This window comes from Manis javanica, chromosome 2, assembly GCF_040802235.1.
Source record: "Manis javanica isolate MJ-LG chromosome 2, MJ_LKY, whole genome shotgun sequence".
NCBI classification, from domain to species: Eukaryota; Metazoa; Chordata; class Mammalia; order Pholidota; family Manidae; genus Manis; species Manis javanica.
In genome coordinates this window covers 71179231-71251319 of record NC_133157.1, presented here as the reverse complement: position 1 = coordinate 71251319, position 72089 = coordinate 71179231, and positions in this window count along the sequence as shown.

The following is a 72089-nucleotide window of genomic DNA, read 5'->3' as shown; positions in this document are numbered from 1 at the left end:
AATAATATGTATTGGTTGATTCCAGTTTTGTATATAAAATCCTAAATCTGTAAACTCAAAAATTTGTATACTTGTGTGTGTGTGTGTGTGTGTGTGTGTGTGTGTGTGTGTGTGTGTATGTGTAAGTTTATATGTATGCAGAAGGTAACAACCTAGGCTGCTGTCAGGGATTACTTCTCACTGTGGTGGGAGAAGGAGGTCAGAGATTGGAAGGAGATAACAGGGTAAGAATAACTTTATTGCATAATATTAGTTTAGTTTCACTTATTATAGTGATCATGTATTTGTTTTCTAAATACACATATATTAAAGAAAAAATAAATGCAAACTCCTATTTTAGAGGCATTTGGTCAGTTAACTGCAAATAAACTGAGTTCACAAATGCAGATAAATTGGAGGACTTCTTTGAGGAAAACATGCAGCTATAAAAAATGAGTTCTCTACCTAGAACTAATGATAGCAGAATAGAAAACCAGCAACATGCTACATGAATATGCAACAAAAAATTAAGCTAATTTAGATTCTTTTCACTCAAAATTAATGATTAATATATAATGACAATTTACATCTTGTGGTCACTCAGCTCAGTAGGCTTGATTAATATTATTTTCTATTTATTTCTCAGTATTTCTATAAACTTGTTAAATTACAGAGATCGAATTTGCTGTATGCAGTTTCTATGTTGAAAAATACACTTATTTTCCAGGCATCAGATTTTAGTGGACCATGTAATTAAAGCAGGTATGAAACAGGAGCAGCCCTGGAGCAGTTATGACAGACTGAACAAACTGTAAGTGTGACAGGGCCTGCAGCGTTGCTTCCTTGTCTTCCACAGTTAGCTTATTAGGCCCCCTAATATCCCTATGGAAATGAACTCAGGAAATAAACAAAGAAAAACAGCAAACACCACACAAATTCCCTGTGGATTATATATTATAAGGTAAAACAAATCAATAATAAACAAACAACTAAAATCCCAAGTCCACTAAAACAGTCATAACAAAACCCAATGCAAAAATTAGTAAATATACTTATTAGTCTGTACTCGCCATTACTGTCCTTTTTCTAAGACAGTCTTCTCCTCTCATAGTAGCAAATTATAAGCTCTTACTTATATTAAACACCAATTGTTGTAGGTTCTAGCCTGGGCAATTAGAGAAGAAAAAGAAATAAAAGACATCTAGATTGGAAAGAAAGAAGTAGATCTATCTCTATTTGCAGGTGACATGATCCTTGTATATAGGAAATCCTAAGAAATCCTCTAAAAACAATTAGAACTAATAAATGAATTCCGCTATGTTTTAAGATACGAGATGAATATACAAAAACAATTTAATTTCTATACACTAAGTCCTATGAGCATTCCAAAAATGAAATTAAGAAAACAATTCCATTTATAATATCATTAAAATAAGAAACCATTTAAGTATGAATTTAAAAAAGAAATGTTGACTTGTACACCGAAAACTATAAAACATTGCTGAAACAAGGAAGATCTAAGCAAATGAATAGACACTCCGTGGTCATGAACTGGAAATTTAATCTATTAAGATAGCAATCTCCCAAGATTGATCTACACATTCAGTGCTAATCCTAATACAATTCCAGTTGGTTTCTTTGCAGAAATAGACAACTAATCTAAACTTCATAGGAAATTTAAAAGACCCAGAAGAGCTCAAAAATTTTGAAAAAGAAACACATTTGAAGGACTCATCTTAAAGTTCTTTCAAAATTAAAAAAAAATCTAGATCAGGTAATCAGGAGATGATACTGGCATAAAAACAGACATATTATACATCATTACAATGGAGAGTCTAGAAATAAACCCACAAATTTATGGTCAATTGATTTTTGACAAGGGTCTCCATAAGGTTTAATGAGGAAAAATGATATTTTCCACAAATAGAGCAGGGAGAACTAGATATCCATATGCAAAGTAATGATATTGGATGTTATCTAAAATCATAGACAAAAATTAACTCAAAATGTAATATAAATCCAAATTTAAAGGCTAGAACTATGAAACATAGAAAAAACTCTCTAAGATTAAATTGAATTAGGCAGTAGTTTCTTAGATTCAACTCAAAAGTTCAAATAATAAAATAAAAAGTATTTGAACTACATCAAAAAATAATTTGGACCACATACAACAGAAGAAAAAATAATTTGGACTATATCCAGATAATTTTGGGCATCAAAAATAATTTGCAACAACTTTTGTGCTGCAAATGTACCATGAGGATAGTAAAAGGTCAACCCAAACAATGAAACATATTTGCAAATAGTATATCTGATAAGGAAATTTATTTAAAAAATATAAAGAAATCTTACAGCTAAATTAAAAAGACAAATATCCCAGTTAACAAATATAGCCATAGCACTTGAATAGATGTTTCATCAAAGGAGACTGCCAATAAACACATGAAAATATGCATGTACAGATTATTAGGAAATACAAATCAAAATCACAATGATATATTGTTTTACATACACTAAGATGGCTATAATAAAAAAGACAGACAACAACAAATATTATAGAGGGCATGGAGAAATTGGAACTCTTATTCATTGCTGCTGGGAGTATAAAATGGTGTAGTCTATTGAAAATCAGTATGGAAGTTCCTCAGAAGCTTAATATTGAGTTACCATATGACTCAGTAGTTCTGCTACCAGGTATATATTCAAGAGAAATGAAAATATGTCCACACAAAAACTTTTACATGAATATTCATGGCAGCATCATTCATAATAATCAAAATGTCTGCTGACCAATGAATGGATGAACAAAAGTGGTATAGCCATACAGTGGAGTATTATTCAGCTATGAAAAGTAATGAATTACTGATACATGCTGTAACTTGGAACTTTGAAAGCATCATGTTAAGTGAAAGAAGCCAGTCCCCAAATACCACTTATGATTCCATCTATGTGAAATGTCTAGCATAGGCAAATCCATACCAACAGAAAATTGATTAGTGATTGTCAAGGGCCAGTGAATGAGCGTTTGTCAGAAGAGAATGGGGAATGATTGCAAATTTTTAAAAAAATTTTTTCAGTGGACAAAAATTTTCTAAAATTAGATGGTGATGGTTGTACAACCATAAGAATATGTGAAAAAATTAAATTTGCATGTTAAGTGGGTAAATTATATAGCATAAGAATGATGAATCAATAATGCTATTAAAAAAGATCCAAAGCAGAACAAAACAAAGCCACCAGTTGTTGAAGGCTTTAAGTAAAGAACTACCTGTATTATTTTATGGAGGATCGTCCTGGAAAGAATGACAATATTATACTTTTCTAGGGCCCATTAGAAAAAGCAGATGATCATTATCTATCCTCATAATATTCTGCATTTCCAAAACATGCTTGCTTATATGCCATCTCAGTTGATTCTTCTAATAACCTTGGAATGTGAACCTATCAGTCATTGTAGTTCACACTGGCAGATGAGTAAGGACCAGTCTGAGATATTAAGTAGTTTCCTCAAGTTCTATCTCTAGCAAATGGAAAATTTAGGTCCAGTGTTCTTTCACCATATCTGGCTGAGTCAGATTTTTCCCAAGATGATTGCCAGTCAAAGTTTTCCCTTGCTACACTGTCCAATCTGAGTATGCTTGACATCTTTTCTTGGCTCCCTTTCTGTTGAGGGGAATATCTCTTTATACACTCAGTCAGTTTTGCTCATTAGATATTAAACCATTGATTGGTGACCATGAATGTGATTCATGCAAATAAAATGGAATAACTAAAATCAGATGAGTACAGAATCTAAGATTCCAATGGGAAGAAATAAATGTTGAAGAGGGCAGGGGAAGGACAAAGAAAAAGGTGGCATTAGAAACCCAGGCATCAGGTACGATCAAAAAATCTTTCATATGAGAACTCATATGAATCCCCAGCACATGATACCATATCCTGTGAGGCTAGAAACCTGTCTCCATACTCAATAACGTGGCATATTTTGGCAGAGATGGGTGTGACCATCTGACTGAGTTGGAATGTGATAGGGCAGAAGGGTTAGCAGTTCCAAACATTTGTTTCTCTCAGGGGCTCCAATTTTTCACTCTATGAAAACTTGGCAAGGTGCCCATTTCCTGATTTTTTTTTTCTTTTTTAAACTCTCCTTCTCCTTGCCAACTTGAGCATTGCATGGCAACCGGGAATATGTCTGATCGCATACGGAAAATTCTGACTGAGGCCAAGCCGTGTATAAAGCCCTAGTTCAACTTTGAGCTTTGCCTCTGACCCAGATACACATATAACCTAGGGACTTGAAAACCACACATGGCTGTTATGTACAGGAATGGGACAGACCTGACTTTGTGCCTTCATGTATAAAGAGATGAAGGTGCTGACAAAGAGGACACCTCTTAGGTTTGGCATTATTTAGACACAGTCGAACTTCATTAAAATTGGTGACACAGGTGAAGTAATGGCCACATTTCAGAGTCCCTTACATATGGCTTTGTGTACCACAGGTACCTTTTAAACTGTGGCAAAATCTGAATCCATCCCAAGGGGTGCCCATCATATGAGCACTCTGTTGCTTTTCTTAGAAAATATTTAGGTTTTGCTGTGTTCACTTGATAGGAACAGCTCTCTTTTCATTCAGAAATTATTCTAAAATTTCCAAGTTGTCATACATGTGTTACTCTAGCTCATGTAACTGGACTGGAGGTGGAGAATTAAAAGCAAACCATGGAGATCGTGTTGTGCTCTCTGCTCTCACTGTTTCCACAGAAAAAAGCTCAGGTAACAGAACTTCGTCTCCCCAAAATGCTCTTCAATACATTTTAAGTGTAAAAACCTAATTTAAAATAATGTCAGCATCTTTGGGCTGTAGAATATGAAGCTCAGCAGCTTTAAATTATTTAAGAGGCCCACAGAGAACCAGTTATGCTTATAATGTCAAATTTACAGAGAAAGGGGAGAGCAAAGCAAAGTGTTGAATAAGGGTTTCCTATGCAGTTTCATTGAGTTATCTCTGCATTGTTACTGCAACAGTCCGTCCAAACTTTAAAACAAAACAAGGCGCACACGTACATAAGGTTATGAGATCTATTTAGTATGTTCGTTTTGCAGTTTTAAAACAAATATTTGTGTTGTAGTACTGCTGCTTCTCTTTTTGTGGCTTTTATTTACTGACAATAGGATTTATCCAAAAAAGATACTAAAAAACATAATTCCCCTGGTGCTTTATAAAACTTGTCATTATTTCCTTTAAATAAGAGACAGGTAGCTTCTAAATATGCATTGTATATAACTGCCTTCGTTTCCTGTTTTCCAATGGTATGGGAGAGAAAAGAAGAAATTTTCTTTTTCTTAAGGCAAAGCATGCTACATAAATAATTTCAGCAGCATGTTAATTTATAAAGTTTAATTTTTTGTACAAAAGAAAGATCATTAAAATACGAAGAAGAATGCTCAGAGGACTGTTTTGGCGGTCTGGAGTGATTAGAGGACTCTGTGAAAATTTTGAAGCTAGAGGCTGTGTCCAAAATAGGCATGGTAACATGGTGAGAGTTTATGGTTAGTGTCTTAATCACTAGAGCATTGCCTAAAGCCTTCATAGTGTTCTAGAATTCAGTATCAGGAGTTTAGTAGATGTGAACACTGCCTATCTCTCATCTTTTAATGGTGATTCAACCTCTTTTTGGGAAATACAGTTTACAGGAACTAATCAATGGCCACTTGAATGAGGAGCCCATTTCCACGTTAAGGCCACAAATATTGCAGACAGATGAGCTTCTTTGAGGACTGTCAGAGGGATCTGCCAAACTCAGAGAACCATTAGGCCAACCCAAAAGAAGCAGTCATGTCAACACCTTTGGTAGTATGTCTGATAATAATCTGAATTTATAATTATTCCAGGATTTAAGAACAAAAGATCTCCGATAACAAAGAAACTCATTTGCTTCTTTTCTGTACACTTCTGAGTTCTCTAAATGGACTTTCACAAAGATATTTTCTACCAGCCTGATGGCTTGGTGTAGTTCAACTAAGAAGTACCTTTGGTTTGAGTACTCTACATTCTAAGGATGTAGGCAATGCGGGGTGTCTGCGACAGGTCCCCTTTTTATGAGGTAGGAGCTCTTATGCTCCAAGAAGCATTGCCTGGAACATGACTAGCTTCAGGGGCAATCACACAGACTTTGGCAAAATCACTTTTCTCTGAGAAAGTTCAGATATCGTTTCTGAATTTAATATCCTTTTGGATTCTCTGCTTTCATCCATAGTTTATCAGGATGTATGGAGTTGCCTAGGTGGCTGAATCAGAACTTACCTCCCATCCCTGACTCCTAGCCCCTTGGCTCACCTTCTGTCCTGTTCTTTATTGCTCTCCACTGATAAACAGAACCAGTCCTCATCCCTGCCTCGTTCCTTAAGTGGCTCCTAGTCCACTCTGGCCCTAAACTAAGCTCTGTTTTTCTCCTCCCTCACTCACTTGTCCAAGCTTTTCTGGGACTCAAACTTTTCTAGTTTTAATTCATAACTTCTACTCCATCTGCTTTAAAATTCTCTTAAAAATGCTTGCCATACTAGTAGCTAAATTAAATTTAAAGATTAAAAATCATAAAAAAGATACAAGGGGACCCATATATAGAGAGGAAGAGGAATTATGAAACATTTGCATAATTAAGACTGAAATTTAATCTATCTCCTGGAAGCCGAAGAGGGAAAGATGGCAGATTACTTACCTATCAATGTCTGATAAATGGAAGCAAACTGACTCGTCAGCAGAAATAAACTTTGGCATTAAATTCTAGAAGGAAAATACCTACTATTTGTACTTTTATATTGAATGACATTTAAATAAAGTCAGGGATAATATATTTATCAGTTTTACAGAAGATACAGAAGTTTGTATATGGCTCTTAGAGCAAACAGATATAAAATGAAGTCATAGTACTACAGACACTTCTACAGGGACTAAGATAACACAGTTCAATCATGTTTCTTTCTGGTGACCTAATTTGATGCAATAATGAAATATAGATAGCAGAGAGAAGCCATTCATAATCTGGGTGAGTAGCAGAGTTAGTCATATATCAGTTTATTTTGTAACCATTTTCAAACTATACTGGCTCCTGCCCTGTCTCTTTTCTCTAAGAATTTCTAATACAACCTTTCCAGTGAGAAATTCCACATTTCTTTTTTATTTACACCCACCCTTTGTATTACTTCCCTTCATATAAGCAGATTTTCATACATGGACCCAAAGCGTGTATAGTGTCCATCATCACAGTCTTTAAAACATAACCAGAAATTGAAACAATTGTTTGGTGCTTCCCAATGTGCTGAAAATATGAGAGTATATTTATAGTATACATTATGGTTTTCTAAAATTTTAGCACTCATCACATTTTAAAATCCCCAAGACAGTTTTGGAAGATAGGGCAAGTATTTTGACCCATTTAAACTTTCTTTTGATTATTAAAAATTAAATCTTACTATGTCAGGGAAACAAATTTTCCCAGTAGAATTAGGGAAGGTTATCTTTCACAGTGGGAGGAATGTTTGAGAAGGAGTAACAAGCAATGACTGAGAAAACAGTAATATTTGAGTTGTAATAAAGATTTATTTGAAAGATACATTTTAAGTTAGAAGTTGCTGCAATATCAGAAAACAATGTAGTTTTTCTACTATTTAAGAATGTATATTCAAAAAGGAATTGATTTCTTTTAGCTAAATTAAGACTCAGTTTTCTACACATTTTACATTTTTCTATGTATTTTACTAAAATATTAGCTCATAATATTTCCATACACATACTCAAACTCATATCCATATACACATATAAACACACCTGGGATCATAATGTACATATAGTTCTCAATCCTGCTTTTTCACTTACTATTATATCTTCACATTATAATAGGATAATTTTTTTCATGCCAGTGACTTCCTCTATAAAACCTTATGTTTAAAGATTGAGTAATTACCATTTAGATTCCCTCTCTTTTTTTTTTGCTTAATGTAAGAACATTCCCTCACTTTCTGGCTCCACTTTATACTTTATCATAGAGCCAGAGAATAATATGATCACTAGGTAGGTCTTTACTGAGCAGTGAGTGGATCACCAGATCTGTGACTACACCTAAGGCCAAGAACTTGGTCTTCTTTTTTATTTACACCCACTCTTTGTATTATCTGTTTCCTTAAGACTATATCTATATACATATATCTTTATTTATCTAGATCTATATGTATCTATCTGTATGCCAGTGACACTCAAATTTACATCTCCAGCCCATATCTTTCTCCAAAACTTATGTATCTAACTACCAGTTCAGGATCTACACTTGGGTATTTGTTTTGTATCAGCATTTCTAAATATGTGATGTCTATCCATCTCTTTCTCCAATGCAGCAATTTTGAAGTATCCAGACTCCTGTCTCTCATGACCCCTGACTCCTTCATATGATTTTCTCAGTAAATTCTTCTGTTCCTATCAACAAAATATATCTAAAATCTGATAAAAAATCTGATGTGCAACTTCTAATCAGCTCCATCATAATCTCTTGTCTAGATTAATATCATAGACTTCTGATGGGTCCTTTGGTTCTATTCTTGTCATGGTTTGTAACCATGTGAAATGTGATATTTGCTGCAAACAGAATTTTAGGAATCTTGGTATCTGAGTTCCTACATATGATGTAATCATAATATATTCATTACTTATCATATGTTTGTTAAGAGAAGAAGCATTCTATATCATATTATAGCTGAAATAAACTTTTCATGTGCCCTCATTTCTTTGGTTGGCCAAAAAAATGCATATGTTTTTAAAGTATGAAGGCAATTTAGTCTCTTCTGCTTTATAATGCACTTTCAGATTATTCAGTTAATTCAAATTTCAAACTCCCTATGAGCAGTGTTTTTTTATACACTCTTTGAAGTGTGCCTCTCCCTTATCTCTGCAAAGACCCCTTTCACTGGCAGATTGCAGAAGGGCCCCCAGAACTCCACTTGCTTCTAGTAAGTTCCTCATAGCTCTTCTTTCCCACTGACATTCCCCGACTATCTGCTGTCTCCTGAAACCATGATTGATATCCTTGTTTGTACCAGTCGCTGTATACCCCTGTCACTGAAGACAGTCCTTACCTCCTCTACTTTCATCCTCATATGCCTCATTCTCTGCCTGTTTCTGATAGCATTTCTCAACCCTCATAAACTCCTGCAACATTTCTGCTGTGTCTCTGAAACTGATACCTCTTACCATCAAAATCCTTTATATACCCAATCTCTCCTCTTAATATCACTTTATTTGTTTGTAGTTTGTTTATCTTTTCTTCTAAGTGAAATTGACTCTTTTTAGAGGACAGTGCCCTCTTCCAATGACCTCCAGTGCAGGTTTTACTCTCTTCATCTCCTTTCATTTTACTGAGCCACTGAGTTATGAGCAAAGGAATCTAAATCCTTATTCTTACTCCTAGACTATTCTCTCTGCCTTCCTTCTAAAAAGACACAATTTATAATCTCACTTGATTAGATTATACTACTTTCTACTATGCCTTTTTGTAGTCATCCATTGATACTCATGTCATTTCCTATCATTAAAAATTTTGGTTTGAAATTTTGTTTGAAAATCCTGGTCATTGTCTCCAATACTGCTCTTGCCCTAAGTTTTGCTAATTTCAGTGTCCATGTATATTCTCTCCACACCCTGCTCTTTCAGTGCATTTATCTGTTCTTCAACAATGGGTCTTGTGCTCTACCCGTTTCATTTGCTAACCACTCCATGCCAGACTCTACAGCTTGTCATTACTAGTAACTGAACCCGTCCAGGATCCGAACTTCAAATATTGCTGCTTGCTGACCACCACACCCTATTTTTCCAGCTCACTCTGTAGCTCTTCCACCCCATCAGGATATACACCTATTATATTTTCTTTTAATTTTCTCTACCATCCCTCATTCACTGACCAGTCTTCAATTACTTTCTTATCCACTTTTAATTTTATGATGATTTTAAAAGCTCCCTTGGATACATCCTGAAGGGATTTGCCCTTTCATGGTTTGGGGTACAGTGCTGACAAAACACTGAATCCCATTTAATATAACTCCATGACTATTCTGGTCCATGTCTGCACAGTGAGATTTTGCTATGGAAAAAGACACAATTGTGCTGTCAAGACTTCAGTCCATGGCCGTTAATCTCACCTAGTCCCACTGTACAACCTTGAAATCATGAGGCATTGTTCTATTGTCTCCTTCACTTGGGAACAGTTCCTAAGTCTTTCTCTGACTTTTGTATTAGTTTTCTATCACTGCTGTAACAAATTACCACAGATAGAAAGGCTTAAAACAACATGAACTTACTGTCTTACAGTTCTGCAGGTCAGAATCCTGAAATCCAGTAGTTGGCAAGGCTGGAAGCTCTGAGAGGAGAATCTGTTTTCTTGACTTTTGTAGCTTCTTATGGTTGCCTGTATTCCTTGGTCTCTAACCCCCTCCTCCATCTTCAAAGTGCACCACTCCTTTATTTATTATAATATAATTATAATATTCCATTCTTTGTATATATTACTTTTTTTTAATCCACTCATTTGTTGATGGGCATTTAGATTTTTTTCACCTTTCAGCTATTGTGGATAATGCTGCTATGATCATTGGTCATTAGTGTACAAATATCTGTTCAAGTCCCTGCTTTCAATTCTTTGGGTAGAATTCAATTCTAGAGGTAAAATTGATAGGTTATAGGTACTTCTGTTTTTAATTTTTTGAGGAACTACCATACTATTTTCTCAGTGGCTATACCATTTTACTTTCACATCAGCTATGCATAAGAGTTTCAGTTTCTCCACATTCTCCCCAACACTTTTTATTTTTTTAAAAATAACAGTTCTCCTACTAAAGGGTGTGAAGTATCCCATTGTAGTTTTGATTTACACTTCCTTAATGACTAATAATGCTGAGCATTTTTTCATGTGTTTATTGGTCATTTGCGTATCTTCTTTGTGGAAATGTCTATTTGAATCCTTTGCCCATTTTTAAAATTGTGTTATTTGTAGGACTAGCATCTTGACATAGAATTACTGGAATTCTTTATTTCAGTCTCTTTTAAACCTCTCTATCACTAGGTCAGTAATATATCTGGCTTGTTATTAGTAGCAGAGAGGTTCTAAAGGAAGGGAAAACAAGGCAGATAATGTGATGAAAAACATCAAAATATGTTTTAAAATTATTAAACCCATTGGAAAAGCAAGAGACAATTTTGTTTGGGAAGAAATATTATTATAGTCACTTAACAATAACATATTTATCAACTTCTATGTGTTAGACATTATTCTAGATACTGGAAGGATTATTTGATCATAAAAAATATTTAGGTGAGATCTGACCTGCAATGTGGGTACCAGGAGACAGGATCACACTTTTAAAATAATACATTTTATTTTCTGTTCAATTGAATGATGTTATGTTTTTTTACACATTGGTGTGAATAATACACCCAAATCATTGTTCTCAATCAAAACCTCAATGGGTACCTATTATTTAATTCTTTTCTTAAAAATATTATTGACTGTGTGTTCCCTATAGTACACTTTTAGTCGCTTGACTAATTTACATAATTGTCATTTTGTACCTCTTTATCCCCTTCATATTTTTCATCTCCTACACTCCCTACTCCATGGCAATACCAGTCTCTTCTGTGTCTGAGTCTATTTTTGTTTTTTCATTTGCTTTGGATTTTTTTAGATTCTATATATAAGTGGAATCATAGAGTATTTGTCTTTCTTTGCCTGGCTTCTTTCACTCTGCATAATACCCTTTAGGTCCATCCATGTTGTTGCAAATGACAAGATTTCATTCTTTTTAATGGCTGAATAATATTCCATTGTATATATGTACCACCTCTTTTTTATCCATTCATCTACTGATGGATACTTTGGTTGCTTCCATATCTTGACTATTGTAAATAACATGGCAATAAACTTAGGAGTGCATATGTTTTGAATCAGTGACTTTGTTTTATTTGGGTAAATTCCTGGAAGTGAAATCGCTGGGTCATAAGTTATTTCTACATTTAGTTTCTTGAGAAACCTCCACATGGCTTTCTACAGTGGCTGGACCAATTTACAGTCCCACCAGCAGAATAGGAAGATTCCCCTTTCTCCATATCCTTGCCAACACTTGTGATTTCTTGTCTTTTGGATAGTGACCATTCTGATTAATGGGAGGTGGTATCTCATTGTGGTTTTGAGTTGCATTTCCCTGATGATCAGTGATGTTGACCATCTTTTCATGTGCCTGTTGGCCATCTGTATGTCTTCTTTGGAAAAATATTCAGGTCCTCTGCCTATTTTTTAATTGTATTATCTATCTATCTATCTATATTGATTTATTTTGGTGTTTAGTTGTATGGGCTTTTTATATATTTTGGATTAGACCCTATTGAATGTATCATTTGCAAATATTTTTTCCTATATAGTAGGTTGTCTTTTTTTTTTTGTTGATGGTTTCCTTTGCTGTGCAGAAACCTTTTACTTTCATGCCTCAATTGTCTATTTTTGCTTTTGTTTTCTTTGCCTGGGCAGATGTACAGAAAAAAATTATTAATGCTAATGTTCAAGAGACTCCTGCCTATGTTTTCTTCTAAGATTTTGTGGTTTCATGGCTTACATTTAAGTATTTAACCCATTTTAAGTTTATTTTTGTGTATGGTGTAAGATAGTGATCCAGTTTCAATCTCTTGTATGTAGCTGTCCAGTTTTCCCAGCACCATATATTGAAGAGGCTGTGTTTTCCCCATTGTATATGCTTGTCTCCTTTACCATATATTAATTGACTATATACGTGTGGTTTTATTTCTGGGCTCTCTGTTTTGTTCCATTGATTCATGTATTTATTCTTGTGCCAGTAACATACTGTTTTAACCACTGTAACTTTTTAGTATAGTTCGAAACCAGGAAGTGTGATACTTCCAGGTCTGTTCTTCTTTCTCAGGATTGCTTTGGCTACTCAGGGTCTTTTGTGGTTCCATATAAATTTTGGGATTATTTGCTTTAGTTCTATGGAAAATGTCATTGGTATTTTGATAGCAATTGCTTTGAATCTGTATATTGATTTGGGCAGTATGTTCTTTTTTTTTGTTATCATTAATCTACAATTACATGAAGAACATTATGTTTACTAGGGTCCCCCTTCACCAATTCCCCCCCACAAACCCCATTACAGTCACTGTCCATCAGCCTAGTAAAATGTTGTAGAATCACTACTTGTCTTCTCTGTGTTGCACAGCTCTTCCCATGCCCCCACCCCACATTATGCATGCTAATCGTAATGCCCCCTTTCTTTTTCCCTGCCCTTATCCCTCCCTTCTCTCCCATTCTCCCCAGTCCCTTTCCCTTTGGTAACTGTTAGTCCATTCTTGGGTTCTGTGATTCTGCTGCTGTTTTGTTCCTTCAGTTTTTCTTTGTTCTTATACTCCACATATGAGTGAAATCATGTGGTACTTGTCTTTCTCTGCCTGGCTTATTTCACTAAGCATAATACCCTCTAGCTCTATCCATGTTGTTGCAAATGGTAGGATGATTTGTTTTCTTCTTATGGCTGAATAATATTCCATCGTGTATATGTACCACATCTTCTTTATCCATTCATCTACTGATGGACAGTTAGGTTGCTTCCATTTCTTGGCTATTGTAAATAGTGCTGCGATAAACATAGGGGTGCATCTGTCTTTTTCAAACTGGGCTTCTGCATTCTTAGGGTAAATTCCTAAAAGTGGAATTCCTGGGTCAAATGGTATTTCTATTTTGAGCATTTTGAGGAGCCTCCATACTGCTCTCCATAGTGGTTGAACTAATTGGGCAGTATGTTATGACTATATCAATTCTTCCTATCCATGAGCATGGAATATCTTTCCACTTATTTGTGTTGCCTTCAATTTCTTTCATCATGTCTTACGATATTCAGAGAAGTGGTCTTTCACCTCATTGGTTAGATTTATTACTAGATATTTTATTTTTGATGCATTTGTAAATGGAATTATTTCCTTGATTTCTCTTTCTGCTAGTTTGCTATTAGTATATAAAAATGCAACAGATTTCTGTATATTGATTTTTGCAGCCAACTGCACTGAATTCATTTATTAGTTCTAATAGTATTTTTGATGGAGTCTTTAGAGTTTTCTATATAGTATCATGTCACTGCGTATTGTGTCAATTTTACTTCTTCCTTACCAATTTGGATGCCTTTTATCTCCTTATCTTATATGATTGCCATGGCTAGGACCTCCTATACTATATTGAATAAAAGTGGTGACAATGGGCACATCCTTGTCTTATTCCTGATCTTAAAGGAAAAGCTTTCAGCTTTTACCCTTTGAGTATGACATTAGCTCTGGGTTTGTTGTGTATGTCCTTTATTATTTTGAGGTATGTTTCCTCTATACCCACTTTATTGAGAGTTTTTACCAAGAATATATGTTGAATTTTTTCAAATACTTTTTCAGCATCTATTGAGATGATCTTAAGGTTTTACCCTTCCTTTTGTTAATGTGGTACACCACACTGATAGATTTGCAGATACTGAACCATTCTTGCATTTCTGGATAAGCCCACTTGATTGTGATCAATGATCCTTTTGACACATTTTTGTATTTGGCTTGCTAATATTTTGTTGAAGATTTTAGAGTCTATGTTTGTCAGGGATACTAGTTTATAATTTTCTTTTTCTTTTTTTAGTGTCCTGGGTTTTAGCATTGGAGTGATGCTGGCTTTGTGGAATGAATTTGGAAGTATTCATTCATCTTCTATTTTTTGGAATACTTTAAGAAGGATAAGCATTAGCTCTTCTTTAAATATTTGGTAGAATTCACCTGTGAAGCTATCTGGTCCTGGAATTCTGTTTGTTGGGAGTTTTTTGATTACTAATACAATTTTGTTACTAGTAATTGGTATGTTCAGATAATGTTTGTTCCTGAGTCAGTCTTGAAAGATGGTATATTTTTAGGAATTTATTTCTTAAAGTTTACCAATTTATTGGCATATAATTTTTTATAGAGTTCTCTTAAAATTTATTACCTTTTTTATTTAACATGCATGTGTGAAGTATTACCGAAGGTTCCCAGCTTAATGATGGTTCAGCTTGTGGCTTTTGGCTTTATGGTGTGGTGCCAAAGTAATTTTCATTCAGTAGAAATTGTACTTCCAGTTTTGAATTTTGATCTTTTCCTGGGCTATCCATGTGTGGTATGATACTCTCTCTTGATGCTGGGCAGTAGCTGTGAGCCATAGTTCCCAGTCAGTTGTATGATCACTAGGGTAAACAATCAATACACTTAACAACCATTCTGTACATAGACATCCATTCTGTTTTTCACTTTCAGTATAATAATTAATAAACTGCATAAGATATTTAACACTTTATTACAAAATAGGCTTTGTGTTGGATGATTTCGCATAACTGTAGGCTAATGAAAGTGTTCTGAGCATGTTTAAAGTAGGGTAGGCTAAGCTTTGATGTGCAGCTGATTAGGTGTATTAAATGCATTTCAAGTTACAGTATTTTTAGCTTATAATGGGTGTTTGGAACATAATCTCATTGTAATTTGAGGAAGATCTGAGCTTGGTTTAAAAGAAGTAAAATGTACATTATTAACTAAAATTTCTCTTGGAATCTGAACTTTGAATTTTCTAAACACTGCCATGTTGGAACATTTAGAATAAATGAAGATGCTTCAGAAGGAATTAATTTGTTGGAACATTTAGAATAAATGAAGATGTATTGGAAGTAATTAATTCCTTAAAATTTAAAGTCTGTGAATTCTGTATCAGAGAGAAAAATCACAGAGAGATGGTTCAAATGACACAGGAGAAGATGTCACAGAAGTCATATATGGTCAGTATTTTTAATGTGGGCATGTTTTTTTATATCTCTTTTAATATTTCTGCCATGTTTTCTTCCTTATTATCATTCTGTCCCTTAAAGGTTTTACATAACCTTTAAGGGTTAGAATATAACTAGATATGTATTTTGCTGACAACTGCAGTTTTTCCTTTTGGAGAAACACACAAAAAGCATATTTAAGACTTATTTGTATGTTTGCACTCTGGGCTTCTTACGATACAATCAACATGGAGACACAAAAGTTTCAAGGCAAATTAAAAAAAATGTCCACCTTGTCTGAATATCTACATGCAATGAAGAATGAATTTCATTTCTTTTTTGGATAGGCACTCTTGATATTAAATATGATGATGAGTTTAGTAATTCTAAATCCATGAAGCACATGAGACAAATCATGCTTAATGCTCATCTCAGATAATTATCCTTCCTCTCTGTAACATTCCTTTTGCAGTCTATTTTGGGGGCACTAAAGAAGACCAAACTTGAGTACATTCCTAGTTTATGCATCCTCTTTACCAAGTTACTTGATACCTTCCTAGCTATGTCTGTATTTTGACAAATTAATTATTTAACTGTGGGACTCATGGCAAAACCAGAAAAATAGGAACTTCCATGTTTCATCAAGTACTTTATATATTGATGGAATTTTGCATTAAGTGAGGGTACAAAATTAATCATTTTGGGATATATTGTTAAACAATTATTCATATTCTTTCTGTAGATATTTCAATACTAAAGGAGCATGTTATTCATTCAGTAAGAATGTAATTAAGAAAAAATTTTTAAAGTTGTTACCGAGTTTAAAAAAATGTCACATTGCTATAACTGCTGTAATAAAATCAGTTAGTACCAGCAAAGTACTTTGCAGGGCATTTCAACCTCAAGTTCTCTTAAAGGCAGTGTTAGAATTTATTTCTTTTCCAAGAATTTGCTCTTCACAAGTCTTTCTTGGGAGGAAGGGATAGGTGTTGGACTTGAATGAAAGGCAGATTTGTATTGCAAAACCTATTTTTGAGGAGGTGATTGGTCCACTTTAGTAGTCAGTGCTTTTTAAAGTCAGCAAGCATTTAGCTTCACTGAACTTCAGAGAATTTTCTTTCCCTTACATGGCACTGTTCTCTCTTCAACAAAGGGAAACTATGTTTCTTGCAACATGTAACACAAGCGCATCAGAAAAAATTTTGATCTGATTACATTTATTTGCTTATTTCTGAAGCCTTATAGGGTATCCTAATCTTCCACTTAGTATACATCTGAACAGCAGTTAGTAGACATGAAGATAGCAACAGTGATCTAAAATAACTAGAAGTTCTATGTGTACAAGAGATCCAAGTCTGTTGTGAATTAAATGTTCCAAACTGTTCACCATACTTTCAGGCAAGGGCTAATTAAGAAAAAAGTCACGATTAGTCTCTGCAAATTGAACTAATGTGAAATGTTCAAATCATACCTTACCTTTCTTCTTAAGTTTTTCTAGGTTCTCTCACACTTTAACATCTCTTGGTCAGTATACTGACTCACATAATTTTTTATCGTTCCTTAAGAAACGTTAACTCAACATTTACTATGGTGGAACTCCAGTGGTGTGGTTGGCAGGGGGCGGGGGCAGTGTGGGGGAGGTGAGGGGGCATCGGTGGGAAATGTGTTCCCAGCCCAGGGCAAATAAACCTTTGAAGCCAAAATCAGTCAAAGGGAAAAATTAAGTGGGAGAAACCCGTTCATTGCTTACAAGAAGTCGTCTACTCCCACTGGGCTGTGTCTCTCCCTGTCCTGGCTGGGAGAAAGCCAAAAACACCTCTCATCCTGATGTGTGCTTGCCTCTTCCCCCACCCCTTGTAAGCACCTGTGGATATGGAGATGGCCTTCTTATCTCCACCCCTTGTGAACATCTATTGATATGGAAATGGCTAAGGCCAGGCAGGAGATTCTGGAAGTATTGCAGTTTTATCCACGTAAGGGATAGGCACTGCCTTACAAGTGAACCAAAGGAGATACAGCCCCTGACTTTATGGGGCTTAAATTTATGTAGTGCTGTAAAGATAACAAAAATAGTTCTCACTGCTCTCCTCTAAAAGCTGGAAGTCATCCACAAATTACTACACCACTCTTACCTAATTAATACAAGATAATAACTTCAGTAGAAAATAATGACTGACGTAAAAGGAGATGGCTCCTAGATACTGTGTTTTAATCAGCTATTCATACTTTGTGGGAAATATTTTTTAAAATGAAGAAAAATTGATTTAATTGTAATATAGACTGCTTTATTAGTAATTAAAAAGGGGTATTATTTAGGATATAGAATTAATGCTGTAACTTTAGTGTTTTTTTCTTTAAATATGTTTCTTGGTTCCAGATATCATAGAAAATTGTTTTTGATTTTTCCCAATTGAGGGAGCTAATATTGGACAAACTGCTCTGCTGAAAAGGAAAAAAAGAAGACTTTGTCTATTAACATATATTTCTAAAATAATCTTACAACATATGGGAGGCAGAATATGGCCCTCAAAAATGGCCACATCTTGATCCATGGAGCCTGTGGATATGTTACTTTACATGGCAAAAAGGATTTTGCAGTTGTGAATGAACAAGGTTAAAGATCTTGAGGTAGGAGATTATTTTGGATTTTCTGGGTTGGCTCAATCTAATCATGTGATACAACTCTTTAAAAATGTAGAACCTTTCCCAATATGATTACAGAGAATGTGAGGGTGGAACAAGGGACAGGAGGATGCTACATTGCTGGTGTTGAAGATACCTAAGTGTATCTTTGGTTGGGGGGAATATTCTCCCAGCCCGGGGCAAAATACCTTTGAAACTGAAATCAGTCAAAGGGACAAATAAAGTGGGAGAAACCCATTTGTTGCTCACAAGCAGTCATTCACTTCTGCTCACCCATGTCTCTCGTGACCCAGCTGCAAAAAGGGACCCCACCTAACCTCTCCAGTCCAGATACGACCTCACTCCCCGATGTGGTCACCTATTGATATGGAGATGTACTAGTTCTCTCTACCCCTTGGAAACACCTATTGATATGGAGATGCACTAAGCCAGATGCACTAAGGCCAGTGAGAGATTCTGGAAATATTGCAATTTTGCCCACATTAGGAAAGCAGGCAGCTCTTGGAGCTAGAAATGGCAAGGAAACAGATTCTGTTTTAAAGCCTCCAGAAGTGAAGTGAATGCAGCTGAGCCAACATCTTGATTTTTAACCCAGTGATAACCATGTCAGACTTCTAGACAACTGTAGGTTAGTAAATTAGTTATTGCTTTAAGTTACTAATTTTTTTGTAATTGAGTATGTCAGCAGTAGAAACCTAATATATACATCACAAATTTGTTTTTAATTTTACTATTTTGTGTTGAAATATACACAGTAGGAATGTCATCATTTTTATTTATAAAGGTAGCAAATGGTGTTCTTGTCATTTTTCCCCAGCAGAATACACATATCTATATTGGCTTAATTTTCTAAAAATTATTTGGAAGTTAAAGATAAGTTAAAGTGTTTACCATATATGGCAATTTTCTTTATGTATTTCATGAAATAGTCTAGAGTTACTAGAATCTCAGAATTAAGTTTTTAGTATAGGAGTTAATAAGAAAGCTTTAGTTAAATCATTGCTTTTTAAATGGTATTTAATGAAGTTTTCATTGTAATATCTAACAAGAATCAGTAAATGTATAAAACAAGTCTTCCAATAAATATTTTACCTGGGCAAATAATCATGAGTTAGAAAGAAAATTCTTGCTAATAAACTAGTTAGAATTCCTGCAATCCTTGGAAAACGGAATCTATATTTTGCCAAATTTGTGTGATAAAGTGAATTCTGGGTGTATGGCCCAATAGCCCTTCAAATACTTAAGTCATCTTAAAAACTTATGGTAGGGGGTAAGAAGGAATTGGTATAGGATGCAAAGTTAAGGAAGCCACACCCTGCAAGGTTCAGGAAAACAGATAAACCTTCAACTCATCTGTCATTCCAACAGAGGCCTTTTGTTCTAGTCATCCATTTGGCCACCTAATCTTACTACTCTGGGAAGTACTTAACTGCGTTTTAAATCACCTTGATTAGTTGGGAAAGCACTCAGTTGGCCTTGAGTATTAGTTACAAGTCTACCAAGGAGTAGTTGGATGTAATAAGGGATTTCCCATCCTCTGTGAGCTCTGGCAGTGTGATGGTTAAAACTTTATGTGACAACTTGATAGGGCCACTGGGTGCCCAGATACTTGGTTACATATTATTATGGGAATGTCTGTGATGGTGTCTGGTTAAGATTAACATTTGAATCAGTAGACTGAGTAAAGAAGATTGGTGGACTTCATCCAATCCTTTAAAGACTTCAGAAGAACAAAAAGCCTGACCCTCCCATGAATAGGAGGAAACTGACTTGTTTTAAGCTGGGACATCAGTATTTTCTGGCTTTCAGACTCAAACTGAAATAGTAGTTTTCTTTGGGTTTTCAGTCAGCTCGCTTTTCAGAGTGTAACTTATGCCACTGGCTCTTCCAGTTCTTCAGCTTACCTGTTGTAGATCTTGGGATTTGTGAGTCTCCATAATCAGTGAGACAATTCCTTAAAGTAAGTTTTGTTCTATCTTTCTCTCTCTTTCCCTATACACACACACACACACACATACACTCTCTCTCTCTCTCTCTCTCTCTCTCTCTCTCTCTCTCTCTTTCTCTCTCACTCATTCACTTTCTTTCTCTCTCACTCAGTACACACATACACCCGCACATACATCTTAGTGGTTGTTTCTCTGGAGAACGCTGACTGATACAGATAGTAGGACATCATGATAGCAATTTCTGTTTTCATTTCATAGTGACTTGGTCTCTTGGTCATGAAAGCCCTAGTCCTTATGGCTCCAGTCAACATTTAGAGCTAGGGCAAGGCTTATGCAGGTGAGAATTATGATTTATTTCCAGTAGATAAATGACTTCTTCAGTGGAAAAATTATTCCACAGTCCATTCACAGTGACAACTGTCAACAGTTCATTTCAATGTAGTACTTTCAGAAAGAGGAGTAACTTGGTGTAGTCAGGTATGAAAATTTTGACTACACTCTTCTGTCTTCATGTCATAGCCAAAAGGAGGACACTTAAAAAGAAAAAAATTAATAATGATAACATATGGATCAATTTCCAAATTGACAGATAATTTCAAGGCAAAATCTGTTAGTATATTAACATTTTGAAATACCAAGTATGGTTTAATAACCCTGCTTTTGCAAATGGTAAACCTTTGATATTTTTACAACAATTTGCAGTAGATAAAACAGATATTATTAGTAATTACAGAAATGAAGAGATTGAGGTCAGCAAGATTACAAGGTTGGGCAAGTGCACATCACTGCTAAGGGGTATGGCTGGGTTTAGACAAGGACTTCCTGATTTCTATTTCAATGCTCTTACTATATTATATTACTATGTTGCTCTATGTGATTATATAGAAATACCAAGAGCAGTACACAGGTGCTGTATAGTCTAAGAAAGGGGAGTAGAGTTCAACTGTAACCCAACTACGGGATTCATGGACATCAGTACTCCTCTTGTTTCCAAGAATGGAGCAGCTGACCGTGTGATGGGACAGTGTTACATATGCACGTAAGTCTGCAGGAAACCAGCTTTGCACAGCTGGTCTGTTCTAATTTTAGAGCTCTGGAGCCTCATCCATGGCCTTCTAGAAAAACTCTCCAAATATTAGGATGCAGTGTGAGTGGTGGGCAGGGGTAAAGCATGCCATGCAGTGTATTAACTTCTAAAAGAAAAAATGGGAAGTATATCCATGAGTGTTGGAGCCAAGATAGAGGCACTATAAAATAGCATTCTGGACAAGTTATATTTTTCCCCTTGTTTTCTCCTCCTTTTAAATTGCTTGGTCTATGGAAAATGAAAAAAAAAATCTATAGCAAAAACTTCACTGATCTATTACATAATCAAAGGGACTTTTTTTTTTCTTTACTAATAATTCGCATCACAAGGTCATGTCAACCTACTTTAGCTTTATTTCTGTAGGTTTTCTAACTGGTTTTCTTTAAACCAGGGATCCATATTATATACTTAAGTTGTCATATATATTTTGAAATTGTAAACAACACTGTTAATATTTCAAATAGCTAGTTTAGTAATACAGGAATTTATGCTGACATTAAAAGCCATCCTGAATTGCTGCTAGGGGGATTTTAAGAATCTCTCTATTACTAATGTGACAAATGATGACTTTAATGGCATCATAAACCAGAAATATGAAAACATTATTAAAAAACTGCTTCATAAAAGAGTTATCAAGTAAGTATCAGTTAAGCTGTTTAGATGTGATGAAAGTTCAGTCTAAACACACTGGACCACTTCAGATACACTAAACTAGCAATATTATAAAATGTGGAGGTAATGAATATTATTGCTTCAAAAATTGTCTTTGCTAATCTAACTCTGAATAAATTGTGTTGGTTGGGGAAATTCTTATACCTTATGAGACCAATTCACATTTAAAAGCCATTTTATTATTATGAAGCATTTGTTCAATCCATTGCCCAGATGTATAGTTCACATGCAGAAACTGCATCACTTACTTTGGTTTAAATATTGAAATAGTGTTCTTAGATTCTTCTATATTTTAAAGATACGGGGCTCTGCACTAAAGGCTATCACTCCATTAATTATTCAAACTCTATGTGGTGGTTAAACATTTATGTCCTTTACACATTTTATCTTTTACCCTTTTTCCCTCACATAATTAATGGGTCCATAAGACAGTTGGGGTAATAGGAACTGCTTTAAGCTCTGGTAGGATGTATGTTATTGCAATGTTCTCCATCTTTGCAAAAGTTTAGCAACAAATCTGTGCCAGTGCACAAGTGAAAGGGTTTTAGAAATCCCATTTCATTTGTGCATGAATTTATTTAAGGGAATAATAGCTGTTGTTCTCTTGAAAGTCACTTGCTTGCACATACATATAAAGAAAACAGAATGAGACACTCATGTGATCACAATGGTATTCAGATATTCTGGCTCTTCAGATTATCGAATTGTTTTATTACATAATTGACTTTGGAAAAATATCACTTTAAACAGTATTCTAAATAGGTTCATTTTATAACAATATCCCATCTACATTCTAGAGGAGACAAAACCCCCCAGAAGTATAATACTGTAAAGAATGAAATGTGTATAACATAAAATGGGTGTAATAAAGATTCTGATTGAGTTAGACAGTGTTCACAATCGCCCTACTGGGGTATGACCAGCAGCAGGCATTAGGGTATAGCAGTGATAGGGTCCTAAAGCAGCAGTGGTTGCCATACTTGATCCTGCATCAGAGTCACCAGGAAGGTTTATGAAAACACTCATTTCTGGGTATCCTCAGTAATTCTGATTAATATGTCTGGTGCAGGGTCTTAGAGTTTGTATTCCCACCTAGTTTCCTGTTGAGCTCATGCTGCTAGTCTAGGGACCACACTTTGAGACTTACCCCTTTATAGGGTCTGTCTGAATGTATTTCCAGCAATTATGTTCAATTTCATTTTCTGCTAACTATTTCAGTAGAGTGTAGAAAATTAGTAATTAAAAATCATTGACTCTTTTGTTTAACTTTGAATTCATAGGCTGATTTGATTGATGTCTCTGCACAACTATATGCCACGTGTGACCAGCCATCCATTTGCTATTCTTTTTGCCTATCTTTGATTTCCTTTTCTGCTCCCAGGCAGAGAAAACTCTCTGCATTTAAAGGGTTCCTGTGGTTAGGTTAGGCCCACTAAACTAGGATAATCTCTCTATTTTAAGGTCAACTGATTTTGGACCTTAATTATTGCAACAAAATATCTTCAGAGAAGTACTTAGATTAGCATTTGAATAAATACCTGAGCTGAGAGACAGTGTGCTTACCTCTGGGGCTGAGAATCTGGAGGGGAAGTATATTTTACAATGTTTCTTTCTACTATAGGTGTATTCTGATTTATCAGGACTTTTCATACATACTGAAAGAAGTCACTGGGGATTACTCAAATAGCCATCTTATTTTGATTCTCTATATCCACAGCCAAAATTGTCTCTAGTGTGAATATAACTAACCCATTTAATGCAAAAGAACCACTGTAGCTATGTTCCAATGAGCATGAAATACATGGTCTTCACTTTTCTACAGGGATTTATCATCTGTTCTTAAGTAGTGATCACATTGTAATAGTTTCCTCATGTGAATGAAGCAAATACTTTGCTGAGACAAGTATTTTTGTATGAAGTACTTCTGAGTCAAGCACATACTTTGGGGCAAATTGAGCACGTTTTCCAGTTTTTCTCTTATAACTGGTTTATATTACACATGCTTCTGCAATGTGTTGGGGTATGACAGTGTGTATATAATTTGTGTAATTATGAATATAACAATATAGCATATACTGTCTTAATTAACTTCCAGGTAACTGATCTTCTGGATTAATTGGTGTTTTCATCCATCTGTGACATATGAATTATGTCCTATGACTCACTGAGTGTTTGCATCTTATAAGCAGTTTCCAGGACATTTATGTAACTTCTGAAGTTTAATTGCATGCTTACCAAGAGCCAGTGGTTTATCCTCAGACTTTTTCTGGTACTTATTATTGTACTCATATTATTTAGTTTACAATGTTATAAATAGATCGATTGAAAATACAGAGAGAAAAAGAGTTGCTGCTATGAAAACAAGTAACTATTTCAGAAGATGCAATAAAGGTTAAGTTGCTAAAAATGCAGTTAAATGTGGGTGAAAAATTGTAAAATATTTGAGACGAAAATTTTACAAGTCTAGAGGAATTGTTTACTCACATTGCTTTACAAGCAAATATGATGTTCAAAATATTTAATGACTAGCAGGGTGTGAGTGGTAGTTAATTAGAATAGTTGCTCTACTTATTATAAGGACAGTTCACAGCCTTTGAATCCTCATTCCGCTTCAAAAAAACCATTCTTGAAAAATCATGGAAGATACATTGTGGGTGAGCTGTTACTATAAAAAAAGAAGAAAAAAGTCTTGGTTCCACACCAGAAGTGTGGCACTTGCATGTACATTTTTTATATTTTAAGATGAAATATTTGTTTGAATGTATGTGAATTACTTTTATGAATCCTTGACTTAAACAACTTTTCAATTAAAATACCCACACTGGCCCTAATTTTCGTAGTAAGAGGGCTTTTCTCTGTGTGCTATTCTATTTTACTCTGTATTCTTACACTAAGAATGAGATACTTTATAAAGAAGTCTGTATTTCAGGAGAAAAATGATGTGGTAAAATAGTTCATTAGTATTTTTTATGCTAGTTTCTCTAATAGGCTCTCAGATTTCCTACTAAGTGGTAAAGAAATAAACGGAAACTCTTGGACCTCTGCCTCACTTGAGTTTAAGGCTGAGTTAATGTAACTTTGATAGTGGTCAGGGAGGAATTAGTGTTGATGTGGACTTCCCTCTCTGCCCTATCCATTGTCTCTCATTGTTGCCTCATTCATTTGAAGTTGTTTATTTCATGTTCTGACAGAACCTGAGACTGCTGCCAACAGTTTAAAATTCTGTCTTATCTATTTGAAATTTCTTGTTAGCATTCCTACCTGGTTTCCATTGGTGTATGAAAACAAAAAAATAATCAAATACAAACAGAGCATTAAACAATGCTTTCTGCCTCGCAGGATTGTTTAATACTCTCCCATATAGCTGAGTTAATAATTCACACACTGCAGAACCCCAGCACGTCTCTATTAGACTTGATGTCCTCTATTAATGTGACAGCACACATCCTGTGCAGAGCCACAGTGTCGCGGATAGTAGAAAGGGCAGGGGGAGTTCTGTAGGGCCATGTCCTTAAAATGTCCCTTTAGACAATTTTGCCACTCAAAAACGGGTGTCAATAAAGCTAAACTCTATTAAATGATGTTTGTTATAAACAGGTCTAACTACTGAATTCCAGTGAAATTGGAGAATTGTGGAGCTCACCATTTTCTTTTGCATAAATAATTCTCCTTTTCCAGAAGTGAATAGAAGCACATATTCCCCTTTTCTGCTGCTCAGCACTCCCTTTCAGTTGACCATTAACAAAGGAGCCGACACTGTGTTGTAAAAGGAATAGTATTCGAGTGGGATTAATCGGCTTGGGGCCTACAGGCCAAGCAAGAAGCAATCTGATGTTTTATTTACATGTTTTTATAAAAGGAGTGTAAGAAGAACTGGGAGAGTGTAATGCATTACAGGGTTTGAAGTGGTAAAATAAGGGAAAAGAAGGCCATATCAAGTGAAACCCAGAGCTTTTTAATCTCTCATTTCTATTTCTGATTTTCAATGTATTTTCTAGTAAGTCACCATAAAAGCTAATCTTGAGAACTGTGTATCTGGAGAAATAGGTAAGCCTCCACAAATATGTTTTAGCTCTATTTTTTTATGTAAAAACTTCATTATACCAGCCAAAGTTTCATGAGTGTACACAGAGTCAGGTTAATTATCTGGGTTGTTCATGTAACAGTATATCCTCACAAAGGCAAATACAATATAAAATTTGTGGTGGCAATTGTCAGAATTATTTTTGAGGGGTTTTCAGCTAATTATAAAGCTTCATGGTATAGCCTATTTGCTGAATATTTGTTTTGCTGAAGATAAAATTTGCTCACAAAAATTTTTGTGCATGTCATACAACCTTAAGAATTGTGGGCATATATTACAATAACTATAATTTAGAGCAAAGATTCACTAGAATACATGAAGTTTCATCAAGGTAAGTAAAAGAATATACTATACCAAAGCTATATTCTAGCTGAAACAACATGTGGAAAATAAACCAAATTGGATAAAATAGGAAATCCATTATAGTTCTAGGGAATAGGATTTATTAAAAAGGTCTCTACAAATATATATTTTTAAGCTCAGGTTTATATGGAATGGGATAAAGGAAAGAATAGAAATGAGATAATTTAGAAAAGATCATTTTTGTTAACAATGACTATTAGTGTGATGATTTAGGCAAAAAGAGGGTTATGGTGAGGCATAACTGGCTGATTTTTCTGCACCGAACTCCTCCGCTTCCTTCCCAGACTGTATTAGGCAGACTTTGGATTTCAGATACTGGTAGTGTGGCATAATCTAGGGCTGAAATGGCAATGCCAATTCTGACATACTCCTCTGCTGGAAAAGAGTTAGACAGTTAAGAGAACAAACTCAGGATGTGATCAGCATCAAATTGGTCTTGTTAGCTTCTTCAGAGAAAATAGTTAAAAGAGTGTGAAGTTAGGTTTTGGTGTTATATGCCTTTGTGGAGGTATTAGTAGTGGAAATAATAATAATTTTTATTATTGTAAAGGATAATCTCTTATTAAGCAAAATAATTAACTATTGCCCTGGCCATGAGTACAAATGATGCTTTAATCAACTAAATGTATTTTATGTTTACCAATAGGCTTAACAATGAAGTGGTAATTAAAATTTTTGGGGGAGCTTCCTATTTGCCAAGCTTTTTCTATGTGCTTTATATGTATTAACTTACTGAACTCTTATCAAACTGCTCTCCATTTTACAGATAAAGAGAATGAGACTTTGAAAGATGAAGTAATTTTCCCAGCTAGTAAAGGGTGAAAATGAAAGCTGAACCCAAGCAATATGACTGTAGAGCTCAAGCATCTAGCCTGTGCTTTATTCTGGCTTTGAAAATATATGATAGTTGAAGTAGTATCATAAATTTGTAACATGCTGGAATTGCCTAAAATAAATAGAAATGCCAAACTGTAGAAAGATTATATTTGCCCTGAATCTTGCATTCATTTGTTTAATTATTCATTTATTCAACCCCCCAAAAATCATTTGCATCTTATACCAGGCGCTGGGGATATAAAGATGAGTAAAACACAATCCCTTCTCTTAAAACATGAAAAAAATTCTAATGGAGAAATAAATAAAATGAATACTTGACACATAACTCTATGTTTTAGTGTGATACTATGTATATTCACAGAATATTTGGAAACACAACTTTTGGGCACCTATGACATTGTGAAGGAAGCTAGGGTGGGAAAGGTGTCTGAAAAAATTTCTCAAGATAGGTGATTCTTGAGCTTAATTATAAAGATGCAATGCAAAGGATGGATTGTGGGAGTGGTGTGTTAATTTGATTTAGACATCATTTTTTAGGAAATGTGGAACCGGTAGTATTGGCTATCCTGGGGGAAGGTAAAATTGTTAGAGAGAAAGGATTTTAACTTGTATCCACAGGATGGTGCAAAACAAACCTATGCTGTTTAGTGGAAATAAGTTGAACTAATAATGTTGTTAACATTTCTTCAATAAATAATTGCATGGAGACAAGTAATTTATATAATGGGAAAACAAACAGTGGACACTTTGGATATTTTAATTCTATGTTAAAATCATTCATTTAGCATAATGATTTGTGGTTCAAATTATGACTGTCATTTATTAGCTAGTTGACTTGGAAAAGTTATTTTACCTCCATGACCATCAGTTTATTCATCTAGTAATTGATCTAGAGAAGGGAAAAAATGATGACTTCTCTCTGTAATTGTAAGATTGTTGAGTAAATAACTGATAAAGAATGAGTTATGTGCTTGGCACATAGTAGGTACTAAGAACCTACTGACAATTATTGTTATTAATGTGTTGAACAGTTGTTTAATGTCTTCTGTAAAAGTCATGTGTTTGCTGTGTGGAATACAAACAGTAGCATGCTGGAGCTATTTTACACAGGCTGTCTGGGCTAACTGTTAAAATTTCAGAGGTAGATTGTTAAACACAGCTATCTTTGAAATCAGCCATGAGGGGAATATTTATATCACAAAAATTGCACATGCTACCACTCAGGGCTTTCTTTCTCCAGAGAGCCAGTTGATAATGCCTGAGCTGAATGGGTGAAATGTGGAGGATCATAGAATCGAAGGAGAAGTAGTGTGGATTATTGTTAGATATCATTCAGTCAGGCATGGAAACACTGCTGGACATAAACATGACTAAAACATATCCCTACACTTAATTATATATAGTTCATAATCTTCTTTTCTGGGTTGGGTTAGTTTTTGTCTACTTGGCTCTGCTCAAGAAAAACTAATGTTTCCCCATTTCACCTAGACTAAAAGCCACCCAGATTACAAACCTTTTAAAACTTGTTCCCTCATAACCTCTCAGATCTCATCCCCTCCTATTCTTTATTGCTTCTTACACCAACCCAGTCAAGCACATAAGATGCTCTAGTACAGGCTCTTTGGTTTGGTTTACCCCCCTACTGGAAAGCTCTCGGTCCAGATTTGCACATGGCTTCCTTTCTCACTTTCTTCAGGTCTTTGCCCAAATGTGATATGTTGAACCTGGCCTATCCTTAACTGCTTTGTATAAAAATCACAACCCCCTATCTCCTTTCCACTGCTCAATTTTTTCATAAGACTTCTTGTTTTCTGATATAATATGTTATTTAATTATTTGTATATATTTAATATATATATATAAATATATTTGTATATATTTAATTATATATATATATATTAATATTGGCCACGTATTTATATATGTTGTGATACAGAGCAAGAGTTTTGATGGTTTATGATGAATTTTAACTAAAGGATCTAGAATTGCCCAGTTCTGTCCTCTAAACTCCCATCAAGGTAACTCCCATCTCACAAACATGAGAATGAGAGTACCTAGTATCATTGATACTGGTTTAAAGCATGTGGATTCATCTCAAGCCTCAACCTTCTTCCTCTAAACCCACATCCAAACCCTCATGTTTCACCTCTTGTGGTTGAGCTCTGTGGTATAGGAACCTGAAGCAGGAACAAGCACATACTAGAGAGAGAGAACAGAACTGTCGTAGTCTTCAAGATGGCCCCTGATGATCCCTGCCTCCTGGGATTTATGACTTTGTCTACTTCCCTCCCACACTGTACCATGCACAGTTCACTTGTGTGACCATTAAGTATAGCTGAAGCGATGGTAAGACATTTCCAATATTGTTACAAAAGACACCAGCTCCCATCTCAGTTACACACTCTGTCTTAGGTAATCTGGGGAAGCCAGTTGTTTTGTTGATTAGGCCTATAGGATGAGGAACTGAGGTCTCTTGATATAGTCACATCAGAGAGCTTGGAAGTGGATCCCTCCCCAGCCCAGTCAAGCTTTCAGATGACTGAAGCTTTGTCCTACATCTTGACTGCAACTTTATGAAAGGACTCTGAACTATATCCATTTAAGCAGCAACCAGGTCCTGGCTCTCAGAAACTGTATGAGACAATAAATATTTACTTAAGGCTGCCACAGTTTGAGGAAATGTGTTACATAATGATAAATATCTAATGAAAGCACAATTTTTATGTCAACAACAAGGAGAGGCAGACAAGAAGGTCATGCCTGAGTTGTCCAATGAATGTTCTAAATTTTACCACTTCAGTGATTATTTCTTCCTATTGGAATGACTGACAAATGGGGGAATGTAGGCATACAGGAAGGGATTTTCTTACATCCTCATTTCCTGCATATATCAGGCACATAGTTTTGCTGATCTTACTCATTTCAGGTACTATAGACTGCAATATGTCAAAGGCAAAGGTCATGCCTCTCCCCTTCTTTTAATGTCTTGTATAACTCAAACAGAGTGTTGGTAAGATGAGCTCTTTAAATATATTTTGAATGAATAAGAGAATGAATGAAACTGTCCATTTAGTGTTTATTTGATCATATTTTTAGTCATACTGAAACCTGAGAGGGTGGATAAAGTTAGAGACTTCTTACTGATATATTACATGCAAAAGGACTTGTAAAAGAGAAGGCCAGGCAATGAAGGCTAGCACCACACGGTCAACTGCCAATTACCAAAAGTGGCAGAGGGGAGAATAATCACAGAAAATAAAAAATGCCAGGTAATCTGCCTGGGATGGTCTTTCCTGCTAGAGTTAAAGCTGAGTTTGAGTCAAAAATTTCAGGGTTTAAGGGTCAGAGCACTAGAAAACATCTAGTAAATCCAAGGTGAAGTTAGTGAGTCTGAATTGTTTCTTCTGCTTTTGATGACTTTTATCTTATCTTTTCTTCTTCTTTTTTTGCATCTTTGGGCAAGAGTGGGCTGTAACAGTGTAATTGTTGGAAATTGAGATAACCTGTTCCTGATGTGCAGACACCAGGCAGCTCAGCGGAAGAAGGAAAAAGTTCATAGAGAAAACAAAGTGGAGAAAATTAGGAAACTGGACTGGAGAATGTTGCAGATGGCAATGTCAGTAAACTTTTTAATTTTGAAATGTTTCCTATCACCCTGAATAGTTTACTGATAACCTGTAGTTGATCCCAGTCCCACTCTGACAGCATCCATTTAAATATGCAAATATTTTTACTTCAATTTTATTCCTCTGGGATTTAAATGTGAAGAAGGGATAAAAAGTACAATTATAAGGATGACAGAGAAGTATAGATCAGGTAAAAATCAGCTATAGAGTTTCTGTTTGACAAAATCCATCTTATTATTTCAATAGATATTTTATGGATGGGGAATTTTATCTTAATTGTATTATTAAACTTTCTTGGAATTAAAATATTTTTCCTGTGTCTGTCAATTGTGCCCCAAGATAGAATATGAAATAATATGAAGATAGAGGGGTTTGCACTCTGAACCAAGCTCCCTCTCAGGTAGACCAAACTCCTGGGCTAATACCCCCATTTCTGACAGCCTATGTTTTGGTGGCAATAACTTCTTCTGCCTCAGAGCACAATTCTCATAAAGTGGTATAAAATTATCCTTCCATGGCAGAGTCTTCAGAGTGGCCACCACTCCCTGTGGCAGCCTGCTCTGTTTGACAGCAATGGTATTTCCATCTTTTGGATATAGCAATTGTAACCATGTCAAAAACCAAGCATCAGTTTAATGAAGGTTCTCCAACCTTGGGCATTTCTCCACTGCTTCCCTAGATATTGTAATGTGAGAAAATTAAATATAGTGTCTACTATTTTCCTTTGAAATGCTGACACCATGCTTGTGGAGTCCATTAACCTTTATGAAAGGGACCAGAAGGACAGTCAGGTTTTATCTAAATCTACCAGATATCTTGCTCCAAGGTCCAGTAATGCCCAGAGATTATGGTGCTATTGTAACTTTGATTATAGATTGTCAGAGAAGAGATAAGGAAACTCCTCAAAACCATCTAGCATTAAGTCATTTTATTACATTTTATTACAAATTCTCAAAGGTAGCAAAACTTCTTGATTTATCTAAGTTGATAGATCCAATTTCAGGATTGTCAACGGGAGCAGACATGACAGGAGAGTCCTTGTTCTGATATGGAGCCAAGGAACATAATAAAGGGGAGAATATAATACAGGCAATAAGGTGGTACATTATTAATACCAAGCAAAAAGAGGAAGGAGGGAAGCCAAACAAAAAGAGGAAAGAAAGGTTGTATTAAAGAAAGCACGCACCATACATTTTTGTGTAAAACATGTATTTGTGCATATGTAAAAATAAAACATTTAAAAGTAGACTACATTTCTTCTGATTAATGATTATATTCATGTCATGGTCAGTGTCAACTTTCATAAAACAGACTTAATTTTTTCTTGTTTATTAGGTATTTTTGTACTCATGGGTCTAAATGGTCATTTGAAAAATTTGTGCTTAGCTGAATAATAGAAAAGCATATCACATACATCTATGAATGTTATAGGATATGGGCCATGATGACATGTAAAGATCTCAGGTCTCTTCATGTAGATCCTAGAGTGTTAAGGGTTCATTAATGTGTCTTCTAAGGACAGTGTGTATGGATCTGTGTGCAGTGTTGGGGAAACTGATAAGATCCATGCTGACTAGTTTTGGGAGTTGCGTCCTGTGGTCCAGAAACATCTGCTCTGGTCCCTCACAGTAGTCACCTCCACCAATTTGAATTTTGAGTTACCTTGGCAGTAAATAATGTCAGTGGAGAAGAGACTTGTCATTCAGGTCCTTCAGTTAACTCTTTACACCATGATTCTAGGCTTTTCAAACCACTGCCTGATTAAAATTAGCAGTTCATAGATTCATGTACATAGAGAGAACAGGCTAATTAAGAAACACAAGTAATATGGAGAACCTGGCAATCATAGTTTATAAAAAATTAATAAATTGGCATTTGGATATACATCCTAACCTCCTGTGAATCTGACTGAATAAATCAGCCACCTTGAGTCTTTTCAGCTCTGAGCTGTACAGAAAAAAATCATTTGGGGACCTATGAACCTGAGGAACAACTTTTTCCTGCATTGATCTTACATAATGAAGCGAGGGGCCTACCTTCTTCCTGCCTGGAAAGCCACAAAACACTACTACATGTTCTCTTAACTTCACCAAAGCCACAACATTTTTGACATTTTAATTTGGCAGGAAAATGTAACAAAAAGCAATTTCACACTTAAAGACCATGGTTTTATAATTTACAAAATATTATCAACTGTGAGGCAACAATATGCATATCAAACTCCCATTTTTTTTTTTCGAAAAACTAAAATGGACCCGTCATCATAAACACTGCCACCTCTGTGGTTTCAGAGAAGGTATCTGGACAGCAGTAAAGAAATACACCATAGTGTCATGTGATTTGGTTTATTTTCTACTGGAGGGATTTTTCTATACTAATGGTTTTTAAATTGTGGCTTGGGAGTTTTAGAAATGTTGCAAAAAGAAAAAACTGGGGCTGCCTTAGGGGAGGGGAATGTTTATGTTTGGTTACTACATGTGTCTGCCTACTGATCAAACTTCTTTCTTTGATCATAATGCCTACACTTTTATGCAAGACTTTTGTAAACTCATTAAATAAAAGTTACCTGGGCTTTAAACATACATTCATATTGTAGTTCTAGAGGACTTACAAAGATGCTGAGTCAAATGCAAATACTGTGTGTTAATTAGGGTTAATTCTACTAGGTTCTTCCTTTGAGTGGAGAGAAATGCATTACACACACACACACACACACACACACACACACACACACACACACACAATTCAACCGCACTCACTCATGTCACTCCTCTCTTAGAAAGTGCACAATACCTGCTGAGAAAAGATCTGAGTTTATAGGTTTCTGTATGTTTAACACTACTCTGTGATCGAAAGACAACATAACATTTCAAAAAAGTTACATTTCTTCACCATAGTATTCTTTTATCATTCTGTTTTAAAATATGCCATGTTTTTTTCCTTCCTTTATTTTTTTAAAAAAATTCCCTTTGGCAGTTAAATAATATCTTAAAATAAAAACTATGGGAATTTATAATAAAATTACTATTCCTTTTCTCCATTTCCATTTCTTCAATAAAATTAGAGCAATGCTGGTGATTACAAGTAATCTGATTGGGAATTTAAATGCAAAGAAAATTCTAAATTGTGGTTCCCACAGCAACTATAAAAAGACACTCAACATGACTGCATATTTATATTAAGATATAAAACTTAACAACTTCCCCAGTTATACAAATGCTATATAAAAACAAAGGGGTGGAATTATGGTTGCTATGGGAATCACAACTCTGAACCTACTGACTTTTGGAAGTTTAAATATACTGACATAGAATTTCACACTGAATATTACATAGGTACAGGAACATGCACGGGATTAGAGACAAACATGTGGCAAATGACATGAAATGAAATAATGAAAGAAAATGTCACTCTAGTGCCTAAATGTCTCCTATTTATGGATCAGTCCCTCTGATTTCAATAACATGTCACCTCTGAAAACAGAGCAAAATATGCCTAGGTTATGCTTTGTGAATTGGTGGTATGGAATGCTTATCTTTTCCTTTTAGTTTGCTGCTTAACTGCTTGTAAGTATAATGGAGGGAGAATGGGCATTGGAAACAGAAACCTCAGTATGAATCTTAATGTAGCAATTTACCAACCAAATGACTTTTCATTCTCTTTCCTAAAAATCAGGGTAATAATTCTTATTTTATAGACTGTTTGTAAAACTAAAATGGAATAAGATATACAAAATTCCTAGCCAAGACAGGAAATTAATATGTGGATTTTGACTTTTTAAGACTCTATACATCTCACTACAAGGCATTTGTTATTTCAGGAATCTGTTTAAAATTTTTGAGAATTGCTAGCTGCTACAGGAAATTAAAAAAAAAAGTAATACTCCTTTTTGACCTGTGGAAGTAGTATTCTAGTTACATAATAAAATAAGTATTTGCATAAAGGTGATAATTTACAAAATACTTAAATGTATATGGTTTTTAAGAAAGGTGCAGAAGAACTGATTTCCTGCTTTGAGCTGCACCTAATTCCCATTCTTTTACAATAAGCAACGGGTGAGAAATTTCAGGAAAACAGGACAGTAGCAATCACGTAATTCCTTGCAACTTTTTATCTGAAACAATATTAAGCAACAGACTTATGCTGCTTGCACAGGTTTCACGTTTCTCCTTGGGTGATTTATTTTCTTTATTCCTAAATATCTTAGCAATTGTGGATTTTCTATTTCCTTGGTTAGAAGTAGAAAAGAGGCTTTTTCCCATAAGCAGGAGACTGCTTCAGGGACAACAGCTATTTTAATCATTCATTATTTTAGATATTATTATTAGCTCATTCTCAGCATAGAAATGCAAACAGGGTCATGATCCAGTCATAACTTTTTCCAGCCATAATGCATCTGAGGTAGGCTCAATGGGTAGTTTCTTCTCTTCCATTATTACCAGGGCTGCAATGTTTTAGACAGCTTTTTGCAGTAATTTAAAAAATCTTACACATTCATCATAGTGTCTATAATATCTCTTCTGAAAAGAAAAAACAGACTATGGTATTACTTGCATAATATTGTAGTTAATTTTTTCAACATCTTAATTATATTAGGAAAGCTTCAAGCTTATAAACTGGAGTTTAAGTTCTACTTTGTTGAAAACTGCATACCCATGATAGAGATTATATGTAACCTTTGAAGAAACTAAGGATCCAAGGCTATTAAGATAATACGCCCTGGATCAGAGTTGCTCAAATTTTGACAGTGAGCCACAGTAGGAAATATAGTTTACATTATGATTGAACACACATAAACACTCCTCCATACTTAGACACAACTGAAACAAAGCAACTCACTTTCACTGTACATGAGGTACTCTGATCTATTCTTTCAAAAGGAGTCCAGTTGCAATCCACTGAACTGATTTCATGACATACTGAATGCATTCTGTTCATATTTGAAAGGACCGAGAGCATATTATCAAAACATGACATAATCTATATAATAAACCAAGTTCTCTGAATGACTATCTATCTATCTATCTATCTATCTATCTATCTATCTATCTATCTATCTATCATTATCTATTATCTGTCATCTACCTTTCTTGCAGATACAGGACCTAGAGTGAGTTACTCATTTTTCCTGTGCCTTAGTTTATTTTTAGGAAGGGAAATATTAATACCCTCTCATAAACTGCAAATGAGTATGTGTAAAATTATTTTAATAATGCCTGGCACATAGTCAATGCTATACAAAGCAGTTATTAGCTCTTACTGGTACTAACAAACATCTAATGCTGACAGTGTGCCCTATTATTTCTATGGAAGCTAAGATGGGATAAAATAAATTCTGCCCTAAGGAGCTGAAATTATATATGGGGTAGAGATTGGAAAGCAAATAATTCTGATATAATGGTATGAGTTTTATGCTAGATGTATATAATCAGTTAATCATGGTCACAGCTACCTTCCCCAGAAGACACACATACACCCCAGTTGTTTATATTCCTTTTGGAGATTCCCTAATTCTCAGGTATGTTCGTTTCCAAAGAGGAGTACTCATGAGGTCACAGTTAGTTAAGGTTTCACCTCTCTGCTGTTTCTCCAATGCTATAGTGCTGCTCTGGGTTCTATGTAATGTAGGTACCACCATTCTCCTCCAAGCACTGTCCTGCTATTTGCCACTTACTTCTCATCAATCTCCACCTGCCATTTCTGTCCCTCTGCTGCTCAGCTCAGTGCCTGTGCATTTAAGCTGAGGGGCAGCCTGCACCACCATGCCCGTATCCCTGCAATTCATCCCAGGTCCTGCTGCTGCTCTTGGAGTGCTGGTGAGTCTTTCTGAAGTGACTCCCCTTTGTAGCTTACAAAGGAACCACATCAAGATTGTGTCCAATACTTTTTAGTTTTCTTCAAAGCTTTTTCTTTCTGAGGTACTGGTGTTTGACGTTTACCCAGAGCACTTGATTCTTCTTGATTCTCCGCATCTGTTGCAAGGAGGGCTCATCATACCAAATTCAGATTCCTTTATGATGAAGTCTTTCTCAGAGAGTTGATAGTGCCCCCAGGTAATTTGCTTCTGAATGACTCCCTCAATTGTCCAGGCATTCATGAATATATCTGAATTCCAAGTATGATATTATGTGCATACTTTTCCAAAAGAACTTTTAGACCAGTGGTATGCTGGCAAATGTTTAACAGCCTGCAATCTGCAGGTGAAGGTAGCCCTGACTGATAGCATTTGTTAATTCCCATGGTGTAAATACTCCAAGAGTGGCCGATTTCAGGGTACCAGTGTACATGTGGGACTGGGAAGTGACACCGGCATTCTGTTCTCTTGAACTGATATGAGCTAGCTCCAGTACACCACTGCTAATAGCTTGTCGAACCGTGAATATCAACAGATACCTAGGTGATTAAGTTATTGCACTACTCTATGGGCCAGATATATCTAGGTCTGGCCAGCTTATTCTTTTACACACACGTATGACTCACACATCCATATACACTGACAGGCACACATATAATGACACAGAAAATAAGCTGGCTTTTCCCTCTGCTGTGCTCCTAGAACACCTTGTGTGTATGTCTGTTGTAATCCTTTGTACTATATATATTACACTAATTTGTTTCCATACCTGCCTGCCCAACTGGAATTTCTTCTATTTTTTAACAGTTTTATTGAGATATAATTTACATGCTATGTAATTCTCCCATTTAAAGTGTATACTTTAATGGTTTTTAGTGCATTCACAGAGTTGAGAAACCTTCATCACAGTAGATTTAGGAATATTAGCATCACCCTAAAAAGAAACCCTATACCCATTAGCAGTTAGTTGTTCCACATTCCCACTCACTGCCCTCCCCACCCTAGTCCTAATCAATCATTAATTTACTTTTTGTCTCTATAGATTTGTCTATACTGAACATTTCATGTAAGTGGAATCATGCAATGTGTGGTCTTGTGTGACAGTCTTCTTTGACAGGCTTCTTAGCATAATATATTCAAGATTCATCCACGTCTTAGCATGTTTCAGTACTTCATTTTTTTTTAAATGTTGAATAAGATTCTATTACTTGGATAGATCACACTTTATCATTCACCAGTTGATGACAATTGGGATATTTCCACCTTTTTCTGTTATGCAAAATGCCGCTGTTAAAATTTGTGTTAATTTTTGTATGAACATGTATTTCCATCTCTTAGGTATTTAGCTTGGAGTGTAACTATGGGGTAATATGCTAACTCTGTGTTTAACATTTTGAGCAACTGTCAAACAATCTTTTAAAGCAGCTGCAACATTACATTTCCACCTGCAGTGTATGTGGATTCCAGTTCTCCATATCTTCACCACCACTTGTTATTATTATTTTTCTGGTTATAGCCAGCCCAGTGGGTAGAAAGTACCATCCCATCATATTTCTTTAGTGGTTAATGTTGAACATAGTTTCATATGCTTATTTATATATCTTTTAAAAAATGGCTATTTATATCTTTTGTTCATTTAACAAATTGATTTATCTTTTCATTATTAAGTTTGAGTTTTTTACATATTCTGAAAACAAATCCTTTTGAGATGTATAATTTGCACGTATTTTCTGGATTCTTATGGGTTTCCACTTCCCTAAAAGTGTCACTTTCAGGCACAAATGTTTTTAATTTTCATGAAGTCTACTTTATGTTTTTTTTTTCTTTTGCTGCTTGTTTCTGGTATCATCTTCAAAAGGTTTTACCAAACTCAAGAGAAGAAAGAATTACTTCTGTGTTTTCTTATAAGAGTGTTACAGTTTTACCTCTTACATTTAGTTTTGTGATGTATTTTGAGTGTATCCAATTTTTCTTTTCATGTAGGGAAGGATGTATTTTCTTAAAGTCCTGAATTCCTTGTTAACATTCTGAGATAAAGAATTTGGCTTTAATCTTAAAGAAAATAAAAGACAGTGTCCTCTCTTTATGCATATTAACTACTGATTTTCCATTATAAATTTCTAAAAAAAGATACAAACCATTGTGAAATTTATTTTGGTCATTACGTGTTTCCTTTCTTTGAGAATCTTATCAATCACAATTCTGTAGCCATCAAAGCTTCATTTTTTTTTCCATGTCTCACTAGCAGAACTTACTTGCTTAATGGACTCAAAACTGAAGAAGTACTTTAATTTTTTTGATGAGTAATTAAATTTCTAACAACGTTCTGGATCAAACAGTTTACACTGAATTAGTAATCTGATTTTTAGCTGCAATTATATGTGTAAATTGTTTCCCTTTCTCCCAAAGGTTGTAAATATCTTTATAAAAGTGGATGGAAGGAAAGTGGAAAGGGGAGAGTTCCCCCACCTCCACCATTTCTCTAAGAAAAAAAAATCTGAAAAAAAAATCTATTGATGTTAAAATTAAAAGGAGATGTTTGATATGATAAATAATGATGAAATAATGGGTTTCTGTGGGATATGGAAATAGAATCCACAATGAGAATGAGGACCTCAGTTAACAGGTGGTAGGTAGGTGGGTTGACTCTGAAGTGAAAGTTTGGCTTCCCTTGTCTACTTTTTCATAAACATTTTTGAAACATTTCATAAAGCATTTGGCAAACTTATCTGTAAATCCTGTATGCACGGATTTTCTTAGAAGTGACAGGTCATCTGGGAAGCGAAAGGTAATACTAAATTACCTAAATTGTAAGCTTTATACTATAAATTATACTTCTGTATTTTTCTCATAGTTCTATGTGAATTTCTAGGTCAGGTGATGATGAGATGCTATCAGAAAAGAAGTCTGTCCTCTAAAACATAGATATGGCTGTCAAACAAGGGACTTTTTAAAGGGGCTGTAACAAGCATAGCAGGTTGCTCATTCAGGAGAGTAAGGAGGCTTACCACAAATGTGTAGCTCATAAGTTGGTTAAATATCAGAGCATTGCTGTGTTCTAAGTTATTAAAGGGCAGTGGCACGGAGACCCTTGTCATCACTAATGAGGATTCCAACCTGACTGATTTGACCTAATCGTTAGGGGATAATAATAAATTTATCCCTTAAATTACTGGATAACTTTGATGATTTCTCAGTCGCATACAGACCTAAGTGGAGCCCAGCATGGATTTTATCATTTATCTGATCTGTTTTAGACCAAAATGTGCCAGAGAGAATACAGAAGACTTTAAACTGTTTAGTGACCAAGTTATAAATAGTTGTCAAATATGATTTTTATAGCTTTAAGCTACCCTTTCCTTTTAACTTTTAAAGTTGCTTTTGTAATCTTTTCTCTTTTTTTCTTCATATATTGTAACTCTAATACACAATGTTTAAAAAAAAAGTTGGGAACCATCAATTTAGTAAGTTTCTACCTTGGAATAGTCTATAATTAAATCAGAACACTATTTCAGAATAGATAACTAAATCTTTAGAGGGGGAAATACATTGATTTTTAAATTTAGGCAATGTGTTAATCTACTGTATCAATTTTATCCTCATCTCAATTAAATTAATTTTCTGTGTCACCATTTATCATGTCAGGTTTGCCCCTATATTATACCATATGAGTTATTCCTACAAAAGCATGTCAGAATAATTTCCTCCCCAAGTTAGCAAGTCTCATAGGAAGAATGCCAATATTATATTTTATTTGCATGGAGTATTAACACAATGCATTAAATATGATGTAGAAATTCAGTTGCATGAATTTTTATCTTGACTTTTTAAAATGTTTGCTGAAATATACATAACAAAAGTATATAAATCATAAACTCAGTAAATTATCACAAAATGAATAGAGCAATAAAATTGCTCCCAGGTGGCCAAACCCAAAAATGAGATTATTATTGGAACCTAGAAGCCATTCTGGCGATCCATTTCAATCACAATCTCTTCTGTCCTTGCCCAAGGTGACCACTGTCTCAACTTATAGAACTGTCGTTTAATTTTGTCTGTTTCTGAACTTTTTGCAAATGGAATCATGCACCAGTATGCATACTTTTGTACTAGATTTCTTTCACTAAACAAAAGGTTTTTAACACTTATCCATGATTTTGTGTGTAGATGTAGTTAGTTCATTTTAATTGCTGTAAAGTATTCCACTGTATGAATTACTTACACTCTGTACTTTGATGGATATGTTTCCAGTCTTGGGTATTCGTGAATATTTTGGTGCACATGTACACATATTACTGGTGTGTGCATATGTTCAGCTTTATCAGATACTACCAACTGATTTTCCAGGGTATTATACCAATTTATAGTTCCTTCAGTAGTTGCCTTTTTACCAACACAATATATAATATTAGCAGTTTGAAATTATAGTGTAATTAAGTCTCCTTTAAGATTCATCGGCTATCTTTACAATAACTTAGGCAGAAAATAGTTTATAGGTCTAAAAAAAGTTAAAATTTAAGAAAAGTGTATGAAATAACACACACTTGAGAATCTCAGGCAGGTGAAAAATTAGTAAATAAAATAATAACTTTTATGTTCCTTTCTTCTAATCTTGAAAGTAATTTGAGACCTAATATAGCTGGGAATCTATAAATCCCTTTATTTATTTAATGTCCTGAAACTTCACTTTCCTTAGTTCAGAGATTATTAGTAATAATCATTATTAGGGTTATTGAGACAAATAAATGAGTCAATGCATTAGAAGCTTGACACAAGTAAATGCTCAATAAATAGGTTACTATTTATCAATAACACTTGAACTTAAGTATCTGTTTCTTGTTTTAATACCTATTCTCCGCTAGTCCAGAATAACCAGTTTAAGTTACATGATGGTAGAAAATTGAAAAACAGAATCATTCCCTGAACCCCTGGGTATGGGTGACATTTAATGTTGTTAGCTGTGAAGTATCAAATGCATTTCATCTCATACCTTAACAAGGAGGTGATTCTCTTCACTGAGAGAAGTAGGTTCTTTCTCCTTGTCCTTCTTTGTCTCTTCCAGGGTTACATTATGGCTTTTGCGGACTTGAGGCACTTCGTGGGTCTCTTCCTCAATTAAAAAAAATCTCTTAATAAAGAGAATATGATAGTGTCAGTACAAACATAAATGTATTTATATTATATAGGAAAATGTTTTCTTCAAACCAAAAGTTCGTTCTTTTCCCTGATTTTAAAAGAAATGGAAACATTTTCTTGGGTTTCTAAATGTATCATGAACTCTAGGCACTGTGTCTGCAGTGCCTAATAAGTTGATTCTGCTCTTCCTTCTTTTCCTCTCTGTCTCTTTCACACCTCATATTCTATCAGGGCATTCTTCTCAGGTTAGAAAGTGGTAAGACTTCACAAATAGCCGTTCTGCTTTTAAGTAAAGCAGGGAGCCAGCATTTTATAGTACACATTAGACAGAAAAAAATTCTTGGAAAACTTAATATACACTACGGGATCGCAGAGGGGTAGCAGCTAATGGAAGGGCAGACTACTTGAGTTTCAGAGACATGAGGAGAAATTACACCGACTGGGCACATAAAATAAAATAAAAAAATGATTAAAGTAAATAAGCCGTGGTTTGAAAAATTTGTGTGAATATACCCACACACATACTATTCGCTATCATATATTCTACTGAGCCTCCACTGAATTCACTGATATTTCCATAATCATTTTCCTCTTGATTTCTACTTGATTTTAAAATCCAGAGAAATACCAACCAATGAACTGTGAGTTGCTGCTGCATGATTTCTCATTTCTTCACAATAATCATGAATAGTGAACTTCCATGTCCCTATTTACACTGGGAAGACACTCCTTTTTTCTCTAACCTCTTAAAACGATGAGCCTAACGGTCCATTTGCACCATTTTGACATAGTGGACATACTACGTACTCTTCTTTAATACTCATAAGGCAAATTCCAGTTAATTAATCCTGACAGAATCTCAAAAGGAAGATACATGACATGATATTTCTAATTTAAGTGCCTCCTCATCTTGTAGTCCTGGACCAATATTCCTATAGAAGGCTTTTGCTTATTTAAATATTTTTTTATAATTATTTTTTGTGTTAGTAAGCTTTCTGATTCACATTGCTTCATTAAAATAAATGATTTGATGAGCAAGGCAGCTTAAGATTCATATTCGGCACTAATTAACAGGTTCTTCTAATTGTTAGAGGCCTCCTGATGTCTTTCTAATTCTTTCAACTCATTACTTTCTTACTGAAGTTACAGTTTTTAAAGGAGTAGTAACAGATAGAATGAAACTTCCTTTCTACATATACACACTGCCTCAAAATACATTAATTTGTGAAAGCAGGCCAATAATTTAAAATCTGTTAATTGATGTGCTTTCCTTCCAAAACCAAGTGAAATATCTTTCTTATTTTCCATTTCTACTTTCCCATCTGGGATACTAAAGTGCATTTTTAAAAGATTACTTTTAGTTCAAAATAATGGAGCAAAACATACATTAAAATTGCTCTGTGTTTCCACTTGTATGTATTTTAGTTAGATCAGTATATCAGGTTTCGATTCTCTGGCTTTTTACTACTATGGAGAGAAGTAAGGAGGAGGGATCTCATTTTATTTTGGAAATGTTCATGCCTTATATGATTGCTAACAAATAGAGTTGATACTGTGTCAATTTGTGCTTGGATCATTATGAAATGATGTTTTTAGCAATTGTGTAGGTGGATTATCTGCCTGTACGGATGATTGAAGTTAGGCAACTTTGGTTCAGACAAAGGTGATGAACATTTGAAAATTAGAATAGTAACTATAAAAACAAAAAGCAAAGTACATTATCAAAAATACCATCCAACACAAGTGTAGTTGGGTGATAATAGAGTAAAACAAAAGTAAGTAAATTAAAATGAAAAGTATGTATTTCTTGCTCTGTGTGGCTGACCAGATAGTACCAACCTCACAAAGCCTGTTATTTACTTGCTAGACATTAAGCAACTTACAGAATCTACTTAAACCATTATGTATAGACGAATTTCAAGAAGACATTTAAGTTTCAATGTATGCCAATGAATATTAAATTCCAATTAATCTGGAATATAAATTGCTAAAAAATTACCTTTCCTGTACTGTATTACATGAGGGATAATGATAATTTAGGTTAACACTTCACTGTTTATCACAGGGTTTCAAATTATCCCATTGGCTATTCTCAACAATCTTCAGCAATAGATATCTTTGACTACGTGTTACAAATGGAGAAACAAGAGAAATTAAGTGACTGGCCTAATAACGTACAGATAATTATTTTTAAATGAGGACTCATAATTTGTTCTTGTAAACGCGAAACCTCAAATACTGAGAAAAATGTAATTTGAAAAATGTAAGTGATTATCAAGAATTAATCAAACAAGTTACTTTGGGATCAGGGCTGTCCCTAGGGAAAATGTACAAATAGGTATATAAAAACAGGTTTTATACTTTAAGAATGGAAATACAATAAAACACAAAAGTTCTACGATAAACAAACTACTAAGAGATTTGTTTTTCATTTTTTAGTTGACAAATCAGTCAGTGAAGAGTTAAGGAAGGATAAAGATTTCAATAATCCATGTTTCTTAAAATCTGTAATTTTGTAAATAAAGCAAATCAGCTCTAAGCTTTCCAACAACCATGCGAAAGAGAAAAACAAAAAGTGTGGGACGTTAGCGGAGTGAAGCATGTTACCTTATCTATAGAAACACATATTTTGTTTGTCTTGAGATATGAAAGAAAAGAAATTTGTCAGAGTCTTTGTAGAAGAATGATTGTTGTATAGTCAAATGTATGATATCCTTGATTGGGAAAGAAAAAATAATTCAGATAAATTCTTTATGTAATGATTTCTCATATCCCTCTGGAAAGCCTTCTTAAAAGTGACCCTTATATATCAGTTCCCATGGAAAAAAACAATATAATAAAAATATAGAAAATGATGTGAGTCAGTGTGTAACTTTCTGTCAAATACCCCTAACAATTATTTCATGATGAATTTTGAGAAAGTAGTATAAATCTTATCCCTGTCTCAGACTCTCTCAAATATCAACAGTCTTAGCAAGACTTTTGACGTTTGCCAATGACTTCATTCTGCTTGGGCAGGTTCCTCTTTCCCACTTGAGAAGCTCTTCCTTTTTCCAAGATTTTTTCCCCTTATGTTGTCTGTCTTGCTTGCCCTCAGCCCCCTTCCCTCAAAGCCTACCCATAACTAGGCTTATGTATGGCCCTTAGGAGCTGGTCTTTGTTTAGAATCTACATCCATCTACTCCTCTGTCAAAACTTTTTATCTCAGTAACTAATTGTAGGGCTTAATGAACTCTTTTGTATACCTTAACCAGAGTAAATGAATTTCCAGTTGCTATTTTTCACAGTAGGTCAGGGCTGTAAAATTTATATGCTGATAGGTACCAGGCAGGTAATATACATAAAGAAAGGAGGCAAGATACTTAGAAATGCAGTGGTATAATCACAGCAAATAAGAGACCATAAGTTGTCCCTTGAAGAGTGTTGAGGAGTGCGTACTCCCTCTGGAAGGAGGAACAGTCACCACTGTCCTTTAGTCCATTGCTACTCTTTGGGACTTTGGATACGATGTGGCTGGCATACTAGCGTCCTGTTAGCACATCATGTAAAGTATGCCTTTACTCCAAAGCTTTCCCAGCAACTTTACATTATATGCTATTGGTTTAGTATAAATTTTGTATCTTTTAAATCTACTGTACCAAGCTATAATCTAATGAGCTTTCATAACAAAAAATGAACACTAAATTGGAGAAATATGATTTTGGCCAATTAAGAGAACACATCATTTGATTACTGAAACTGAAATGGAAATGTCTACTCCATTGAGTAGTTGTTAAGGATTACATAGGTTATATAAGTGAAATTGTTTTGCAAATTAAAAAATATATACATTTATAATGTCATTGAATTTGTATGAATGCTTCTAATTATTTTCAAGGACTTTTCAAACTCTTGGCTCATCCAAGTTGTATTAACTTGTAGTATTTAGTGTAATAGAAAATTCCCAACAATTTTGGGTAAGGTTATTACCCTTAATACTTTTGCTTCCCTTAGAAATAAAATTTCTGTTTCTTAACAAATTTTCTTTGAACTGTTTTAAGTACAACAGGGTATAAGCCTGCTCCCTGTGTTACTTAACTACATATTTAATTTAATGACTATTCTTAGATATTTAAAAATTGCTAGATTCTTTCCCATAAAATCCAGATAGAGTCTATGTGCTCAGGCTATTTCATTTTTGGCTTAAAATTATCTATATGCTTTCTTAATGCTATCTGGGAATATATTTCTGGGAACTAAATCTAATAGTCATGTAACTCAGATACACATGTAAAAAGAAAGAGCAGAAGGGATACGCATTGTACTTTTTTAAAGGATTACCTATAGAGATTCTATTTCATTCAATTTTAGGTCACTACAGTATAGAGAGTTATCTACATCAACTTATTTCTCTGTATAGTTCTTGGAGAGGCTTGTGAATGAAATTTAAGATGAGTCTTGTTTAAATTTCCATTGCTTTAATTTTTTAGCTAATGTCTTCGCTCTGTTCATGCAGATTGCTCCTTCCCACTTGAGAAGCTCTTCCTTATTCCAGGATTTTTTCCCCCTGATGTCTTTTGCTTGCCCTCTGTCCCCTTCCCTGTGTGTTGTTGACTTGCAGAATGCAGTTGGAAACCTTTATTGTTACTCTTTCTACAGAAAATGTGGGCTGTTATCTAATCATGAATTTAGCTCCATGACTTTAACTACTAGAAAACAGAACTTTATATAGAAATGTTTAAAATGTGGATACATATCTTTAGACAGATACTCACACATTTCTGTCTGGATATAAAGGAAAATTTTTCTTTCCATGGTTGATCGTTATGTGGGCAATCCCCAAATAAACTATACCTCTGGGTATTCATATCTGTATGTGACCCTCTCCCCTTGATTCTGGGCTGGTGTTGTGATGCGCTTCAACCCATAAAATGTGGTGAAAGCAACTATTTGCAGGTTCCATGCTTAAACCTTAAGACCTGGTAATGTTCATTTTTGTGCTTTGAGGGTAGCTAGCTGCTATGTAAGAAGTCAGACTGACTTGAGACTACCATGCTGTGAGGATGTCCATGCTAAGCACACGGAAGGGAACTGAGGAACCTAGCCAGTAGTGACAACTGAAGGTGAGCAGACCCAGGGAGCCCTCAGCCATTAGAACCATCACAGCAAAGCCACTTGGGGCGAATACAAGTTTTTCCCACAAAATCTACCCAAGTTGCAAGTGTGAACAAATCAGCAAAAGGGGTTATTGTTTGAAGCCTTTGTATTTTGGGGTGATTGGTTATGTAAGAATGGATTATCAAAATGCCTTCATAATATTATGCATCAGAATAATTTGTCCTGTATTTGAATACTCAAAAGGTCTTTCATATTATGGGTCAGAAATGTTCTCATTTACTCTGTTTTGAATAAAACTGTTTGAAGGAGACACTTTAGCTAAAATGCTTTCAATCAGCACTACACCTAAGTTTAAAGCTTCTATTGTATATTGAACATTTGTGTGATTATAAATTACCACTATTAGACTTGGGTTACTGGAGCCCCTGCCTTTAATGGAATGCTTCTTTCTTTATCCACTGTCTGCCTTTTGCCGAATCCAGAGACCATCCAAGATAGTGTCCCTGGAGGTTGTCTTTTTTTTTTTTTTTATTCTTCTTTTTGTGCTTAAATAGAATTGATATGCCATGTGTGTAGTGTGTAAAAGATGGTAGTAGGTATGAAATGTGTGAAGGATGATGTTTGACTAAGGTAAGATGTAGCAGTGGGGATATTTGGTGTTATAAGAGATGAAACGGGTTATTTTAGATTTTTTGGATATATAAATACAAGAAGACCAGACATTTTGATTCATGCAGGAAGAGTTTGATATTATTATAAACAACATTTTCCACTGGAAGATACACTTCACTTAGGAGTAGTCAACTAGCATTAACTTTTTAAAATTTCAGATTTTATTAGGGAGGTTTTTAGAATAAGAATTAAGCAGCTTACTAATTACTCACTGATGCATGCCTTGGCTAACAATGATGAAGGGAATAGAGAAACAGAAAAATATGTTTTGCTTCTGTAAATTCTCAAGTAAATCTTCTAGTCATTTCTCAGCTCTAGAGTTTGGATGAGGCAGAATTCAAGGATGATGCTAAGGGTCCATTCATAATTTCTCTTTCATGAGATAATGGTACAGTGTTGAGGGATGTCATGAGGATAATTTGGGGGACTCCTGTAAATATCTTAATTCTATGAGACAAAGGAATAGAGGTAAATGTAGATTTTGGGGTAGTGTATGTTATGAGATCCCAGGGTGCTGTGTTTCAGTACTTAGTCCCAGAGTCACCTGCAAAAAAAGTTCAGGATCATGGATATCCCCTATTTCCACCCAGTTATTCTGATTCAGAAGCTGTGGTCTGAGGTTTAAGGATAGACATTTTTAACAAGTTATTTTATGATTTTTGCATTTAAATGCTTTAGAGTGATTGTCCAGGTCAAACATAGCCATAGTAAAGGGGAAGTTAGGGAGAGGCTATGGTTTCTATCAGTCTCTTGGACACTTACCTGGAGCTGTTTTACATCATAGCACCGGAAAGAGGGTGAATATCTAACATCAGAAGTAGTTAAAACTAAATACAAAACATTTTAGTAAGTTGCTGCTCAAGTCTATAGCTTCCCCAAACCCAAAGACAGAAACACAGCATCATTCTTTCTTTTCTGGGACTGCACTTAAGTTTAAATGTTCAGATTTCTGGATAACTGAACTGGTAATCAAAAGTTACATTGTTCAGTTCATGTTAGAGGAGGAGTCTAAAATATTTGTCATGTGAAGGGAGGGCACAGAAATGGGTTGGGAACAGGAATCAGTATAGAAATATGAAATATATAGAAAAAAAATCACTGAGGAAGTACAAAATATCCAGATTATTTTAGGCTGGATAAACAAAAAAATCAAACAAGTAATAAAAACCAGGAGTTAACATAGATTCCATGGGAAGTTCTGCATGAAAGACAGTAAAGCATAGCATTCAAGATAACCCTTTTATATGTTTATATAATGGATATATCTATTACTTTCTTAAGGAAATTAACATGTTGACAAAATTAAGACAATTAGGAAAAGCACAAGGGAGAAAATAAACATTTCCTTCCATCCAACTAAGTTAGAAAAACACAATAATGTCAACATACTGATGTGTATGTGTGTTTGTATGTATATGTATGTATGTGTATGACTACCTTTATTAAAAAAATATATCCAAAGTAAATCAAACAAAAGTGGGTTTACACTACATACTCATTTTGTAACCAGTTTTTTCTTTTTACTTTATAATAATATTTTGTGATAATGTCTTTTCCAAAGACAATAGCAGCTTCATCATTATTTTTAATTGTTAGGAAAATTCAAAATTCATTTTTGTGTAGTCACATATATCAGTGTTTAAAAAAATCTTCGTAAGTCATGTGTGCGTGTGTGTGAGTGTGAGAGAGAGATGTGTAAAAGAAAAATTACCCTGGATCAGTTAAATAGGCAAGGAATATTTTATTTAAGACTGTTGCAATGGGGGAGAGGATTGAACTCGACTCTGCTGCAACACAAGCCAGGAGGATTTTTAAATGCTGGAATGAACTAAGGAAAAGTTTTCGAGGACGTCAGTGGGGAGGTGGTCAGTGTGATTCTGCCATCTGTGTTTGTGAACCGTCACTTACCAAAGTTAGGCTCATGCCTTTCCTAAAGACTGAGAGGGCCTATCTTGATGATTACCTTTCAAAGGAATGGCTCCAAGATCCTTGAGAAAGATGTTCCTGGTATGTAAATGATGTATATATACCTCACAGGGGCAGAGAAGTAAATTTATAATTAGAAGGTCTAATGTAAATGCTCTGAAAAAAGGGAGGTCAGAGACCTAATTATCAGGAAGAAGCCTTTTAAAGTTTAGTCAATTTAAGGAGAACATTAGTCCTTCTTAGTTAGTTATACTTTGGTATAGTTCTTTCTTATTTAAGATTTTAAATACATTCATATTTATTTTGTTCTGATATACTTATTTTTTCCCTATTTTACATTAACAATTTAATCCAGTTGAGGTTTTATTTTAACTTAACATATAAAGTTGGTTCTAAATTCCTGTTTCCCAAAATCTACCCTATAATTGCAATTGATAATGAAATTAATTCTTTCTGACTGATTTGAGATTCCATTTTTATAACTCTCCTGCTAGACTTTATTGATCTGTCAGTTCTGTTATGACTTCATTTGTGTAACTTTAAAATTAATTTGAACATCTGTAAGGGCAAATTTTCCCATTAGTATTTGTGTATTACAACATTCCATGATTATTCTTATATGTAGAGTCCCATTGGGATTTTTATTTATGATTTAATACATTTATAGTTCAATAATTAGAAGACTGACATATTTAAACAATTTTATTTTCCCACCCAGAATCGTAATATCTCTATATTTTTGTTACTAACGTATGTAAATATATCTATACAGTTGTTACATTTCCCAGTAGCTCCAGATCTAAGTTTCAAATTTTCATATGCTTTGTTTTAAATTAATATTTAATAACAATAATTATGTGAAGACAGTTATTGGTTTTTATGAATCTGTACATGCATGTACTAATCTATTCTGATGGTTCTAGTTATTTGGTTGGTTCAATGAAGAATATGCCATTAAAAATTGTGTAAGCTTTTAGGAAAAATAGATGCATTTTACAAAATTATTATAAGTAAAATTAATTAAAAAACTGCTATCAAGATGCATACAGTGATGCAGTGGTAGGATTAAAGATCACAAGTAAAAGATGGCTAAGCTATATCAGATGAGACTATAAAGTCCAAGATGCAATACCTTGCAGAAATTGATGCAGCATTGTAAGTAGTAAAGACAAGAATATACACCAGAGAAATTCCAATGAACAATCTAAGAAAAAACAACAAACGAACTTAATATACTCTCTAGAAGTACAGAGTTGAGGAATAAACAAATAAGAATGAGTGAGAAAATTACTAGATACAGAGAGTAAATAAGGAAAATTCAATGCACAGATCATCAAAATTTCTAAAGAAGTGGTCGGAGTGAACAGAACATAAGCAATAATCAGAGAAATGACAGAGAAATGATACAAGCAAACACTGACAAAGTATATTAAGTCGTAAGTCAAAAATGCTCTCAAGGATTACTATGTAAAGGCAAAATTAATATAAGGAGACTCATAACATACCCTGTTAGCATTTTGAAATGTTTTAAAAAAAGACTCATACAACAGTTCATGGAGAAAATCAGGTTATATACAAGAGAATAAATATCAGTTATGGCCTCAAACTTTCCTTCAACATTAAATGTCAGAAGAAGTAGACTAATACCTGCACATCTTTGAAAGAATAATGAGTAAGGCAAAAGATTATCTTTTCTCATTAAGGTTGATACTAATATATAAGAAAATAGAAAAAAACCAGGCAAACAGTAATATAAATACAGAGACTGTTCTCCTCGATTAAGAAAATGCACAAGGACATATTTTAGAAAAATGATTAATGAAACAGTATAAAGAACTTCCAAATAAGAAAGCCATGGCACAGAAGTCAATGTAGTAAGAACTGACTCAATTTCAACATAGAATTGTATATACATAGTAGTATGATACATAATCCTTTGAATAAAATATTTAAATAGAATATTAAAAATGATAACTTGAAAAAATAAACTCAATAAAAATCTCAGACCATAACCATACGAACTAGGAGATATGTTTTGAAAAAGGAAAATTATATTAATTTATTCTTTTTACACCAGAAGAACCTATTGGATATGTACATGTATGTGTTATTAGGTAATGCATTTCTTAATTTTTTATTGTTACAGAAATTCAAAATTCATTTTTGTGTAGTCTTTAGGCATAAGTTACAAGTAAATGATTAAACTATTGTATATGTGTACATACATATATATGCATGTGCATTTATATATTTATATTAAATTCAAAATTGAAGAGGTGGACAGAGTGAGGGAGAGAGAGTGTAAAGAATATCATATAGAGCAGAATTTCAATAAATGTTAATTAAACTTGATGAGAAGAGTCAGATTTTATTAGTAAAGGGACATTCTATAATACAGTTTTCAGGAGAAAGAATATTGATCCATTAATGCTCAGTATGAGGAATCTGCTCTCAGATATAAAAGCAGAGGCAAAATACCAGTGGGACCAATCTAAATAAAGGGAAATTTGTCAGAAACAACATCGGTGGAAACTATAAACACACATATGTCCATGACACATTGCATATTACAAAATAAATAAAGATTGGGATTTTTAAAATAAGATAGTGAAGTTGAATTTATTGATGGATATGTGAACTCTCTCCTACAAATTAAGAATATACCTCATTTTTTAAACAGCAGTGTTAAAGTGTGGTCTTTGGGTCCCTGGCATTACCAAGAACTTTTAGAGCATCCAGGACATTCAAATTGTTTTCATAATAATAGAAAGCTTTTATTTATCTTTTTCACTATGTGTCCATTTATATTGATGGTTCAGCAATGGTTAGTAAGTGGCACCAAACTGTTCAGTCACTGTATTCTTTACCACTATGCACACAAAGGAAAACAAATGCTTATTTTATTGAAGAGTGTATTTCATGAAGCAGTAAAAATTACTAATTTTGTCTTAACCCTTAAGAAGATGTCTTTGTAATATTCTGGGTGAACAAATTGGAACTATTTATAAAGAACTTCTGTTGTATACCAAAGAATGATAGTTGTCTCAAGAATGGTTCTGTGCAGTTTGAATTGCAAGCTGAACTAGCCTTTTTTTTTTTTTTTTTTTTTTTGGTGGAACACAAACAGTTTATTCTTGAAAGAAAAACTAACAGCAAACAATACATTTTCAGACTTGGGTATCTGGCAGATATATTACAGAAAATAAGTAAAACAAACCTGACAGTATTTTTGCCAAGGTCAATTTGAAATTTATGAGTAAAAACTACAATTTCAGAAAACTGGTACTTCACCACTGTACACTTGCTGGTTTTCCAGACTTTTCTGATGAGATTGGTGATAGTATTAATGAATGTGATATTTTAGTATTTTTAAAAATGCATAATTCAATGAATAGTATTTTTTAAGTAATGTTACACACCAGGCAAAGTGAAAGACAGATTCATAGATTATATAACAAAACAGAGCATGAAAAGATTAGTTCGTATAGTTTCAGATTCCACATTGCACACATTGTAACTAACCTATTAGAAATGTGTCCTAAAGACAGCTTGTCAAGTTTTGGTGTGTTAGCAAATCAAAATATCCACAATCATTTATTAAGATACTCCTTCCTTTTCCTAAAAGAGGCTGCTCGAGGCCAAATTTTCTTCATATACTTCAACTAAAACCTCTCACAAAGATTAAGAACAGAAGCAGATATGAAATTCCACCTGTCTTTTATTAGATTGGACATTAAGAAGATTTTCAAAAATGTATTATAATGCTACTCTTACTATTTTTGGAAAATATAATTTTTAAAAGTTATTAGATTAATATACAGTAGGCTTATTACAATTTTTCTTAATTTTACTTTCTAATTCAATAGGTATTGGTAAGTTTAACCCATATAAATAAAATTGCTTAAGGTTTTCTATGACTTTTAAGAGTAAAAAGAGATCCTGAGGTCAGGTATTTGTTAACAGGAATACAGAAATTATATGGACCTCATTCTGTGACCACAGTGTAATAAAATTACCAATTAGCTAAAAATATACATTAAAAAAAAAAGAAATCCAAGTACTCTGAAGTTAAAAATGCCTGTATCCACCTACTCTGAAAGTTGGCAAAAAAATTCAGGGCTCAACCAACATTAGAAATTGCAATAATGAATGCCCTGTATGTATAAATACTCTTGAGATACATCCAATGAGAGGATTCATAGAGCATTTGGGGCCTTAAGTGCTGTCATCATTAATGCACATAAATGAAATAAAGAACAAAATAAAAAGGGAGATGAATGGGAAAAGACCTGAGAAAAACAGAGTATTTTTTTGAAAAGTAGAAATGGATAATTTATAAATCAGAAGAAACTTTCAGGTACATGAAAACTTGTTTGTCTTAGAAACTAATGTGATAGACAAATGCTAGCAAACCTTTTCAGGAAATAGGAAGGAAGCCATGGATGATACAGATGGAAATAAAGGCTGCTCACCAGTTATTTATTTATTGAAATATAGCTGATATACAATATTATATTTTTTTCAAGTATACAACACAGTGATTCAGCAGTTATACACATTTTTAAATCCTTACCCCAATTAGTGCAGCTACTATCTGTCAGCATATAAAGATATTACAGAAACACTGACTACATTCTACATGCTGTACTTCCATTCCTGTGACCAATTTATATTATGATTTAGATTTTGGTGCCTCTTTATCCCACTCACCCACCACACCCACTGACACCAACCCTTCCCCCATGGCAACCACTGATTACTTATCACTGGATCTGAGCCTGCTATTATTCTGTTCATTTTGTTTTGTTTTGTTTTTATATTCCATATATAAGTGAAATCATATGGTATTTGTCTTTCTATGCCTAGCTTATTTCATTTGGCATAATACCCTCTAGGTCCATTCATGTTGTTGCAAATGGCAGCATTTCTTCCTTTTTTATGCTGAATAATATTCATTGTGTATATGTACCACATCTTTATCCATTCATCTGTTGATAGACACTGGTTGCTTTCATATCTGGGCTATTATAAATAATGTGACAGTAAACATAGGGGTACAGGTATCTTATTAATTCTTCAGATTTTGTTTTCTTCAGGTAAGTTCTTAGGAGTGGAGTTCCTGGGTAGTATGGTATTTCCATTTTTAGTTTTTTTGAGGAACCTCCACAGTTTTCCACACAGTGGCTGCACCAATTTACGTTCCTACCAACAGTGGAGGAGGATTTCCTTTTCTCCACATCTTTGTCAACACTTGTTATTTCTTGTCTTTTGGATAGTCACTATTATAACTGCTGTGAGTTGATATCTCATTGTGGTTTTGATTTGCATTTTCCTGATTAGTGATGTGAAGCATCTTTTCATGTGCCTATTCATCATCTGTATTTCTTCTTTGGAGAAATGTCTGCTTAGGTCCTCCATACATTTTTTAATCAGATTGTTTTTTTGGTGTTGATGTGTATAAGTTCTCACTCTTCAGAGCTCTTTCCTAGTGTTTCATTCTATCTCCATTTGTTTATCTGGTTAGACTTTGAGCAACTCACTGGCATACTGATGTCTGTTTCATCTCATCTATTGCCTAATTTATAGTGAATGCAAAATAAAGTGTTTTATTTTGTTTTTCATTAGGGTAGAAATAAAGTGACATTAGGGGAGCTGTGGAGTAGTTGAGGTGACTTCTATACACCCCTTCTGGTGCCCCTCCTTGGGGCCCAGATACCTTTTCCCTCTTTTCTGTTTAATTCTCCTCATCACTTCACACTTCTTTTCATGTGGGAATTTAAAATGTTAGAACTTGGTTAAGTAGATTGTCCATCCCACAGTATTAAAATTTCAACAGAAATAAAACACTATGCTAGAAAGATGAAGTTTGAAATGTAAATACAAAGATTTGCCCAGGGTACGTACTCCAAACATGGATTAAGTTTCTCGAAGGATAAAATTATAATTTACACTATTTATTAGAAAGATTTTTTGTTTTTACTTAAGAGGGAAGGGAGCACTCAGAATCTGTTTTCCCCAACGATTGTTCTGTATATGTCAGCCCTGCTTCCTGCTTAGACTTAATCCCTGTTCTGAGGTAGCAAAAGGGCTTTAAAATTGCCTCCACATGCATATTTAATTTCCTTTCGGCTGGTCAGTTGTGTTGGATGTTTCCCTTTGTCTTTATCATTCCCCACCTTTCTTTGTGCTCAGGAAGATGATCTTTACAGACAGCATTTGAGAGTCCCCATTGATGTCCAGCTGGATATGGCCAGTCAAAGCACCTTTATGTATTTGGAGGTTGGGAAAAATGCACGATTGTGGTATTTACTCCTCTGAATTCAAACTTCCAGGTTGCTTTGGTCTGGCCCTGTCGATCTCCTGAAGGTCATAGCTCCTGTCAAGCAATCCCTTCTTCCTCCTTTATAGCTTCTCATTCTGGGTTTCAGTAATGATTTTCCCTTTTTGCTTCTTTGGCAAGATGTGATAAAGTCTCTCTAATGTTTTTAGCCCTGGGCTAGCACACCATCTTTGTTAGTTTCCTTTTCAATGCTTTCCCTAACTTTATAAAAATTGCTTTTGTTAAACTCTTCTCGGTTAACCTGTTTTGAGTATGTCATCTCTTTTCTATGAAGACCATAATCAAATTGTAAATATCAAATACCAAATATTTCAGTTATAGTACATGTTCTTCAATTCTTTACCAAAGTGGTTATTATGTGAAGACCACCAGAGGCGTCAGTGGCGGCAGCAATCACATTAGCTAAGATGTGCTGAATCATTGTACTTGGCCCTGTTCTAAGAGTTTTACATGCATTAGTTAAGACTTATAATTTCCTTTTAAATGTAGGTACTATTATTAAACCCTTTTTGTAGAAGTGTAAAAAATAAAAAAATAAAACGTTGATACCATCTAAGTATCAATGATCAAAAAGGAGGATTTACATCTGTGGCAGCTATGCTCTAAAACACCTGGAGAGAGGCAAAGGTAAGTGACTGCATCTGCGGTCAGCACCGAGGAAGGGCTGCAGTGCTGCAGGATTTATAGTGGGTGGGAGGAAGGCATAATACCACAGCAGGCCCCAAATCGCAGGCACAGTCTTGCTGCTCCTCTCCAATCCCATCACAGAGAGTGCTGCCTTTTTCTTAGGGTAGCTCTGCTTTTAGCCTCTTTGGGAGTCATTTGACTTTCACCTTGAGTGTTTCTCATCACAAAAGGACTCACAAGGATGACATCATGAAATACTCATACTAGGAAATATCTCGGAGATCCTTTAAATCCTCAGTGTGTAGCAGAGGATGTTGAAACTCAGTCTGGGTGTCCTTCCAAGGTCATACCAATTCTTGGTGGCAGAAATGAATCATTTGACTTGAAATTTAGCTGTCCCCCCACACCCCCAAAACACATACTTCTACTTAGAAGCAATAGGTTCACTCTCTAGAATTTCTGTGATCACACATTATTTATAGTCTACCCAGACTACAAAATTTGCTGGGAAATGTGTCTTATTAGTAATATATTCTCCAGCCTTGCCAACTTTATACTTTTAGTTACTCTGCTCTATCCACTCCGCCTCACCACACTCTGGCTTGCTAGGTCCTATTCCATATGGGATACTTGGCTTTTTGGTCCCAGGCTCATCAACCTTACTTCTTCCTTTCATAGATCTCATATCAGTCTTCTTGACTATATCATTCTCATAGGTTCTCAATATTCTTTTACAAAACAGCATATATTCAGTGGTATTGGAACTGGTGTATAATCCCTCTGGATAGTGGTAGCCTAGTTTATTGAATAGTCACTGGTAGTAAAATACATTTTGGAAGATTTTCCAATGAAATTTTTAATTAGAAAAAGGCTTATATTAGCTAAACCAACTGTGCCATTTTGCAGTGTTAAAAGTTCTATGGTGTTTAAGTACTTAGGAATTTTCTGTAAAATATTAAAATCTGGCTGATCATCTTTCAAAAATGTATTCATATCATAACTGGAGAGACGCATAGGTAAGTGAAGAAGTGATCAGATTATGTGACTCAGCTAATGGCTGTCAGTCTGTTCTTGTGTGTCCACCTAAGGAATCTCACTAGGATGAGGACAGTTGTGATCTGAGAAGCCTGTTGTGCCCAATGGGCTAAGAATCAGAACAACTTGCAGACGGGTTTCCTGATGACCATCTCAGAACATCCCTCTAAGCATGTACCTCCAGCTATGTGTCTTTGAATTAACTGGTGTTCTTAAAATTAGGGATTTTCAATATCCTCTGAGCATGAACATGTTAGCAATGAAGTGGGAACCTTTATTTCTGTCTTTGATTATGCTAAAATGTGAGAGACATACTAAAGATGATAAACAGAGAGACAGAAAGCATGCTGCAAATGTAAAGACAGTATTAGAAAGGACATTTGGTTTAGTAAACCTAAGCCTTTAGGGTTTTTCAGGAAGAACAGTTATGAAGGAAACCAGTAGTAAAGGCAGAAAAATATCTTGATTCTAAAATAAACTCCAGGACTTCTGCTTCTGGTACTTCAGGCAAATCCTCCTAGAAATGGGCAAAATGTATTTTTAAAAAATTGTTTGAAGGCATTTGAGAGCTAGCAAGGAAGTGAAAAAAAGATAGAAGACAAAATCAGAGAAAAATCCTGTCTTTTGGGGACACTTTTCCCTTGAAAGTGTATGCTGATACTAAGCTGATTGATTCCTGGCTATCAGTCTGACAATTAGAGCAATACTTCTGTGGGACTCACAAGGCTAAGATGACAAAAATTGGAAGGATTAAATTTTTTGAAAGATGTTAAATTATTTGTTATTCACTATGTGCAGTTGCCATATGAACCACACACACGCACCCACACCCATACCCCCATCCCCATACCCCCACCCCCATCAAAGCCCAAAAGCAAACAATGGCTTCAGTGCAACCCCCTTAACCCCAATCTAGCTGCCAAGTGTCTGATTGCAAAGTCCTATAGCCATTTTCCAAACAACTGGCACTAAGTAATTGCCTCCAAACAGTTCTTAGGTCTCATGATTGGAGAATGAACTGTTTTTAAATAGGCCTGGAGTATTAATTGACCTATTCTGGAATAATATCGTTACACATATTTGTTTTTAAATGACTTGTTTAAAAATGTGAGCGGTGTGCTGCTCACGTTTTTAAGTGATAGGAAATGAGATACCGTCATTGATTTTAGAAGCAAAACCTGCTTAGATGATACAAAATTTCCTTGAAAAACACCAGTAGTATTTTTTTTTACATCTTAAGTATTAGTATCCCATAGACCATTAGTGTTCAACATATTATTCAAACTCTGTACTTAGAATAGAAACTACTGTTTACATTTTATTTTAAAGTAATATTTAAGAATCTATCTACATTTAAAGTCAATAAATTATAAATATTTGGGGCATGGTATAAAAACATTATAGCCATATTATTAAAACTTTGATAGCCTTGTATGCAAATCTATTTTTTTTGAGCAAATTTAGTTAGTTTGCTTTTTGTTGTTGTTGATTGTAATATTCTCCTCCATTACTTACAATTTTTAGTGATTTTCTTTTCTTTTCTTAGGAAATGAACTTAGCCAACTAGGAAAGCTACTCTTTCTAGTTGTAACCAGTGTTTGATTTTAGAAATTATATATATTTAAGATAAATTCTACTTAGAACTTTGAAGGGTAGGGCATTTATATTAGAACTACATCAGAAGCAGTGTGTATAGACTGTATTTGTTGTGGGACCTTCACCTCATCATCTACCATGTAAGCTCTATTCCACTACTGCCCTCAGTGCTTGTCCTGTTACCCGAGCTACAAAGCTCAAGCTGTTCTCCGCAACTTCTCTCTCAACCTCCACATCCAATCATTCAGTTATTAGCAATTCTTAATCTTCAGTATCCCTTTTATTTGTTTCCTCTCGCAGCAGCTCTTCTCTTGCTACAGACCATTTGGACTATTTCAGAAGCTTCTCTGTTAGGTCACTTGTCTGGATACCCATGTTTGTCCATCCTTTGCTAATATTCTTTCCAGTAAGTAATCTGATCATGTCATTTCCCCATTTAAAGACTTTTATTGGCTCCTTCTGATACACACGATGAAACACTCTTTCTTTACTTTGTCAAATAAGGCCGTTAAGCATCTATCCCGGTCTAAAGTTTTAGTCTCATCTCCCACTGCTTCCCATAGACTTCAGCCACACCCCCAATCAGTCTCTTGTCATCAGCACTCAGAAACTTTGTACCCAATGTCTCCTCCGGCATGAACATCTCCGCCTTTTTCTCTGCCTGGCAATTCTTACATAGCCTGCATTATCCTTGTCAAATTTTAGTATCTCTTGAGTCTCACCCCCAACTTCTCCATTTAGCCTCCAGTTCATGTCAGCTGTACCATTCTAAGTCCTAGACCTTACCATTCTTATTCAGGACAAGTTAACTGCCTGTTTCTTCAATTTTATGTTCATAAGCAATCAATTTAATATTATTATCCACAGTGCACAATATACTTGTATTGTTCTTAGCCAAAAATTCCTCTCTAGATGTCAGGATCTACTTGTAAAGGATAATGAGGATATGTAATTTGTTTTCTCTAATAGTTTTTTTTCCTTTCACACATAGTACAGAGACTTAAATAATTTAAAGTATGCTAGTTTAATGTGATAAAAGAACCAAATATTTGGTTTTCTCCATCACAGACTCTGATACTGCTGCAGTCTGAAGAGTATGTACTATAAATATTAGAATATATACTATCAATATATCCTAAGAAGGTTATGGGTAAGCTAACTTGATGAAAGAGAGAAGAGACAGGAACCTTAGTTTTTGCATATTTTCAACATTTTTCTTCAAAAGAGAGAGAAATGTCTCAACTGGAGAATAGTTATGAGAAACAAAAAATCTTGTCAGTGTTTGAATACACATATTTGAGAAGTAACTCAGACTGTGTTTAATAGAACTAGATTAATGTATTATATACAGTCATAAAGGATCCTTTTGTATGTTTTTTGAAAGCTTTTCACTATTTTTCTATTCTAAGGGAGAGTATTTTATAAGTGCCCATTGAAGCTAACCAAATTGGACTGAGGTGTGGTTGGCTTAGAAGAAATTACAGTGATTTTAGTTCAGTTCTAAAGCATATTTGAAGTAGATCTATGGGCTTTCTTTTTGAATTTGGCTTCCCCATTGACCAATTAAAGCAAAGATATATCATATTTTTTTCATCATCTCTATAATTTATATATAATTTCCATGATAATAATACTTCTCTGTTCTTGGGAAGTGTAGACTGTTCCACAGTTGGAAGATGCCCAATTGTGAGACCATACACAAACCACCTCTATCCTAGCCTGGAATAGTTTGATAATGTCTCACATTTTAGAAAAGAGACATTTAAGTCATCAACATAGATAATGGGTAATGATTTCATTGCATCAGTGATTTAAAATTCTGATATAGTCAGTGCATTGTCTTTTATTTTTATGGAGAACTAATTAAAAATAGTTTTGATACTATATGTTTCAGTACAGGACTTTATATCTCTGGTCTACCATTTTCTCTATAGACAACCTGCTTTTGATTTTTTTCCCTTTAAGTCTTAAATTTTGGTTAATAGTATACCAGAAACAATTAAGGTAGGTCAGTGGGCCAATTGATAATCTCATTGCCAAATATATTTTTTACATAGTGTTGCAGTTCAATAATCATCCTGTTTCCAGCTGCCTTATCCAGCATAAGAAAGGAACAAAGACAAGACAGCTTGTACTGAGAACTTTTGCCAGCCAACCACTGTGTTAAACATTTTCTGGTTCACTCAATTTTGTGAAAAAAATGTATTGTTACTTCTTGTTTTACAGATGGAAAAAAAATACCATGATACATTCATTTACTCAAGGTGATAGAAATACCAAGTGAAAATTTTAAAGTGTATGTGTTTCCCACTTGGCCACAAAAAACTGTTTACATATATAAGACTTTATCCTCATGGAGCATTGCCTGTATATGTCAGGCTTTTATATTCTATACAATGTGTTATGCACTCCACAAAAAAAGGAGGGACAAAGAGCAGTTCTGAGTACCTTCTCTGTGCAAAGCACAAGCCTGAGTCCTTTAATACATGATTAATTAAGCAGCTACACATTGGTCATCTATCATGGGACCAGGCACTATGTTGGGCATTTTACTGTTTATCTCATGTTATATCATTGAGTTTTCAAACAGCTCCAAGACAGGCATTATTCTTAAACCATTCATTATAAAGGCAAGGAAACTGACCAGAGAAGTGAATTAACTCACATGATTTTGTTGTGCTGGTAAGTGGCAACACCTGAACTCACACTTTGATGTCTGTGCCCACTACAGACCATATTCTTTCTGCCATTCAGACTTCTCCTTCTCAGAACATTTAAAGTCTGTGGCCTTTCCTGAACACAAGTAGATATGGCCCTATTGTGTGCTGCCAGACAGTGCAATAATTTTCCATCTGGATATGAAAAGTTTATAAAAATTAAGTCTTCTTACTCTCTGAACTTTCTTTTATCACAGTGCTATTGAGCTTAAATATTTTCCAGGGAAGATTTCTGACTCCCACAAATGCAACTGGAGCCCTTGTTTATAGCTGCTTGCATGTTTCTATGGAGAAGAGCCAAGAACACCCTGTATCTGGAAGACCATCCTCACCAATGCAGGTTATGTGGGCAGTGTGGAGAAGTGCACCGAGCAGTGGGGAGCAAGAAGAGACTTGCTTAGCCAGCATGGGTGCTAGAATCAGTCCTAGCGAATGGTAGGTTAACAAAGGTTTGGCATACATCATCTCCACATCCAAGTTGATGTCACTAAAAATATTTTATGTCTTGGGCTAGAACAGTGAGGAAATCAGTGGTCTGATATGTGCCAAACCAAGGCAGAGAGCAGTGTATCCCAAGTGCAGGCAATAAGAAAGTGCATTGTCTGTTGAAAATTTAAAACCAGTAATAATTCTGACTTAAAAAGTTAGTCCAATTCTTGTTCACCAGCACCAACAATTCTAAACAGCAGGACTGATAAAATGTCTCCCCGCCAGAGCACACCACTTCTACCCTCCCTTGTTAAGGCACTGGAGGAGCAGACCTTCATTTTCTTGAGCACAGTTGCATACACCATTCAAACCAAAGCCCTTTCATAGGCCTGGGGTGAGGAAGCCTGGTCTATATTTTAGTGAGTGTCCATTGTGTATGTTAGCTGTTGTTTCCTTTGGACTCTGCCTATCAAAGCACCCATGCAAAAGTGCCTGTTCCCAAAACAGCCCATGATAAATGGGATGCTAACTATAATAAGCAGCTGTCCAGCATCAACTGTATTGTCCCTTACATGCACCTGGCACTTTGTAGTGCCACTTTGCTTTCACATGCATTATCTCATTTTGTCCTCAGACCAACTCAGAAGAAGAAAGCCTATGAAACCAGTATACTGACCATGCAGGACATATGGGGATAATCAGAGAAGTTTATTCTTTCCCCACATTTACCATTCAAACACATTCTGTAGGGCTGGTTCTTTTCTGGCCTCTGTGTGAAACCTAGATCAGGCCCCACAGATTTCTGTTACTTGTAGATTTTATAAAAGTCCAGTTACTTTTAGTCATAATGTATGGTCATATGTATGTCAAGTTCAGTTCATAATCACAAATTTCAGATTCCCCACATTAAAGCAGATGCCAGTCCTGGGAAAGGTGAAAATGACATATCTTTTTTCATTTCCAGTCTAGTGTTTACTCAGTCAGCTGGTTTAGGCCATCTCCGTTACTGAAAAAGGGAGGGAATCAAGGAAACAGGAAAAGGTTTGCACACCTGGTCAGGTACCCGTTTGGTATTGGTTTCCTCGGTCAGTGCAGATGCTTAGAGCTTATGCGTTCTCTGATAGGGCACCTTCATGCATGCTTCAGAGTTCCTCTAACTTGGGAAATTATCATTCAAAATTCATTTAAAGTAGGTGGTGGCTTCCATTCCAGTTGGCTGCCTATCATTCCTTCCTTGTACGCAGGTTTTCAGTATATACATCCCAACATTTTTGCTGAGGTTTCTCACACCTCTGAAGAGGCTACCTACCTTTGGCCTGCCATCAGCCCTGTTTGCCTTTAGCTGCCTGAATAACTCCAGCTACAGTCCTTTGCACTTTTAGTTTATCAGGCAGGAGCCAGATGCCAGGCACACATATCATACCCGCTATGTAGTCTCCTTGAAACCCTGCTCACTAACCTTGAGGTAAACTGAAATATTCCATCCTACTATCCATGGGAGTGGAGGAAATCCACTCCTATTAACAACTGTCAAGAAAATCCTCCCTCTAATCTCCAACTCCCCCTGTGTTAGCCAACTTTAATCTTTTTATATCCTTAAGTCATTGGTAAAGATTGCACAAGGGCAGACATATTGCAAAATTGAGTTGTTCCTCCCTCTTTGCAGGTCCCATCTAGATGTTTCAGCATCTCACTGTGAAAGGTAGGAGTGGTTGTTTGACCTCTATGCTCTTGGGGCCTCAGTGTTAACCAAACCAAAAATATAAAATCTTTTTTTAACATATGATGACAGCTACTATCTGTATTTTATATAAAATAAAACAAAGGCTCAGAGAATTTAAGCCATTAGGCTAAGTAGTTGATGTGCAGCTATGGAAGGGCAGACCTCCCGACCACTGGATTCCCAGGCCAGTGTCAGCTTCACCAGATCTCACTGTATCAGTATCAACATAATAGCCAACACTGAAAATTTAATGCATGAGGAAATCCAAATCCAAACTTGGAGTGAAATCTCCAAGCCAGCTTAGTTTTAATATCTAGGCCACTGACTGACTTAACAATGGCTTAATGTTAAATTGGCTTGAGAGTAACTATATAGAGCTCATGAACTCAAAATTCTCAGGTTGGTGTCTTCTTTTTCAGACTCCTACCTGAGACAAGAAACTACCACACTGACTTCACAAGGCCATTGAAGATTCTTAAAGTTTCTGTGTGTCTGATTCCTTGGAGATCAGAAAAATGGGTTCTCAGTATTAGTTTGTAGATTGTTTTACCAGCATATTTTTAATCTCACACTATGTTCTCATTGGGACTGTAAGGATATGAGTTGGAAAAGTTAAAGATGTCACAGCACTTTGAGGAAGGAAAGAGCTATAGCTCCTGTGTCCTGGCACATATTTCCTCTCTCAATAAAGTAGGTTGTTATTTCCCAGGCTGATGGGAGCTATTATGAGTGTATACTTGCCCACTTTCGAGAGTCCTGTGCATCAGCCACTTTAGATATGGATTCTGAAGATAGATGGGTAGATGATAGATGGATCACAACTCTATATTATTATAGAATCATTGCATTATGAGTATTTAATTCATCACTTCATAAAGCTCTCTGAGATGGCTGAACTGTGGAAGGCAGCATGCACTGAAAACAGTTTCTCCCGGTTTGATGTTTTGCCACAAGTGACTAGCAATGCACCAGCATACATAATTCTTTGCCCCAAATGCTTATATTCTTACAACTAAATGATACATTAGGCAAGGCCTTAATCTGAAACAAGACCATTAAAATAACACAGAACAGAATGAAAGGATGAGTCCTTTCCTGATTTCTTTAACAAAATGTGGTACATTCCAAGCTCTGATATTTTTAACTTACAAATAGCAAAAGAAAATTAAAAGAATAAAAAAAGGGAAGGAAAGTCTTTTGCTGGGAAACAAAGTTTAATTAAGAGAAAGTGTAATAAAAAAGAAATAAGTGCAAAAACAAGAAAGTATAAATGCAAATGCATTTTCTTGTGCACGTAGCTTTCTTTTACAGGAGTGTATTAAAATTAGTATTCAGATCTATGGGGTAGAGATTCTATTATTAAAGCAACTGAAGAGTTTTACTATTATAAATATGTATGACTTTGTGAAACCATAAGAAATATATTCTGTTCAAAGTTCTACTAATGCTGAGTATTTTAATGAAACTTAATGTGGTTTTATACAAGTGGTATAAATTATCCACTTTAAAATTAGATAAAAACTATTTGAGAAATAATTATGAGTATGTGTTCATTAGTTTGGAGTTGGAAGACTGCTGGATAAGGGCATTGGGTCAAATCCTTCATCTGCCTCCAGGCACTCAATTCCACGATAATACCCCTAAGCATATTATGGCAATTGAGTCTCAATATTTAGAGAATTCTAATTCATTTCCACTCTTCCTTCACAAAACTGAGCCATTCATGGAAGGTACTTGTTTTTTTTTTTAAAAGTGTAGATTATTTTTCTTCTACTAGGCCAGCGATCTAGCCTTCTGTGAGTCTCACCTCCCCAGCCAGTGCCAATCAGTAAGCTGCCCTTTCCTGGTTAATAGCAAATGTTGTTCAGATTGTAGTATGTACCTGATGGAGGCCTGGCTTAATCCTTGCTTAAAGTTACTCACAAACAGTTGTCCTCTCCATCCTCACCAGCCTCCTATGAGTCCAGTGCAAATTGTTAATATGGTCTGTGTAAATAACCTGCTCAGATCTTATTTTACCAACACCTGCACTAATATTGATTACCAGAGGCACAATTTCATTTTTTTTTCTGGACTTAATGTTTTCTGGACTAAAATGCTATTTCTCTGCTGAATGTCTCTTTCTCCCTCACTGTCCTCATTTCTGTACAACAGCCACCTATCCTTCCCTCTGCCAAATCCTGATGCCAGTGTCAGTAAAGATGGACCATATATGCCTGAAACTGTATATATTTAGTACAGGCACAATTGGTAAGTTGTAACATATCTATACTCATAAAATATATATATTATATAATGTCTATCTGTCCATCTCTATGGTTAGCTATCATCTATCTAGTTATTAAGACCCATTTCTCAGTTTACACACAATTTGGATGACTGTTTCTAGACCTAAAGTAATATAGTTGTTTATTTTTAAAGAAAACAATACTGCTTTGACACTACCATATTTAGTATGAAGAACACTATTTCTGTTTTTAAAAAGATTCATTGCAAAAAGACCACTGAGCACACAGCAGCCTAAGCTGGGCATTTATTTTCTAACCTGTGGTACTAATCTGAGTGAGTGAGGATGGAAGAGGGTGTGTGGGGGAATGACTTGAAAGGATTTTCAGATATCTCAGCTTTCTCCTCCCTGATGATGATGGGTTAGCTTCTTCTGGAGATAAATGCCTTTCTATGCATGTCAGAATACAGACTCCATATTTGGGACAGAGAATTGGAGAAGAATGTGCAGTTCACTTGATAGTTGGAAGAAACTTCCCAAGATGACATTAGTCCAACCCTTTCCTTGTCTCCTGCTTATGACAACCAACAGTTTAGGTTTTATATCAGGAAAATCTATATAATTTCAAATCCTATCTTGACTCCAGTGCAAAGAAAATCTTCTGCCATGTTTGGGAGTGGGGAAGGAAGGGGACAATAGGTGTTCTTGCCACACTCTGTCCACTCTTAAGCACTTAGCTTCAGATGGATAGGATCTTTTTGACCTAATGAGTTAGATTATCTTTGAGGAATGATATTTATTTCACTTTAATTTGTTTTTGTTTGAAAGGAATCCTACTATGGGCTCAATATCAGGTCTCTACCATGGCTTTGGATTGAATAAAAAATACTTGTACTTTAGACCATGGAAATTATTATTTATCATTATGATTTTCTTGGTTATTAATAATTTTGGTTAGAAAAATAAGGTCCACTTAAATTAAAAAATGTATGTCTTTTGCTGGCACTTTCTTGCCTTTTGCCAGCATTTAGAAAAAAATTTGTCCCTTTATGTATACATCACCCAAAGAGCAAGTGTAATGATAGTCACTGGGATAATATTGTGTTTATATAGTACCTTATTGTGGGCAGTGTGCATTCACTTCCATTATCTCTTTAACCCTCATAATGACCTTGCATAGAATGTTTCATTACTCCCATTTTACAGTGGAAAAAGTAAAGGTTTGGAGAGTTAAAAGACTTTCCCAAAGCCGTTCCTCTAGTAAGTGCTAGAGACTAAAACTCAGATCCTCTGACATAAAACCAAAGTTTTAGTCACAATGAAATATTTTAACTTCAGCTTTATGAATATATGATAAAACTGTCTTTGAGACACCAAGTCTTAGTATCTGAGTAAATTGCTATTATTTTTCTTTTCTCTACTCATCCTTTGGAGACTTCAGACTCTCTCTCTTTCTTTCTCTTTGTATTACTGGATAACTTTGTTCTGGAAAGTTGCATATGTTTCATATGAGTGCTATATCTATAACATTATTATAAGGACACCACTTGATAACAATTTCTTTATTCAATCCCAGTGAACATGTTTATGTATGCATCCAATTGCCATTTAAATAGCAAAAATTTGTGCAAGACCTAATGAAGAAATATACAAAACATGTTGAAAGAAAATGCTATTGATAGCTGCAGTGATTCCCTAACTTGTTTCTTCCTCATTACTTCCCGTAAAAGATACCAAGTACTTTCATAGGCCAAATTTCGCTCACTAAAGTTGAACCTGACCTTGCCTCTAAAGTGTAAAGACTTGAAAGAAAATCCATGCTGCCAAAAAGACAGTGGTAATGCACTCTTCCTTTATTTTAACCATTTCAAAAATAATCAGGTTCACACCTGAGCAATGAACTATCCAAAAGAAAAGTGATGTGATGTCAGATTGGGTGATTTGACAATGAAGAGCTAAGAGTTATTCCCACTGTGCATTATTACTGGAAAGATCCTGTGTAGGACTCAAAATCAGCTATACCTGCAAACTGCAATCAGTGTCAAGGAAATACCTGGCCTAAGAGCGTGTGGTGGTTGAAAGTAGAGCTGAGTGCTGTCTCTGAAATCAGTTTTTCTGCTGCTCAACTGAAGGTTCTTCATCTTGAAAGGAACCTCAAAAAGATACAGCCCAGAATTTATTAAAACGTCATCTCTAATCTCAAGAACTTGGAAAAATCAAGATTCTTGGACTCTTCCTCAGGCCCATTCAATCTGAATTTCTGTAGTTGGCCCTAAGGATATGAATCTTTAAGAATTGTCATACATGGGGGTAATTTTCACTCAAGTTTGAGAACTACTATTTTAGATAATCATTCATTTTAGATACAAGGGAATAGAGGTCCTCAAAACAGTTTCTTGCCCAAGGTGGTATACAGACAGAATCTGATGTAGTTTGAGAGCCCAGATATTCAGATGTCCTTTTCAGTGAGTTTAACTCAGGTCTATAAATTTTGGTCTCTCTTCTTTTATCCTTTCCAGACTGAATAGGAGAAACCAATAAAAAATTAAATGCCACTATTCTAGGAGCTGGATTTCATTTCTTTTTATTCTGAAGTGACTATTCATGTTTCCATAGACTTTTGGAACTCCTCAGAACACAGATGTCATATGGGTGTCATTATAAAAGTATTAATACTTCTTCAGTTTCTTAAGAATTGTTATATGTGAGCAATTTGTGTGCACAGTAGAAAAAGCAATGTAATGCAAGCCAACGGTGTGTAGGAAAGGGGCTACCCTTCTAAGTGGCTTCCTTTTTTCTTTCCTAATAACTGTGGCCAGCCTTGCCTTGCAGAGGAGATCCTGGAAGCAGGTAATAAAAAGTTCAAAAATAATGGGATCAATATGTTAGCTTCAGGTGTGGTCCTTTCAAAAGGAATCAACATCTGCATTGTCAGGTGCATTGAGACTAGCTTAGGCAGTAAGATTGTTGGGCTGAGAGTGATGCCATATAACTAGAAGAGACTGACACATAGGGACCATTTCAGAATTTCTGATTTGTTGCCCGAACTCAAGCTTTTCACTATCTGAACTATCTGCATACTTGTTTCCATCAATATTATAATATATTAATTATATATAAAATATCATAAATAATATATAATGATATAGTTATATGAAGTATATATATAAAATAAAATATTAGATATAAAGTATTTTACATTAGAAAAAAAACCTAGATATAATAAAATATTAGACCTCTGAAAGCTCAGATATATATGCAAAGGGCACTTAATCAACCTTAAGACATATCTTAGTATCTTTAAAGAATAGCATTGTGTAAAAATAGAAAGACTGTCAAGGTGACATTGTACAGCCTGGTGATCTATTGTCACTCCAGTCAATCATGCTGGTTCCTTGCGTCACCAAATTCAAGTTTATCTATTATCTTCAACCAATAAGCTGCTTTCCCTGACTAATTGATACAATATCTGCATTGGTATTGTATTAAAGTATCAATGAATACTTTTATGCTGGGTTTGCTAAAATTGAAAAAAATTTTTTGCAAGGAAAATCCTTAGAGGTGACCAAAACTTCTGTGCCAATCTGTGGTTTTATATGATATTATAGAACATAAGGATTTGTCTTCATTTAAGAGCTTAACTGGAACAAAGTTGGGTTGTAACATTAATGACATGAAAGCATATGGTAGAAAAATTACTTCTAATGAGTTTTTTTCAGATGTAAGTTGCTTGAGAGAAAATACCAAAGTATTAAAGACTTTCACTTATATGTGGAATCTAAAAACAAAACAAAACAAAATGAACAAAACACTGATAGATTCATAGACACTAAGTAACTACTGGTTACCATGGGGGAGGTGTTGAGGTGGGTGGATGAAATAGGTGAAGGGAATATAGACGTACAAAATTTCAGTCATAATATAACCTGGTTATGGGGATGAAAATAGAGCATAGAGAATATAGCAAATACTTCTGTAGCATCTTTCTGTGTTGATGGATAGTAACTATACTAGTTAGGTGAGGTTTTAATAATGTATATAACTGTCAAATCACTGTGTTGCATACTTGAAACCAATATTGTATATCAATTATACTTAAATAAAAAATTAAAAAAATAAGTATAAAAGACTTTTCAAAAAGATAATCATTGAGTAACTAGTTGCATGGCTTTATGATGATGATGATATGCAAGAACAGATTACATGAAATTACATGAATAAGCAAAGCCCAGTGTTGAGTTCTGTTTTCCTTGTTCTATTCCATCTCCTTTTTAAACTAGCTAAAACATTTATATTAAAATTTATGTACTAATAATAAAACGCTTCTTCTGGATTTATATTTATAATTGCCTTTGCTCTTTAAGGATCTTTGGACCTGTTGCTCACTTTCATGACACATCATTTAAAGAGAACAAAAAACAGGATGCCAGACTGAAATTCTTCTGACACTCTGTTATGTTCTGGGATCAAAACTCAGGTAGCAAGGTTCAAAAACTGTGGTTAACATTTTGTCTTTCATCTTTCCATTCCTGGAATATGGCCAGGACCAGAATCAGCACTGTTGAAATGCTGTGAAAAAGAATGCTTCTTCTGTGTTGCTGGCCTGATTGAAAGCAGGAAGTACATGGACTTTTCTGAGATACTATCCAAATGAGATTCCGACACAATTTTTTGGACCCCTGAGCTTGAGCTAACTGGAAATTGGGACTTGAGTTTCCCACTTGGATTTATTATATAATAAGTTATCTATATGGTTTGCTTTCTTTTGTACAAGGGTATGCCTTTTATTGTATTGGTTGCTCCTTTGGGCTACAGAATGAGATTATCAAAAGATCTCCACTCTCCTTGATTTCCTGCTTCTTTATATCATGTTTTCTTAACCACTTCATAGAAGATAGCTTCAACACTATTCTATACATTCTGCTAGTCCTTATGTTGAAAATATGTTTATTGGCAGAAGCAGGGACCACAAAGGACTAGACAGCTTGTTTAACTCAATAGTGTATAGAAAATCCATTGGCTGAAGATTTTTTCTGTATTGTGAGCTAATACCCATGACTGAGAGTGTTTGACACTGTTTCCAAATGCTGGCTCCCATTGGCTAATCACTTAAAATAGTTTTCAAGGTAAGTGGGATGTTTCGCTCTTCTTGAAATTTAAATCTACTAAATCTCTTTACTTGTATTTGCTCCATTCAATTTTATATTGTTATATTAGTTATATATTACTACATAACAAATTTTCCCCAAACTTAGCACCTTAAAGCAACAATTGCTTATTATTTCACAGAGTTTCTCTAAGGGTCAAGAATTCAGGAATAGCTAAGATGTGGTTTGGGCTCATGGTCCTCATGAGGTTCTATTCAACCTGTTGGCTTAGACTGTAGATTTGAAGTTTTGTGCAGTGCTGGAAGATCTGCTTCCTAGCTCACTCGTGGTTTTTGGCAATTGGCCTTAGTTCCTTACCATATGGGCCTCTCCATAGCACTGACCATAATATGGCATCTGGCTTCCCTCAGAGGGAAAGGTTTGAGAGATAATGACACCATACTATCATTTATGACATACTCTGAATCATACACTGTCACCTTATATTCATTCCAAGTAAGC